The 72,089-nt window shown below is 38.2% G+C and overlaps 2 protein-coding genes across 3 annotated transcripts in view; both read right to left on the reverse strand.

Moving 5' to 3' along the window:
• Positions 1-1,811: 1,811 nt before the first annotated feature.
• On the reverse strand, positions 1,812-13,611 carry LOC120556938 (galactosylceramide sulfotransferase-like). Its single transcript, XM_039796872.1, has 3 exons — positions 13,523-13,611; positions 10,050-10,053; positions 1,812-2,939 (listed from the first exon to the last, which is right to left on the reverse strand). The coding sequence occupies exons 1-3, from the start codon at positions 13,609-13,611 to the stop codon at positions 1,827-1,829; spliced, it is 1,206 nt and encodes a 401-aa protein (XP_039652806.1). The 3' UTR covers positions 1,812-1,826.
• Positions 13,612-69,904: 56,293 nt separating this feature from the next.
• LOC120564208 (CMRF35-like molecule 9) overlaps positions 69,905-72,089 on the reverse strand; it is a 3,497-nt gene continuing 1,312 nt past the window's right edge. For both annotated transcript variants that reach the window (XM_039809045.1, XM_039809036.1), the window contains 4 exons: positions 71,929-72,089; positions 71,304-71,399; positions 71,179-71,222; positions 69,905-70,288 (listed from right to left, as the gene is read on the reverse strand). The exon at positions 71,929-72,089 is cut by the window's right edge and continues 10 nt beyond it. In XM_039809045.1, the coding sequence (XP_039664979.1) occupies positions 70,010-70,288; positions 71,179-71,222; positions 71,304-71,399; positions 71,929-72,089 (580 nt within the window). In that variant the 3' untranslated portion in view covers positions 69,905-70,009. The remainder of the gene's footprint in view (positions 70,289-71,178; positions 71,223-71,303; positions 71,400-71,928) is intronic.

Consider the following 72,089-nt stretch of genomic DNA (forward strand, 5'->3'; position numbering starts at 1 on the left):
CCATGCTTGTTATACTGTATAATCCTGTTTTTCCAGAGTCACCAGAAGGTCTGCAACTGTGGAGTGACTCATCCTCTCCTCCCTAGACAGCAGCAGCAGAATAGGTGGACTCCGGCGCCATCTACTGTACTGCCTGTGTTAGAGCACTTCTACCAAACACCAAAAAAATATCTGTTTCTTTTTTTTTGGGGGGGGGGGGGTCATGTTACCTATTTTGTCATTTACTTGTTTTTTTCATATTATTTATTTATTGTTTTCTATTCATTTGTGTTGCGTGTGTGTGTGTGTGTGTTTTTTTTATAGCTGCATTTATGTCTCCCCATATACTGTACCTCAAGATATGAGTGGGCAGTTGTTATTGAGGGTCCTGGATTAAAAAAATACTTGGCATTTTCAAGATTTAATACTGTATTGCCTTTCAATTAAGTTGCTAGGAATTTGGTGCACTGTGCTCATTACAAAAAACAGAAAGCGTTCATAGCAGGACAGTCAATATTCATTAAAAACACATAAAGACACATATAGCTCTGTCCATACAATTTTACCACTATACAAACGTTTTAGATGAGAATCAGTTGCTTAAGTGGACATGCTCAGCTGAAGTGTTGCATGGTGGTGGTGAAAATGTTTTTTATTATTTTTTTCCCAGAATATATACCACCACTATATAACAGAAATATTTGAATTCTTAAACACTTAATCTTTTGCTAAGATTTTACCTCAAGTTTCTTTAAATGCATGCAAATGTCACATACTATAGACAGATATATTGTTGCTACACATCATAAAAGCTATTGGTGCTCACACACTAAGTGAAATATTTATATCCATCATCATCATTTGTTGTGGCTGCACCATCACATCTGCTGTAAATATATCTTGTGTAGCATTGTGCTGCTATGTTTATTCAGGCTGACATATTGGGTTATATTTATTATTATTTCTGTAAACATTTAGTATACTCAGTAAGAGCTTAGTTTGACAATGTTTAATAATGCCTGGACACCCTGCTGGAGTTTGTGAAGATGGACCCTCCGTGAGGTCCAAACAGAGTCTGAGAGATTAAAGAAAACAAATGTGTGTTATAAACACAGTCTCCAGGTGCACAATCAATCCTAATGCAGTCCAATAAAGCACAAGCCGCAAAAGGAGTTGTGAAAAGCTTTCTTTTGTCCAATGTAGATACAGTTTCAATAATGACAAAAGAAATGATGAATACCTATGCAACATTATAATCTTGAATCCAGACTGATAAGTCTTTAAATCGAATACACCATCAGTATTACTTTATGCCAAGCAAAGTCAGATTGGAGATAGGACGGTAATTATTCAGATCAGTTATTTTTATGAAGGAGAAGAACGTGAGCAGTCTACAATTTTCGGGGTTTTCCAGATAAAATAGTCAAGTTCATAAACATATGTTATGCTCAGGAGTGCAACAGTGAAACCAACAGCCTGACAAAAGAGGAGTTCTCTTTACTGCCGCCAGATAGCAGTAGTGATCAAGCTTGCAGTCTGATATAGTTTTTGGAACGTGTTTGTAGCCTGGTTACACTGCAAACAAACGTATTTAATCTATCTTTCATGTTTTTTTTTAGCAATATGATCCAGTCAAATCATGTTTTAACTGGATTTTATGCCACTATGCTTTCCACATTTTTCTAGGTTCCATTGGTTGTACTGTAACACGTTTGAAACTGCAGCTCTGCACTGGTTGATATTAGCTGGTTTCAGGTGCTTCATATCAGTGACACTTGTCACTGTGTGTGTTCTTGTGAATCTCATCACTCTCAAATGTATTCAGCTCTTGTCTCTCATGCATCTCATCACCAGTTAATTATATTCCTCACATGTCCCCACAGCTTAGTGACCCACAGGTTAACCCCCAAGTCTGTCAAATATTGTATTTCTGGGGTTAACATCTTTCGGCACAACTCCTCATAGGCTTTGTCTACATTTTCTTTCAAATTGTATCCTACGCTTGACTTCTCTCCGATGGGCTGCCACAGCTGCATGGCCGCCTCATGAATACTTCCAGCCTCGACAGAGTGAACTCCCTCAATGCAGATCTCTACCAATTCTGCGTTCCTCCTCCTGAGCTCTGCGACGTCGTCTGCCATACGCTTTCTTCCATAAGCCTCCACTTTCTTCCAGAAGGTCAGGTTAAAATGTTTGTAAAGCTTCCAGTCAATGTTATTCCACTGCAGGGCCTTTGCCCTAAGCTCAGGAGTCAGTTTAGGCACAGTGGATTCCTTACGGGAGTTGAGCCTGAAGAAGACAAGATCATCCATCTCCCAACAGAGAGCATCCTTAAGCAGGATGAGCGATTCCTCAGAGTGCTCCATTAGCATAACTAAGTGAAAACGCTCAGCGATAACCATGATGCTCCCCTCTACACGTGGGTCGTCGGTATCCAGAGTGTTGTCCTGCCCAAAGTCAAAGAACATCTTGTTCTTCAGGAAGGAGTTAAATCCATCTGGGCTGAAGTATTGTTTAGGATCACGCAGGAACTCAGCCATCTTATCCTCCCCTGGTATGCTCCAGGTCAGAGGAACAACATGACCATAGTAATGAAAGGATGACTCAAAGAGCCCTGCCGGATCTCGCAATATTGTACTGTAGAAAGTGTCTCTTGGCAGCACTTTGGCCACCTCAGGTGCATTGAATCGCATGTGGTTACACATAATGTTAAAACACATTCCGGATTTGTAGCCTTGAACGTACGTGTGCTGAAAAGGTGAGGGGTAGAAGAAGTCGTTCCGGCTGTTAGGGAAGGCAAATTTGAGTTTGTGCTTCTCTCCAAAGCGGAACAGTATGTTCAGGAAGGTGCTGCTGGCAGTTTTATGGGTCTTCATAAACATGATATCTACTTTTGGAGCACAAATGTTATTGTCATGCTGTGAGCTGTTTGTGGTTGGCTGGGTGCTGTGCTCAGACAACTAAACACTAACTCAATGTTTACTCACCAACCATAAAACAGTTGCTAACTAGCAGGCTAGCGTTAGCCATTTCAGCATCCTATCAGACCGACCACTGTGCAAACGTTACTATTATCCTCACCAACATAGCTTTGTGGACTTTTGACTACTAATAACCAAGTGAAAGATAAATCATTTATGGTAATTATGTTACCTGTCGAGAAGAAATGTGGCTACATCTGCATGGTTCTTCAGATCTTTAAAATCCTCATGCCACCTCATGCTACCTCTGAAAAGCCACTCCAATATTCACCCGAGTTTAGGGAAACCTTTCTGCAGCTCGTGCGCAGGGAAGGGGGAGGGGAGAACGCTATATATGCGTGTGCGTGCCTGAGCAGTGATTGACAGGCAGATAGGCCGTGTGGCCGTGGCCCTGATTGGAGAAAATCAACCGGGAGCGGTGGAATTTTGCCAATCGCACTACAGGCTGTAGGTGGTGCCAGAGGAGCTGGATTTTTTTATATTACATAATTCATGTAGTTCTACTGGAACATAAGGTCAGCTTCAGCAAATATGACAGAAAGTTAGTTTTATAAGACTTACTTACTGCATCTTTAATATGCCACTCATACAGTCAAATATTCTCCTCTTTATTTGCATTTGCATAATTGGTGATTACTCAGCACAAGAAAGCAGTAAAATTATTCTTCAAAATGCTTCACCTCATGTCAAAAGCTACAGTATTGTATTGGACTTTGTATTTGGGACGCTGCAAATTACTGTCAATTTATCAAATATAAAAAAGCTTCTCAAGAAGTTCAATCAAATCACAGGTCAGATTTTAAAGACAACTTTCCTTATATGAACGTTGGATGATCTTGAAGAAAGTTCAGGCAGAGTAATGTTTAAGAGCTTAACAACATTGCTGCCTGTGAGTCATTACATTCAAACTCTCAAGCAAATACATTGAATTATATATACTAATATTCTATTTCAATTAATTTTAATTCTATATAGTAATTTAGGCACCAACACTTTGAGTTGAACATGTCATTTCCAGGAGCCAGAATTCTGTTATACATTTAGGCCCATACATGTTTTTATTATTATATATAGATAAAGACACCTATAAATTATCATAAACAAGTATATAATTAGGTTGCAATGTGCTGAAGTTAGAAGATAAGGTCTAGATGTTGTAGATAAAAGGTGAAAAAAGGTGGCCGGGTTGCCTCAGTGGGTAGAACAAGCGCACATATACTCAGAGGCTTATTCCTTGATGCAGAGGTCCAGGGTTTGAATCCGACCTGTGACAATTTCCTGTGTGTCTTCCCCCTTTCTCACCTAGCTGTCCTTTGCAAAATAATGGTGGAAAATCTGAAAAAATGATCTTAAATAAAAAAGTTGAAAAAAATATGAGATTAGCAAAATGTTCTAACTAATTAATTTCCATGTTTTTTTGTTTTTTTTTACCTTTGCAGCTTTTCTGCATTTGCTAACTGGCAAGTATTAAATGTATTTCCTCATTTTAGTGCTGCCTTGTCTTCCTCAATATACTGTATTTTTCTAACACTTTCACAGGTTTCTATGGGACCGTTATTTGACATCTTGTCTAAAAGTCTTACTCTGGTTGACTGAAGTCGATCTGTAATGTTGACAGAACGTAGAGCAGAGTTACAGTGATGAGGAGGCAACCCACAGTGACACGTTTGACCAGGAGCTGCCACCACTGCCTCTGGCGTGTTTGGAACATGGTAACAGGGAACTGAAAAAGATCACCTCATGAGAAGAGGAAGTATAAAAAGACAAAGGGTGCTGTGAGCCACGCACACTTCCCTTCACAAACAACACACATTGACTTTTGTAGTTAATGGAAAGAGTTCCAATACCAGGTCAATGAAGCTTCATAGGTGCCTGATCAAAGGTCAATTGTCAAAGCAGACGACAAAAAAAAAAGACAAGAAGAACGAAGAAAAGAAAAGTTTAAGTTAAAGTTAAAAGGTAAGTGTCACTTTAACTTTAAATAAAGGAAGACATATAATGAAAAACTTAATCCAGGCTGGGAATTGTCTGCTGGTAAGCATGAAAAATATATAAAATAAATGACAAAATGGGGTCCAATCCAGAGAAAGGTGCCACATACAAGACAAGCAAACTAAAGACAAATCAACAAAGTACTTTAACGTTTAACGTTATTACTGATTACTGATATCTAATGCAGTCTGGCCAAAGTTAATACTCAGAGACATACAGTACATATTACATTTCATGGCAACACATGCCTATGTGTGAAACACTTCGTCAAAAACAAAGAACATGACAAATGGGTATTATTACTTTTTCATTTTTAAAGGGAGAAAGATTTTTGTCATCAGAAAGATATTTCCTCTCTGGGAAATTACATTTGCAAAATTAATATTGAACATAAAAAAAGACTGTCAGTGTACTTCGAACCCAAAGAATACACAACTGATTATTAGCATGCAGCCAACTTATAAAAGTTAGAAATTCCTAAATTGTAAACACATTTTCTTTTCTTTTTACTTTCCTCATTTAACTCTACTTGTCACATTTGCTTCTATGGTTTTGCCGTGTTCTTTTCTGAAGAGACACGTTACAAATTTAAATCCACAGACGATAATCAAAACATTACAATAGATTTGCATAAGGAAAAGCGAACTTACTCAATATGTGGCATATTAGTTGCTGCACTCTCACACCAAATTTCTTCCTGCCATAGCCTTGTTTACTCTATTGTAGCCTGGATGATACTCTGAGCCTAAACTGTGTTATCTCCATAGTGACAAAAAATCTTACAAAAATCAGATACAAGAACCAGTCCTGGTATCAAGTTTTGAGTTCCAGGTGTGGAGGAGCAAAGAAAAGGCAGGGCGCAGGCATGCCAGATGCTGTCATGCCTTACTGCAGTATCCTTTCCTCTCAGCAGAGGCCCTCATTTCATTGCTCAACTGCGGAGATTTCACTCAAAATAGAAATAGAAAAGATCTTTATTTAATGAATTTATTGCAGAATAGCAGGGTTCACCTATTCTTAAAAACACACCACAAGACATACCGGTAGCCAGTGGTGGAATGTAACCAAGTACATTTCTCAAGCAATATACTTATGTACAAATTTGAGGTACTTGCACTTTACTTGAGTCTTTTCTTTCCATGCCACTTTCTACTTCTAGGCCTACTCCACTACATTTCAGAGATAAATATTGTACTTTTTACTCCACTACATTAATCTGACAGCTTTAGTTGCTAATTACTTTACAAATTAAGATTTTTGCAGACAAAACACCTGTAGTTTATACAACATAATGTTTTATTATAATTTAAACTCCCCAACAATGTGACGGCCTACAAGTCCAGCTGAAATGATTAGCCCATTAAGCACTAAAGTTCAGAACTGTTTTGATCGTTTCCAGTTTCTAAAATGTGAGGATGTTTCTGCATTGAGTGCTTTTACTTTTAATACTTTAAGTACATTTTCCTGATGATACTCAGATACATTTTATTTCCACAACTTTTTTGAAAGTGCATTCATGAATGATTCTCTGCAACAGCAAATCATTTCCAACTTCATGCAGGCCTAATTGAGGCTGCTTTTAAAATCATTCATCATAAAATCAGTGAGCGTATCCACAAGTCAACACAACATGCTTAACATGTATTATGATGTGGGGGGTTTGGGAGTCCACCCCGAAAATTTTGAGCATTAAACACTGCATTCTGGTGAATTTGTATGCACCTATTTCTACCTTTTTCTGAATCAATATGCTGGAAATATCTTTATTTAAAGGGAAACAGATTACAATCCAAATATAAAAACATAATGGAATATATGGCAGTAAGGCTCTCAGGCATTCTGTATTGCGTTCAAGAAAGCCTTTGTCTGCACCACTGCTGAAAGTGAACTGAAACCAGTCCTGTTTCTTTTAGAGGCACTTAAACTGCACCTAAAGTAAAGACACAAAATGCAGCGTTTTTCACTCTTACATTTTGTTATATAGCATAGATTACTACTGCATGTCTGACAATAAAAAAGTGATAGACCATAGAAAAGAAGAAAACCTTCCACACATTAGTCTGTGTAGTTTATTTAATCAGGGAGTCAGGGTAAAAAGAATGCACTTTGTTTTATATACATTACAGATCACACTAAAGGGTGTTGTAGCCCCGTGGCATGTGTGGACTTCAAAGATAAGTTTGACTATAAAATAACATCATAATTATGGTCATCATTACATGATATCCTTTTTGAAAACTTTAGTTTACGACCTGCAGCTGTTCATTTTAATAAATGGCCAGTTGCATTTTATGACACTGCAGATGCAAATATGATATGGTAATTTTTATTAAGTACTTTGAATAATACAGCATAATAATACATGCACCACATAATGTGTATTATTATGTGCATAAACTACGTGTGGCAGAAAACATCTTTGTTAGGTTTTTGTTTTATTATTCTTTTTAATTCAACAGAGAAAATATTTTCCATGTAATACACCTCTGTGTGGACAGCAGATGTGTGACAGACACTGACCTCTAATGAAATAGTTGTGTAATAACTTGGTCATGGTCAAGTTACCACGGATGGTCACAAGAGCATTAGTGTCGCATTGTCAGACCTTCTTCCACCAGCGCTGTGGAGGAGGGTCTGACTAGTCCCCACAGTATTCCGGGATGGGAAAAAAAAACGTGCTCTGGTTTATTGGCATTTCTTTAAACCAATCACAATCATCATGGGCGGCACTAAGCGCTGCATGGAGCCCCGGTGGCGATATTACGAATTCCACTATGGCCACGCCAAGACCCGCCCTTCAATAGCATTTATTGGCCAGGCGTCCATGCTTACGCAAGGTAACCTAACCCCATTTGTACAGGTCCTATCCCCTGACCAATCGGCTATCCTAACCTTAACCACTCAAGGTCAAATGCCTAACCCCAACCAATCGAGCTGCTTCGTAGGCCGGGTCTTGGTGTGGCCATAGTGGCATTCATAATTTCGCGCCACGGTGCAGCTGCAAAATAGCCCCGGGAAGGAACGTGTTTTGGTGGAATGTGTAGATTCAAAAGTTGTTTTAGTCGTGCAACAGAAAACTCAGATTGGACAGATAGTCTAGCTAGCTGTCTGGATTTACCCTGCAGAGACCTGAAGAGCAGTTGACCATATCCCTCATAAATCCACCGGAGTTTAAACTTCCAACACAAAGGAAGTGTTAGGTGACGGACATCCGGCCGAAAAAAAGAACATATGGCGGATTTTCCTGTGGCAACAGGGCAATCCCAGAAGTGGAAGGTCGAGGATATAGACTTTATAGAACTTTAACATAAACAGTTTCGGAAAAGGTAAATAATGTAAATGTAATAGGAGTTACTCTGAGTGAATACATAGTAAAATGGAGGGCTGGTGTTGTTGTTCAACCTTTGAAAATGGTCACTGGTTACTGGTTTCAGCAAGACACAGCTGTCCCAATTACTGTGCAGCATAAGGCTGAGCATGTTGTCCCATTTCAAATATTTCTCCAATTGCAGCCAACACTTGCAGCTTTATTTTGCCCAAATTTGGAAAACACAAGTGAAAATTCACCGGTCAGAACTCCATTACCAGAGCCAAACATTGGGTTTGGGGAATTTGTTTGAGTGACACTGTCAGTACTGTTTTGGTTCCCTCAATGCCCGCTATGCCAGCACTGTTGCTCATTAGTTAACTGTAAAAGAACATGGTGTTCCAGACTTGTGGATCTGTAAATATTAAAAACCATATTCCTGAAAAAATACAAAAACAACTCTTCTCATCTTAACAACATACTGCTGGATAATTATCTGTAGCAGGCAGAAGTTGTTTAACAGCAGACATATTCTCTAACATAAAGATGGTATTTGTACGGTGTTTTTTTTTATTACATTGAATTCAGTTTAATTTGATGCAAAATAAATTTGTCACAAACAGCATTCATCTGTGGCAATATATCTGTATTTCAATTCTGAGAAGATGTTGACATTTAGTTTTATAGTCATTTCACTGTTGACAGGGTAGTTTTTTCATGAAAAATAAACAGCATGTGTCACTGTTCCATCTGATGGATGTGTAACATCAGAAACATGCATTTAACTGTGTTACACATTAGTCATCTGTGTCAGTCACCATGAAACTGTGTGCACACACACAAACCTGACAGCTACACTATCTATAAATGGGTATTGTTACACTGTCTGTCCAGACTCCAGACATGGAGGGTCATTTGCTGGTAAATCAGATATTGTGAGCCAGAATAGTCTGTGTCTGCTTAAAACACAAATGACAAAATGCCCTAATTGCTCCATCACACTCAGCCCAATTTACTCATGATGTTATGTGTGGAGAAACAAACTGCTTTATGTTTGAAAAAATATTTTCTGCATTTTAAATGGGGTTGGCTATCATTTGCTGTAAATAGTATGGTAACTGCCAACTTGAGCCAAGGTTTACACTTTAGATGATGAGCTATGATGGTAAAACATTCCAAGTCCTTGAAAGTCGATTTAAAAAAACCCTTTAGATTAGAAAAAAAAACTCCTGTGCGCTAAAGCATTCCAATGATATGAACATTGATGCACTGACACCAGTATTTGTTGTGTTTGCATGCCATTTTGAGGGCAATGTTGTGGTTTGAATAAAGGACGGAGTCCTCATTCGATTCTCAAATGACCCATTTCCATCAAATTTTTTTCAAACAGCTTGTGCAGCATAAGCTGTGTTTTATGGAAAACAACTGCCCTGAGGGTCCAGCAGACCAATATTTACCTCAGTATCACATGCACTCTGGTGGCCTGCAAACTAACAGCAGCAGGCATTCACCAGAGCACTATACGTTGAGATGAGGTCATGAGGATTAATACTGTTGTTGATCCAATAAACATTCAGTGTAGCTTTGACAAATATGGAGTTAAGAAGATAGGATATTGAGATACTTTTGCTATAGGGCATCTATATCATGTTGTATGGAAAATGAAAATATAGCATACGTGGTGCATGTGTTTGCTGATATGATGTGATCTGCAATGCAGCAGATTCCACTGGATACTGTGGGGAGGGAATGAGAAGATATGACAGAGGGAGGATGGATGATAAACTCACCCCACTACGCAACAGAAAATGAAAAAGATTCTCCTACCAGCTAACCAAACACCAACTTTGCATATGAATAGTAAGAATATGAGAAATCGTAACCATGGCGTTAACAATAACTACATCTGGAGCATAAATTATTCATGAAGTGTGCATCCCGCACAGTGGGGGCTGTGCGTGAGGGAGCATGAACATTATGGCCTGCATGTGTTATCTCCTTGCTTCCTCTTCTTTTTTCTAATTAAGCAGATGAGTGAGGAACTATATTTAAATGTTTTAAAAGAGATATTTTTTTGGCAACACTGTCCTTTTCTCTTGCTACCCCGGTTCTTAATAAAATGGACTGTTGGAATGGTGCAGCAGTAGTGATGACATTACGTGGGCCAATGTTTACTCATCTTGGGAATGAAAGACTCCTCTGACTTTGCAGAGGATTTCGAAGTTAGACAAGCATGTCCAAACACACACACATCCGACAAATAAAGCCTTCTGACTCAATTCCTTCTCTCCCACTTCCCTGTCTCTCCCTCTGCCACTTTCTCCTTAATTAGTTCGCCTCGCTTGTTCTTCCCATCTCTCTCTGCTAGTTTTTATCCATTCTACAGCTGCTTTCAAAGCAATATTTTACTTTGCAACAAATGAGATTTCACATGGTTTTAGTAGGAGACATTTGAGTGCTCAACTGACTAAGAAGAGGAACCATTTGTGTGTGTGTTTTTTTTTAAAGCTGGAAAGAAACTTGTTTTTTACCCAGGTCCTGCATCACCCTTTCAGGATTCATTTGTCTATGGAGAGGAAAAGAATGGCACCTGCATGTATAAAACTAAGCAGCAAGCGTACAGAGTTTCTGTCTTTATGGCAACATAGCATAGTAAGTAAAGAATTGTATACATTTCTCTTGTCCGTTCTGTTGTTGGGATTTGTGCAATGCTTTTCAGTAAAGTAATTTCATATAGGCCTATTCTTGCCAATACCCAGAGCTAATTTTAGAGCTAGCTTTAGCTAACATGGCTATTGTTGGCATAGCCTCATTGCCTTTTTGTTTCTTTCCAGTAGCCAATAGACCCAGTCACAATGTTTGTTTAGGCTATGATAACGTCCGGGCAGAAAACTCCTGTGTCCCGTAACATACAATTTAACAGTGCTGAGGCAGTCACTGTAATTTCGAAGGATATCATACGAATTGTTGTGCATAGGTTTTCGTACGATATCATACGAACCTGGTTATGAGAATGCTTTGCTCTGATTATGTAAAACAAAAGAAGGTGAACAGGTGTTTCCTTTTTTATATTCAAATAAAAACTGTGGATTCCTGGACATTTCTTCATTCCAAACAACTATTGATATACCATAGCTTTTGAACTACTTTTCAATACAAACATAACCTGGTCTGGAACCACACAGCCTACACTTTTCTTGTTGTTATAATCATTAATTCAAGTATGTAAGTAAGTCATCTCTCTTATTCCATCAAAATGTTTGAGAAATTCCAAAAGAAATGAGAGCAAACGGAAAAAAAAGAAATTTGAAGAGAATATATCACAAATATCATCATCATCATCATTGTCATCATCATCATCATCATCATCATCATCGCCATCATCATTGACTTTCAGATCTGATATGGGAGGATTTAAAATATTCATAGCATCCCCAACAGTAATCAGAGCTGTAATCAGGTTATAGGCTGCACACACACACACACACACACACACACACACACACACACACACACACACACACACACACACACACACACACACACACACACACACACACACACACACACACACACAGGCAGTGCATGCAGGTTAGCAGCTGTTGAACACAGGGCTGTTAAATATTTCAGGGGGTACACACATTCTCTCACCAGCCCGCCTCCCCCTGCCGGCGTATTGAGAGGTGTTATGCCCAAAAAGCATGTCGATGACTTATTAATGCCACAGAGAAGGATGTCGAATGATGAATGATGGAAGGATATAATAAGAATTTGTGCTCATTATGAGGGGGAGACTTGTAAATGGTGAATTATGTGTGCATTTGTTCCAGTGTGCTCATTAAGACGGACTTTGTTTAAAAGTTTTTCAGGAGTTGACTCAGGTCCTCCAGTTGAACTTCACTCAGGATTTCAGGACTTCTTTCTTGTGTAAATTTCTACAGAATTTTTTTTTGCTCCAATTTCCGTTTGTGTTTACGTAAATCTTCATTTGGGATAAACAAAGGAATGTTGGATTAAGAGGATTTCTTAGGATTGTTTTCTCTTACTGTAATTTATTTGTATCCATCTTTTCTCCAAAGCTCTGACTTAAACTCAGGACATTTCAGAACTCTTTCAGACTCCATGATCATGGGATGATATTATTTCTGATCTGACGGTTCTAGGTTTAAATCGAGGACCTTCTGGGTGCTCCAATCTAATTACACAGCCCAAAGACATGCGGGTTGGCAACTTCAGATTTGTTTGTTCCATGCAACTTTATTTTCCAGGAGCATCATGGGTAGGGTCCAGCTTAATGGGACTTTAGCTGTTTGGAGGCTTCCAGATAAGAAAGAAACCATGGTGCTACTTACCTGCTAACTCACAGCTGACTAAAATGACCATTCAAAACATTCATATTCAAGGAAGCTAAGCAGTGAATTTTAGTCATTTTCTGTTTATTGTTCCAATGTTTTTAAAGATTGTTTTCTGTGAGGCATTTTACCTCTAGTGGATTGCGACAGTAAAGATACAGCACAGACAGGAAACATGGGAGGAAGAGAGTGGAATAGAACTAGGGATGTTGCAATTATATAGTCTTAACTTTTTGACAAATCCTGCCTTTTAAAACAACTCATATAGGGTCAGAGGCCCTTTGTATCATTTTGCATTGCTGAAGGAGTGTGTCCCCCTCCACACTTTCAAGGGCTACGGGTGTATAGTTTACGACCAGAAGTGTGAAAGAATAAAGTTTGTGTCTTGTCAGCAGTATTCTTGTCACTCTAGTGAGGGTCAGGGCAGCAGTTAAGACACTTAAGCTGACAATAAAACATATTGAATGTAGTTTGTGACAGAGGAGCGGCTGCTGGAGATGGGTAGTTATTGCAGTGCCAGATCTGGGGGAGTAGGTCGCTGTGGGAGTTTTTTCCAGCTCTATATGATTTTTAAATTATTATTTTGTTTTTAATTAGGGTTTAAATGCCTTTGTGAAATACAAGCTACACAAATATACTGTACTTTTATGTCTCTGTAACAGCAAAGCCTTCCATGTTTTCTGGTGGTAAGTGCAGTTTACCAAATTAAAGAGTTATAAGTTGAAGCAAAGTCTAAATGTATCCAGAATACACTTATATTTAATACTACATAAAGAGACAACACAATAAGAGGTGAATGAGGTAGTAGTGTTACAGAATTTACATATGGGAATTTCTCTCCAAATATGACATATAAAGAAAGGACATCCTTAACATCGGGTGTGTGTGCATAAATGTGGAGAATGACTGACCATTTTCTCTTCTTCTCTGTTCCTTCCTCTTGCTCCTGCTCACATTTCCTCTCAGCATCCTTCTCCTGCTCCCTGCCCTTCTCTTCCATCTCCTTCTTTTTCTTTCCCTCCTTACCCCATCTTTACTTTTTTATTATGTCCTATTTCCTCTTATCTTATTCCAACAGTATGCAGTACCTCTCTCCTCTTCTTTTCTCCTCTCTCTCCTTCCTGTCTCTATCCTTCTTCTTTTTAAACTCATTTACTCAGTATCCCTACACTTTCGTCCCCTCATACACACTCCATCCAGCTTTATTTCCCTCTTTCTTTCATTCTCTTGCTGTCTGGATCTTGCCCCTCCACTTCCTTGCTGTAACTCATTGTTTGTCCACAACCTACTTCTGTCATCTACCTCTCTTATGCTGATAATGGTATTTTTGTCACTGTTTTTCTTGACATAGCAACTTGGTGACATCCAGGTTTTGTTTTGTTGTCCTAAGTGTTTCCTATAGAAAAACAGCAGCTCCATCTTGAGAGCCCTGCCAGCTTTTGTTCTATTCCTTAGAAATCCTGATGAAGTAACCTGGATGCTTGTGTGTGTGTGTGTGTGTGTGTGTGTGTGTGTGTGTGTGTGTGTGTGTGTGTGTGTGTGTGTGTGTGTGTGTGTGTGTGTTGGTTAAATAAGCTGAATTAGTAGTATCAGCACATACTGTAAAAAGAACTCTGCTTAACCTATTCATTTAAATTGAGCTAATTAGAGACACTGTCTAGGGAAAAAGGCCTCACTGGGCCTTATGTGCATATATGTGTGTAATGTGTGTGTGTGTGTGTGTGTGTGTTGCAGATTTTCATAAGATAAATGAATGCTGCTTAACAGTGCAGTAAATACAGAGGTCCCACAAGGATATTACCACTTTTGCTCTCTTTATGTCCTGTGTAACTCTCTCTCTCTAACACACACACACACACACACACACACACACACACACACACACACACACACACACACACACACACACACACAACACACACACAACACACACACACACACACACACACATGGTCTACCACACTCTCTCACTTATTAATCCTTTAACTCTTGCTTGCTCTCTTATTTCAGCGTGCCAGATAGAGATAGATTTAAGAATTTAAGTCCTTTTTAATATAAAACTAATTACAGTGCTTTCTCATTGAGTTAGCTGAAATTAAGAAGGAGCACAATAAAAACACAGGGCAACAGGAAATTAATTATTAGGAGTCCAATAGTATATATTGATGCAGATACTACTCATTTTGCAGTTGTTTTCTTTCAATCTAAGAGCAGTCACCAGGCACAAAAACACTGTTACTGCACAGTGGAAAAAATAAAAACACTCTTCTTCAAAGAGGTAATAAAATTATTTTAGGATCTGCACATACTTTGCATTTCTTGTTAATCTCCACCTTTCTCTCTTTGTGGCTGCCTTTTATTGTTGTTATTGTTTATTGTAAAATATATTGTTTTTTTAGAGACCTCCTCCCCTCCCCCCCTATCAAAAATTACCTTTGCCTTTTTTTCTCTCTATATCTGTATTCTGTTTTGTCTGTTAATTTATGTTATCACAATATATCATCATCCATCTCTGTAGGTGGTGCTGGAAGTGAATTGTGACTGTATACGCATGTTTCAAAAAGATATAGTAATAGTGATTAAACAATATCAAGCATTATTGATGATTTAAACTTGGGCATTGATAAAGTAAGTGAAACTTTACCAACAGCACAAACACAGAAATGAAGGGATTGATCAGTTGGGCGTGGTAAGTGCATGCATTCGTTTCAGTCTGTCACGTCAAAAGCTGCCGTGGTTGACAAAGGATTGTGTGGAAATAAACAGAAGAGTCAAGATAAGATGAATCTCCAAAGACAGGTGGAGTAACATAAAAAAAGAGACGGCAAATGGGGAGAGGGAAATGTGATTTTATCCTTCAATCAAAGTGGCAGGCGGTTCGTTTTTTTTTTTATGCAGGGAACAATTTCAACTCAATTTAGTTTCCCATTAAAAATGTAATTGCGCCACAAGATGAGAGAGTGATTCAATCAAAACTTCAAAATCAAAAGTAAAATGATATGAAAGAAATTATAGCCTGTTCTTAGCAATAGAGTATGGAGAGTGGCTGTTTTTTTTATGTTCATCATTTTCATGCCTATCCAGGTACCCTAACTCAGGCTTTCCAAGCTCCAATTTGTTATCTTTTTCTTTGGCCAATCATTATTCTCATCATTATTGACTGACATTTTAAGTCATATCATATAGTGTGTGGGAGCCAAATTGGTTGAACAGAAAGACATAGCTTTGGTAACCTTTACAAAAGAGGGTTTGTAAAGCACAGCTTACAGCTCCCAGTTGTTTCCTTGAGCTTGTTAAAAGTTACAGCGCTTGCTTCGTTTCAGAATGTTCACACCTGGGAAGTGCAATCACCACCGGTGGCAGCTCGGTACAATCAGCACTACAGAAGTTGTTCAAGGAGAAGGTTACCCAATTTAAAGTGCAATCTGTAATATTCCTTTGCACACACTGTGACTGTTATTTACTGGTGAGGGCTTGTTGTGTTGCTGATCAGTGCCAGTCAATCCTCTGTTAGTGGCTGCTGAGATTTCAAGTCGCAGGCTGTCCAGCTGTTCATTTGCTAAATATACTAAAATCTTTCCAAAACTAACAATGGCGAGCTCTACACTTTGGTTAGTTTCTCCAAAACATCAGTAAAAATGGCTGCAACATTTGGATGGTGAAGCGAGCTGCAGACCTTGAGAACACCACATCATTATATCATTATACCCATTAGAAATACTTCCTTACTCCTTCTTTAGAATCACCACCGTTATCGTACATATCGAAGAATGTTTAACTTCTAGCTCACTTCTCACTTTTGTTGTTTTCTGTGTGATTTGCCTTTATGCTATTTTATCGCTTAAGTCCACTGCTGGTTATGTTTTTTTTTTTGTTGCTCTGGTGTTTTTCCTGCCTAATAATAAAAAAAAAGAAAAGAAAAATGAAATAACAAAATGTCTGATGTAGACACAATAATATTAGCTGTATACTTATCTCTATTGATGTTAGTGTCCATTGTTATATATATTAATGAATTAAAATGCATTTATACATTGATTTGTGTAACACAAAACAAGCAAAGAATATTCTCCTCTTTTGGCTGTCATCTTTTCTTGGATTAGGAAGTTGAAACTTGAGAAACTTTAATTTGAAGCAAATGGTTGCTTTTTTCAACCTAGATGGATAGATTTCTTTGATGACTCTGGAAATACCTTCAAAACAGCAGGAAAAAGGATGCTTAGCTCTGTGAATTAAATGTATCGACAATACGTACATGAAATGTAGCTAATATATGAGCTAGCTAGCTACTTGGCTTTATTGGACAGGGGCAGTAAAGAGATGACTTACATTGATGACACTTTCAATGTAAAGCATGCTTAGTTTAGTTGTAGTATGGCATTGCCTCACCTGAGTCGGTACTCTTTCAGTTATTTAACATGTGGTGAATTTTAATTTGTAAGTCTAACATGAAGAAGTGATGGAGGACATGTATCGGCAAGTGTTGTCGTAGTTCCCAACAGCTACCGCTACTTACTACTTACTAGCATCTAGCTACCGCTAGATGCTAGTAAATGCTAGTGACCGCACTTCTTCCGACACCAACATCTTCCGAGTCTGGACTGTGATTCTAAATTGTGACCTTCCAAACACAGGCCGGCTCTTCTAATCTCCAGACTACAAACAACCCAGTCTGAGCCACAGGACGTGAATACATTTCAATACTACAAGCCATGGTGCAGTGTACGCAAGTGGATTGATCGTAACACCATGAGGCAGCTCAGAAAGTAAAGCAGACAGAGCTGGACACCAGCATGCAGCAAACATTCCTTGAAACTTACTTTGATTTGATTCGGAGAATACAGGGAATCCAGCCACACTTATTTTATATTCCTTACAGTTCAGTGTTGCTACATTACAAACAGAGAACAGAAAATGAGACTCAGTGAGCAACCATTTGTGTGATGCCAAAGTAGACTGTTATGTAAAAACACACTCATCTAATGAGCCTAAATCACGAAGTGGAGCTGCACGCTGAAGTAAAGCATCACATTCTTGCTAATTGAGACACTGCAGAGTCAATCTGTTCAGACATATGAAATTCTGATACAGAGCAGTTATTAACAAATACTTTTCTTTCACACAACAAGTGATAAAATGACACACACACTGTGAGGAAGACATTTAATGTACCAACATCCTCTTTCAGGATTTCTTCAAAACTTCCAACCAGTTATCACTCAGTGCAAAGTGCAAACCTCCCTTCTTTAAATGTAAATGGACTGTTTTTATATAGCGCTTTTCTAGTCTTAACGACTACTCAAAGCACTTTAACATAGTACAGGAACCATTCACCATTCACACGCTGTGGTCGAGGCTGCCGTACAAGGTGCCACCTGCTCATCAGATAAACACTCACACACATTTACACTCCGATGCGCAGCAACTCGGGGTTCAGTGTCTTGCCCAAGGACACTTTGGCATGGGACTGACTTCGCCTTCTGTGGAGAATAGTTCCCAGTTTATAAACGGTTAGAAGACGGTATCAGTACCCGATCCGTTCCATCTGCACAATCCGTTCTGCGCATGTGCAAGATGACACGTATGCCATGACGTAGGCGCAGATGATAATGCTGCGTTCATGCCACCTCGAAATAACAGGCACCGCCCCACTGGTTACGTTGTTTCTGCAGCTAGATTCAGTCTAAAATAACGTTAAGTCAAACTTAATGGGATAAGCAGGCTACAGCTAAATTAAGACATTATAGTAATTACTATGTGTCAATAGGTAACTATGCATCTGAGCGTACAAGTTTGACATGTGGAGTTCCCCAAGGCTCCATCCTGGGGCCTCTACTGTTTAATATATACATGCTGCCCCTAGCTAAAATCATGGAAAACAACAACATAAACTATCACAGCTATGCGGACGATACACAGATTTATATAACCTTGTCACCCGGAGACTACAGTCCAATACAACACCTGGCCAGGTGCATTGAACAAATCAACGAATGGATGTGCCAGAATTTCCTAAAATTAAATGAAGATAAAACGGAGGTGATCATTTTTGGACCTAAAAATGAACGATTAAAAGTAAATGCTCATCTTCAATCAACAATGTTAAAAACAACAGACAAAACAAGAAATCTTGGCATAATTATGGACTCTGACCTGAATTTTAACAGTCACATTAGGTCAGTAACAAAATCTGCCTATTATCATCTTAAAAATATAGCAAGGGTAAAAGGACTTATGTGCCAACAGGATTTAGAAAAACTTATCCATGCTTTCATTTTCAGTAGACTTGACTACTGCAACGGCGTTTTTACAGGTATTCATAAAAAGTCTATTAAACAGCTGCAGCTGATTCAGAACGCTGCTGCACGAGTCCTTACCAACACCAAAAAAATAGATCACATCACTCCAGTTCTGAAGTCCTTACACTGGCTTCCTGTGCATCAAAGAATAGATTTCAAAATACTCATGTTAGTTTATAAGTCACTAAACGGTTTAGGACCAATTTACCTTTCAAATCTGCTACTACACTATGAGCCGTTGAGATCCTTGAGATCATCAGGGACGGGCCTGCTCGCCATACCCAGACTCGGAACAAAAAAGGGGGAAGCTGCGTTCAGCTTCTATGGTCCCTACATCTGGAACAAACTACCGCAAAACTGTAGGTCGGCTCCTAATCTCAGCTCTTTTAAATCAAGGCTGAATATTTTATTATATAACTGCTTCTTCATCTGTTACCAATTTGTATGATATTTTTAACTGTTTTTATGTCTTGTGTAAAGCACTTTGAATCGCATTGCTGCTGAATTGTGCTATAGAAATAAAGTTGCCTTGCCTTGCCTTGCCTAATAACAATAAAGACAAGTATTGAGTGATTGTATTTTAAATGAGCACAAGTAAAGTAGAACTGACGTAAAAGCTGTTATATATGTTAACGTTTATTTTCAAGTTTTATTTTGAGGGTCTTTTAAAGTTTACATGCTGTCTCAGCTAGCGGTTAGCCGAATTAGCTGTTAGCTAAACTAACGTTAGCTTAACTGTGGAGGCTAACGACAGACCGCTGCAATCAGCTAGCGGTTAGCCAAATTAACCGTTAGCTAAACTAACGTTAGCTTCCCGGTGGAGGCTAACGGCAGACCGCTATAATCACCTAGCAGTCCGCCGAATTAACCGTTAGCTAAACTAACGTTAGCTTCCCGGGGGAGGCTAATGGCAGACCGCTATAATCACCCCAGCGTCGCGCGCCGCACCGAATTAACGTTACGCTACGCATAATCACCTGGCCGGTCCGAATTAGCTATTAGCTAACTAACGTTAGCTGGAGGCTAGCGTGTGAACATCTTGCGCATGCGCAGAACGGATCGTGCAGGTGGAAGCGGTGCCGTTATTCCAAGGTGGTGGTGGAATGAACGCAGCATTATCATCTGCTCCTACGTCATGGCATACGTGTCATCTTGCACATGCGCAGAACGGATTGTGCAGGTGGAACGGATCGGGTACTGACAGACGGCTGTGTCTCATGTGACCTTGTTATTTGTACACGCTGTGACTATACAAATCACAACATGTAAATAGGAACATGTTGGCGTTATTTTGTCCCTTATTGGGAGCAGTAAGCTAGTTGGAGCCGGTTACCTCCAGGATCTGTGCTAAGCTAGGCTAGTGGTGGATGCGAGTAACGACATGCACGGAGATGAGAAGGGTACGTATGGACTTATCTAACTCTGGGGGATACGGTGAATAAGCTAAAGTCTCAATAAGTTGGCATGTTCCTTTAATAATATCAAGGGAGGTGTGTCAGAGACAGATAGACAGTTAAAAGTATAGACCAGACAGCGACAGGCAGGGAAATAGTATATGAGATATTATGGAAAAGTAATGTTCTTCAGATTTTATATAAGTGGGCTGGAGAAGAGAGGAGGAGAGGGGAGGGAAATGAAGGAAAGGAAAAGTGCAAAGATCACCCTATACAGAAGCTGCCCATCACTCACCCCCTGCGGTGTGTGTGAAGGCCTGTGTGTCTCGTCCATTAGTCACTGAGAGCTTCTTTAATGAGGTGCTCTTAATTTTCCCTCTCTATCTCTGCCCCACTTCCCTCTCTACTTCTCTTCTCTAACTGTAACATTTTCCTTTCTTTTGTTGTTATCTCTCTCCTGTCATTTATCTTTGTCTCAAATTTTGTTCATTTACAATCTTCAAATTTTTGTTCTGCTTCATGAGATTGTTTTCACCCTGTGCATTTTGTGTCTATGCTTTTACAGCTGCATTGACCCACAGGAGGAGTGGATAATATATATCTGTGCATGTATATTAATATCTGTGTTGGGCTAACCCTAACCTGTAATGACACATTACAGTTATATGATAGCTTTTCAAGTAAAATGTAGTGTAATGGATTATAATTTGAAATTCAGTAATTACATTACAGTTACTAATCCCAGTAACTCTCAGTTATCTCAACACTTTTGGGGGTCATGTTTGCTGATTGTAGGTAGTTTTTATGGGTTCATTAGAGATTCTGGTGTGGAACTTGTTAGCTTGTCGCAGGGTCTGAAGATGTTGGAGTTGTTTAAAGGCACCTTTAATGGAGTCTAGCTATAAGTAACAAAAGTAGGCTAACGTAACAAGTAATGTAACCAATTCATTTTTGCTGTTGAGTAATAAACACTGGTGGAATGTAACTAAGTACTGTACTTAAGTACAAATGTTGAGGTACTTTACTTAAGTCTTTTCTTTTCATACAACTTTCTACTCCTACTCCACTACATTTCAGAGGGAAACATTGTACTTTTTACTCCACTACATTAATCAGACAGCTTTAGTTACTAGTTACTTTACAAATCAAGATTTTTGCACACCATACACATGTAGTTTAGAAAATATGATGTTTTAAGATAAATTAAACTACCCAACTATACTGTATATAGGCCTACACTTACAGCTGAAATGATCAGACAATTAAACACAGAACTGTTTTGATCGTTTCGAAAATGTGAGGATTCTTCTGCATTTATTACTTTTACTTTTAGTTCTTTAAGTACATTTTCCTGGTGATACTTACATACTTTTACTTAAGTAACATTTTCAATGCAGGGCTTTGATTTGTAAAAGAGAATTTTTTACAGTGTATTATTAGTACTTTTATATATGTAAAGGTAAAAATAAATAAATGAGTACATTTTTCAATTGGCATGCCCAACACTGATAAACATGTATGTTCGTGTTTGTCTCTTTATTTCTGTATCCATGTTTCTTGTTGCAGGCAGATACACCAGGAGTGTGTGTACCATATGTGCGTGACTCACCTTCTCAACTAGCAAAAGCCACTGACTTCCTGTCTGCCGTGATATCACTCCTATGTGTATTTCCATGCCATAAGTGTGAATGCCTGAGCATGACCGTGTGTGCACCTAAGTGTGTGTGTGTCTGGGTGTCTGGGTGTAGTGAAAGTATATATATGTCTACTTGGCAAGAATAAAAAAGCATGTCTCGTCAGTCAGATATATTGTGTCATTGGTCTGCCTGCTTGTCATTCAGATTGCCTGGAGATATCCTGAAGCTGCTGCAGAAAAATCTAACCTGAGTCACTGTACAGGACCTGGATATGAAGTCGATTACGAGAGGGGGAGAGAGAGACAGCGAGAGAGACGGAAAGAGAGAGAGAGGTTGCCTTTGGGTTGAGCTGTCAAAAGGACCTTTAGAGAAAAAATTTTGAATTAAAAAAATTCTCAGCTTTTTCTCACCACTCCTGTTTCCTCTCCTCTCCTCTCCTCTCCTCTCTCTCCCTCTCCCTCTCCTCTCCTCTCCTCTCCTCTCCTCTCCTCTCCTCTCGTGCAGCAATATGCAGGGCTCGTCCATCTGGCCTATCCTACCTTCACACTGCAATACTTTATTAGGTAGTTACTGAGCAACAAATTCTCAATCGCATCGCGTAAAATACAGAAAGGCATTGTTATTGACTCTACAAGTCTCCTTTAGCATCACACACTTTATCTAACCAGGGATGTAAGTCCTGTGTTGTTTGACCCTTCCACATTCCCAACCAACCTTCCTACGCAGAATTTTGGGCTTTCATACTACTCACTACTGTTGTCGCTCTTAATGCTCCATGTCTATGCTCTCAACTGCTGGACAACACTGAAATGCAATACACCTCCTCACTTTGTTTTGTGTGTCAGGATATGATCTTAATGTGGCATGGAAAGTTCACGGGCATTTTTCATTTTCATGTTTTCAATTAATTGTGTTGTATTTCGTTTGATTTCTGTTTTTTTATTTTTTTTATTTGAGCATTAAATCTCCCATATGTGCTAACTAACTGATTAGTAGTGGTCTTCCATTTGTTACTCGAAAACCCTAGAAAATAAACAACTTTTGGGGCATTTTTTACGCCTTTATTAGATCACATTCACGGTTGCCTTAAAACCCTTTGCCATTGGCTCGTCATAAGCTATTCATTACAACACTGACAGAAGCAGTTTTTTATTCTAATTGTTTACTAGGGCGGAGTATCAAACCTAAATACTTTTTGAGTACCAACCAAAATCTTTCCATTGCATTGAGTATTAAAGGTCCCATGACATGGTGCTCTTTGGATGCTTTTATATAGACCTTAGTGGTCCCCTAATACTGTATCTGAAGTCTCTTTCCCGAAATTCAGCCTTGGTGCAGAATTACAGCCACTAGAGCCAGTCCCACAATGAGCCAAATTCTCTGGGCGGTCAAAGCAGAGAAAGGGGAGGTAACCTAGATTCCAGATCGGCCCATCTGAGCTTTCATTTTCTCAAAGGCAGAGCAGGATACCCAGGGCTCGGTTTACACCTATCGCCTTTTCTAGACACTGGGGGACCATAGGCAGGCTGGGGGAATGCATATTAATGTTAAGAAACCTCATAAAGTGAAATGTTCATGCCATGGGACGTTTAAAAACTGGCAAAGTATGAAAACTGGCGTCAAATTATTAGTCAAAATGTGAGTCTTCTTTACTTTGATCCGATATTTCCTAAAAAAAACTCCATTGTGGCTCCCATTTGTTTTCCTCAAAACGTTTCACACGTAATTGTCTGAAGAAACATCCTGTATATTCTCAACAGTTACCTGATATAAATCACATACTGCCACGCCATCTGCCATTCAAACACTGAAGAATGCCAACAACTTGTACGATAAACAAGTTTCAAGATTCCGGCAGGGAGGGGACCTGAGGTTACAAAGGCTCTCTGCCATGTTTTGATAACTTCAGCCTAGTGATACCACACAGAAATGAGCTGGTGCAGATAGTCAGAACCCACAGTAAATGAGATCACACATGTTCATGCATCAGTCTCCTTGACGATACTGTATTATCTCAGAGTTCCTTATTCCGTTTTTTTTTATTTTGACAGGAGCATACCTGGTTTACTCCAGATGATAAAAAAAATACAGATTTCTTTTTAAATTGCTGTTTGCCTTTGGTTGCCGGTTTCTTCCTTGTAGCAGCTTTATCGATGCTGTTTTTCATATTAGCTGCCATCTTAAAGCAACACCAAAGATTCTTTTGTACCTTAAAATAATGTTTCCAAAATCATTTCAGTGGTTCATCAACTTGTAACAGGGTGAACGGCACTCCTGCTGCTCTATTGCCTATAACTGCACTATGCAAGTTTGCCAGATCGGGTAGTGGATCTGTAGTTTAAATGAGACATAAGGGGTATGGTAATGGTCAATTCCACTTCCAACCTGTAGGGGGACCGAAGAGGAAAAGTGCTCTGGTGTTGCTTTAAGGGCGCTGACACACTAACCTGATAATCGGCCGTTGGGTAGTCTGGCGAGGTAAATGACTCGAGTTTGTTCGGCGTGTTCCATGCCGTCGTCCGTCCGAGGGGCTATCGGCCTTTATTTTGGCCGACCTGCCATGTTCAGTTGGGACTCACCCGGAAATGGCGAGCGGAATGAGCGTGACTAGAGTCTCTCAAAATCTGACGAAAATCTTTTAAACTGACCTTTGTTGATCTGAAATGAAGACAGATTCAGCAACTGCTTGGCCTATTTCTTAAAATGTTTTCAGAAACATGTTTCAGTGGACTATTTTAGTACAATATGAGATCGTATTCTGAACAAGCCGCCATGACAATCTGGCTTTGAATATCCGGAGAAAACAAACCCATGTGACACTGGTTGGTGTGTAACTGCTATAAGAGTTCAAGCTGGAGCTTGACCAATTTCATGGGTTGGACTGACAATACACTTCCCACCTCAAGGCTGCACACTTGGGCTTTAAATATAAGTGTGCAGGTAAATATTCAGAGTTTGTTTGGATTTTCGGATGCTGGGGACAGATTTTTTGCACAGCATTGTGTTTGTCTTGCTCCAATCATCTTGCCCGTGGCACATATCTCTTGTATAAAGTGCCATATTGAAGGGATTTTTGCCCAAACCGAAACCTTTGTTGTAAGTATTTATTCTGCACTTTTGGCATCTCTTGCTTCGAGTTAATTTAGGTGACCCCTAACTTGACATTTTACTTTCAATCCAATGCAGGAGTCTCATTCTTCCATATCTATCTCTCTCTGTCTCTTTCTGATGATGAAGCATACATCTAAAACCAGCATTACATTACTTATTTAATCATATTAAATTTGCAATGGTAGAAACTGAAAGCTGTACTCTCAATGGGGACTTGAGACTTGAGACAAACCCAAAATTCAAATTGCTGCTCTTGCTTGTCCCAAAGTGCAGTTGTTTTGGAAAATAATTAGAATTTTCCTCTCATTTGTCAGTAGCAGAAATGTGGTGGGAATAGAAATGTGGATAAATCATTCAGGTGGGAATCCACAACAGAAGCCAAAAAAGTTAAATGTGCTGTTTTTGCTGCTGTGTTTGCTCCTACCCACATTTATATAATTTAAAATAGGATTTCTGGCAGTCCTATAAATCAAAGTCTGGAAGACCTATTTTAGTTCACCACCAATAATGGCCTGATCAGACAAAGACAAAGTAACATTGTCAAATGTTTAGTAGCTTTGCAGCAATTTAAAATGCACATAATGTAGATAAACAACACAAAAATTAGCACCTTCATTTTCATATTCATAACCTGAGAATATTCTTTCTTTAATATGCATAGTTCCATGGCTTGAGAATACTTGAGTGGATGGAGAAGATGAGTCTTTGCAGCATAAAAAAAGACATGGCATGAACAGCATCATTATCCTTAAGACTTTATTTCTATTTCACCGTCTTCATATTGTCATTTCTCTCTTTAATTATTTGTTATCACATTTCCATTGCCTGCACAGCACATTCAACATAAATTTGGATTTATGTAATATCCTTTCTCTTTTTGTCTGCACACACTCCTTTGTTGCAGTTTTTTATTAAACCTGGTCACTTGGTCAGCTGTATAACAAAAAAAGAATAGGACACAAAAACATTGTACAGTAATATTATGAGAACAGTAGTTGTAATTTTATTTAAAAGAAATATATGATCAGAAAATATCACCTCATTTTATTTTTAATGGGACCATAGCCCTTTTGAAAAAGCACGTTGCTGATAGACACAGACACCTAGACAAGATATAAACAGCACAGAGTTGAACTTCAGTTCATTAAGCTTTGTTGGTAAAGTGGATGATGTGAAGAAGAAAGGGACTCATGGAGTTTTTATTAGCCAGTGGCATCAAATAAAGACTGGAGTCAGAGTCTTCATTTGAGACATTTATTTGTGAGAGCGCAAAATTCATGATTGATTTATATTTAGACAAAAATGTAACATTGTAATGCTCTCTTTGCTATGTATTTGCTAATGAAGGATGATATTAGAAAAAAACAATGGACAAGGCCACACGATTTCCTATACTTATTTTTTCTTATTTTATCTCTGAGTCAACCTTAATTTAGTTTTACACTCACTGTAACATACTCTCAAGCAGGGGCGTCAGACTGGGGGGGAGAGGGGACTGAGTACCCAGGGCCCTCATGTGAGGAGGGCCCAAAAATATGCTAGAATTAAAAGCTGTGGATGCAGGGAGGGGCCCATAGAAAATGCCTTTCTACAGGGCCTAGAATTTTGAGCTACGTCCCTGCTCTCAAGTAAAATTATAAATCACAAGTAATGTTGCTGATGTTACTTGCAGTCAAATGCAGTATGTTATTCATGAGCATCAGGAAGAAAACATTTTTTTTTACAGATGTCCAAGACTGGAAAGCTGCGTTTCAGAATTCCAGTTGTCCAGTTTTGTGAAACCTAAAACATCTTTCCTTCACCCCTTTCTGAACCCTTAACTATAAGGAGCATCTTGTAGAATCTGAAAATGTCTCTAACCTTGTGAGGCCATTTGGGGCATAAAGACACTACAGGTAAACACACACACGTACACGCACACACACACACACACACACACACACACACACACACACACACACACAACACACACACACACACACACACACACACACACACACACACACACACACACACACATAATTATTTTAACCTACCTTTAGTCCTTTTCTTTCCCTCCTACACTCATTTCTCCAATCATACTCTAACACTACATCTACTTTAGGCAATTAGTGCTGACTGCAGCTCTGTAAAGAGTGGTCCAGTAAAACTCTGTTAGTGCGCCCACACACACACACACACACACACACACACACACACACACACACACACACACACACACACACACACACACACACAAAAAAAAAAAAATAGAAGTGGGTGTTGGTGGGGTGCAGTGGGGAGGACACCAGCATCAGCTATCGAGAGCCACAGTAAACTGCACTTCCCCTCCCGCACATGTAGATAATTGCCACAGATTCTAGATCTACCGTCTGCTATAATGAACTCCCAACTACCCTCACTTTCTTCTCTTCCCCTTACCTTCTCATCCATCTTTTCCTTTTTATCCTCTCTGTTCCATTCTCATCTGTCTCTTTGCCCCTTTTCTTTAACATTATCTCACTCCTGCCCCTTCATCTCACTCGTCTTCTCTTCTCCCCTCTCCCTTATCCAACAAAGTTTTCCTTCATCAATTATCTTTTCTATTAGGTCGGTTAGATATGAAAGACAGATATCTGTAGAGTATGCTTTTTTGAAACCTGAGTTTATATAAGAGCTTGTGTTTGCTTAGTTGCATAGTTAAGATCTTCTCCTCTTTTTGTATAGTGGAGTGATTTTAGCATGTTCCATGCTCCTAGGCAATCTACGTTACTGTAATGAAATGTTAATGATATGGGTTATACAAGGATACATTTTTTAGGAGGCATCACACAGGAACCTAGCTGAGTTATTATCCAGCCCTGTAGCTTTAGTTATGTTGAGATCAGCTAGCATTTTATTTACCATCCCTTCTGTCACATTAGCAAAGTGGAATGAACTCCTAGGTCAGAGTAATGTTTTTTTTTTACAGTAATATAAGCATCCCCATATGACTTTAAACTTGACTTAAATTTGCTTGCCACCTTGTCTTTATCAAAAGTAATATTACCATCTATATCCAGACCTATATGGGTCTATTAGAGGTATTGTATTTATTTTTATTTCCCTTAATCTGGTCAGTGATGTGATCTTTTTTGTAGCTATCTTGATCTTTCTCTGTTTCTGAGTATCTTTTACAGTAGGCTGTAGTGGTAGTGAGTTTTCTCGTGTGATTTACTGAATGAATGCATTGCCCTATTTCTTAATTTAATGTTTTCTAAAATCTCATTATCTATCCAGGGACTATAACCTTGTTTTACTCTTACCTGCTTAATAGGGGTTGGCTTATTTATAACCTGCAGAAAATAACTTAGCCTAAATGTTTTCCAGGACTCATCAACACATTTGTTGCTAAGCCCTGGAGCCCAGTCCACCTTGCTAATCTGTTCCTTAAAGGTACAATATGTAACTTTTATGCATTAAATGTCTAAAAACGACCATACCTATGTTATATATTTTTTTGAGTTGTGTAGTTACACTATCCCAAATGTTTCCATCAAATGGCAAACCCAGAGAAATCTGTTATTTTATTTTCAGACACGTCACGTTTCATTTAGTCGCCTGTCAGTGGCGTCATATAACCTTTCACCATCTAGTTACTCGTAACTTTGTAAGATTACAGAAAAGTGAACGGGGAGATCGGGCAGCTGGAAGATGTTCTCCTGCTGCTGACAACGGCAATCGAACATCCTCGCCGTCCTGGAGATTCCCCCTGCAATCCCCACCCACACCCGTCTCTCAGCCTCGTTGAGTAGCTAGCCGTTACAACAAACCTCGTCCGCCACAAACATTTGGTCAATTGTGCAATTGTGGTCAGTTTCACATATAATTTGATCTTTTTGATCTTCATTTACCTGATGAAGGTCTGAGACCGAAACATTGTATTTTTCTTCTTAATAAATTATTGCTTGCAATGGTCAGTGTGAGGGATTTTCTCTAAACTTTTTGATCTGCTACTTTTGATCATATCCTACGCACCTGCCCGACAAAAGAGGTGTGCAAAAAAAGCTTTCCTACATATAATTTGATCCAAAATTAAAATATTTATTAGCACAACTTTAACTTTTTCACAGAAATACAAACACATGCAAACAAACAGCCTCCCCCCCAAAGCCTGATCAACCAAAATCCCCAACAGAGGATATGAAAACCAGCACAGAAGTGATCAGGTGCTCTGGCACACACAGGTTTAATAGTTTCTGGGCTTTTATCAGAGTTTGGGCATCTTTCAGCCTATTGATTTGATTCAATGGCAGCAATTTCATTATTTTGGTTCACTTGTACTGCTCACATCAACCCTGTTCCAGTCCAAACATGTAGCACTCTTGAATAAAAACAAACGTAAAGTGGCCAAACTGGCACTGCTGTTTTAAGTGGGGTGTTATGCGACATAATTTTTGTGGAGTGAAATGACACTCAAAAATTTATTTGGTTACTAATTAGCTTTTTAAATTACCAAAAAGATGCAAAAGGTGGTTAAGTGGAACTTTCAGTGGAGTGGTTTGACACTGTCCAGAGAGAAAAGGAAATTTGATAATTGTGTGTGTGTGTGTGTGTGTGTGCGGTACACTGTGTACCATGGGGGAAGCCAGAACAAATGCAACTGTCCTACATTCAGGCATGGACACACACACACACACACACACACACACACACACACACACACACACACACACACACACACACACACACACACACACACACACACACACACACACACATATCAGTACTTCGAGCTGAATCAGAACATCAGAGCTTTTTTCCAAAATATCCAACTCTCTGCTTGATGAGTTTCTAAATAAAGAAATGAAAATGAACTCTTCTGCCAATACTCCCACACAAACAGAGGCACACAAAAACACAGTGTGAAGGCAAAACTAATTATTCATTGCAGGCAACAAACACATTTACATGGAGAACACAAACACACACACACACACACACACACACGTCTGTGGGCTGACAGTTGTGGGGTGTCGGTGGTTGCAGGAACAGATAAAGTGAAAAACATTTTAAATGAGGATACTTTGAGTGCAAGTTCTGAAGTTTTTAGAATATTCCAGTTTCAAACACTGCAATTGTTTCAAGATCACAACGGCAGAGGTTTTGAGGGACTCAGCAAATATTCATCACACACAGCTAACATTGATCTCACTCGAGCAGCAGCCACATAAAGACCTTGTCAATTGACAACCTGTGTATGTGGGGGCAAAAGCTAGTCTGTCAATCATTTCAGACAGACCCTTTGATTGTTTCTAAACATCAGTCAGCAGACTGTATATATTAACTCTACTCCCCTTGGAAAAAAACACAAAGAATTTACTGTAACATGGATTGCGGAGTGCAATACGAAAAGCATGTTTCTTCCTTGATCTCGTCCCTTATGAATGCTGTCCATCACCACCCAGTTTACAGCCGAGCTGCCGTCCTTTTGTTCGGGGCTTTAAATCACACAGTCTTCTTCTTCTTCTTAGTGTTGAAAACCCAGGCTAACTTACAGACCCCTGACATTACATACATTTTAAATGTTCATTTTTTTCCCATAATATTCGTGTGTGGATGTTTTTTTCTTCTTCTTTTCCTTGCTATTTATGTAGCTGTTGAATAGAATTGTCTGTCTAGAGATAAGAGAAAATCATCAAAACAAAGCGAACAAGAAGGTAAAGTACATTTCAAAGGGGCTCCTTTAAAGTTTGATTATCTCTGTGTCAACACTGCCTACATAACTGTCACAGCAGAGATTGAATCGGCAGGAGACAGAAGTAGACAGAAGTACAAATACATCTGTATTGAGAGTCAAAGTCACACTGAGTACATTGGACGCACAAGGACTTAGTGAGCGCCTAGTTCTCCTTCAGGGTAACAAATTGCAGGCATTAAATAATTAAGGACTCAAAGGACATGGAGCACCTGAGAGTCTAACCCCACTTTGATGGGCTATCCATCCAGTTTGCTTTGTGTGTGTGTGTGTGTGTGTGTGTGCATGCTATTTTATGAACTGAACTACAGGGGCATTAGCTGTCCCACCTTTAAGCTAAAAGACTGTGACTGCTCATTGATTATTAGTGTCTCTATGAGCCTAATCTTAAAAAAAAAAATCAAGGTGAAGATTTAGTTTAAAAAACATTTGTAGGAGGAGGGAGCTGTTCCAGATGCACAAATGAACATCTCAAGTAACATAAAGCTACGGAGAGACAGGAAGCATCAGTAGATGCATGTCTTTTGATGTGCAGCATAGGAAGTTGGTTCTTCGCTGTAAGTATCACAAGGCAGAGACATTTTCTCCAAGATTGAGAGATGTTAAGCGTTAAAAAATTGCAGTAGTAGGAGAGAAGTGTCAAAAGTGGAGCTTGAGTTAACAATATGCAAATTTTAGGCATCTGGATACAATTTTCACAAATGGAATGCCTGTTTGATTGACGTCTCCTCATAAAGCATCACCAACCAACTTTTATCTGTTTCATCCAAAAGAAATATAATAGAGGAGAAACCGAGGTTTGCCATTATCTCTGATGGATCTCTTTTTAGCTCAGAGATAACCTAAAGCATGCAGCAGTGGAGGACATTGTGGAGGGAGAAAGTGAAGGAAGACAAGAGAAAGTGTATTATAGTTAACGCCACAGTTCTTGTGATGCAGGCCAACATGACATCAATAAAGTAAATGGCAAAACTGTCTACAGCCAGTCCACATCCTTGATGGGTCCAGAATTAGTCTGCAGGGGCCATTGTGAGTGGACATTATTTTTATTTCATTGAAGTCGGTGCTAGTGCTAAATTGCTCCCCTCAGTCAGAGATGTTTGCTCATAGTTACTTCCCTTGGATGTTTGACCCTGAATGATGATATCAGAGTTTGACACTAAAAGGATGATTTCATATTCAGGTGCTGAGGGAATACGTTTCACACTGCTCACTTACACTGGGTTAAAGGCGTACAAGATGATTTTCAAACAACTAGCTTAGAAGCAAATCATGATCCCATGCCACTTGCCCAAGTGTGATGTGGAAACTTGAGCTCTCCAGTGCAGAATGAGTGTCCACCTGGATTTTTCAATGAGAAAAAAGTAGATGTGCTTTTAAAAGAATTGTTAATTAGTTACGTAATTGAACTTTTTTGTGGACAACCATATCATACACAAACAATCAAGCAGCGTATTCCGTATATTTTATAACATAATATAATATGGTTTAAGGGTTCTGTTAAACCCATTTTATGACTTGTTTTTTAAATCTTGAATTATACCAATGATTTTACCCCTTTGCAATTGGCACAAATGAGGACAACTGAAATCCAAGAAGTCTAGCAGCTGTTAGAGTGCATCGATCCAAGTGTGCAATCATCCCAAAGATCAGTTGTATTTGGTATGATTTACATGCAGCATTTCATGTTTTATTGCTATTTTTAAAGCAATATAAAGCAAGCACAAACGAGTTATTTGAACTAAAAATCCAGTGGATACAGTTTGGCCAGTTCACTTATGTCCAACAACAACAATAGAAGTGCTTCTTTGCTCGACGGTCTTTGGGTGATGAGGTTGCTTGTTACTATGTGTTATGAGCCCATTATTTTCTGCCCTCATTTTCAGTCACAAATAGCCCAAATGCCCGTGACGCATTTGCATTGTCATGTTGTTTTACCCCTCATGGCCATGAGGTGGCAACACAAACCCAGATATCAAGTATCTCCCCCCCCCCCTCCGTCTTCCCCTCCGTCTTCCCCTCTCCCTCTGTCACTGACTTCATGATGATTCATTTTTATTTTTATTTTAGCAAAGTCCAATCCAATCTGTCTACTGGCATGTATGCAATAACAACAGTATTATCATTACATTTGAGAACATCACATCACTAGTATGCTCCTTATTGAAATTATCTAGAAACATACTCCATTATTAGCAGTCATATATTAATTTTTGTAATTACACATTTTGATGATAGTTATTAATATATTCATGTATTAGAAAAAGATTGCGTATTATAACATAAAACATGTACTTGACTTTCGTGGCATCAGAGACAAAAGTGAATAAGACAAAATACAAAAGAAGTCAAAACACATAATGATATAGAGAACATTCTGCCTCTGGCTTTTGCAGAAGAAATTGCTGACGTGTTCAATTTCATGTGACCACTTACACCAAATTTGCCAGGGCCATCCTTTCTTTGGAGCCAAATTTTCTAAGGTATTTTGCCAGCTCAATTGAGCAGCAGGGGAGATAATGGCACTGAAACCTTCTGCGAGCTGCAATGTCAGCTTTCCACTTGGTCTGTTAGGCATCTGTCGAACACCACTGATAACTAGTGCATACCCTATCAAATCTGCAGTGAAGAATAATTCTGCCCATATTGTTTGTCTCATAAGAAACATTTCACTGCCTGAAGCTTTAATCTCAGTATGTAAATTTGAGGAATAGTTTGATTGGCATCTCTTTAGTGAATTACGCCTGCATAGTCCCACATGTGTTTTGCAAACAATCACACCTGACAAACCAAATATTTATTTTTCAAAAGTCGCATGGACACTGAATAAAAAGTAACTTCTACCCGAGCAGGTTTCTAACTATTAGGCATAATTAATGTCTTGTATGTATGAACTAACCTGGACACAAAACACAGATCTGTCTTACCAAACAAGACATGTCTTTATATTCTCGCTGCTCTGGCAGAATCCATTCGACTTTCAAAAGACTAAAATAAAATTCAAGTAGAACAGTGTGCTGCATGCTTTATCTGTGGCCTCAGTGTATACGGATATCCATAGTTGTTGTTTTTTTTACATTTTTCAGACTGTTTGTCAGAGAACTGCATCCTGTTACTGCACAGCAAGAGCTGATATATGGCGCAGGTAGCAGGGGGAACTGGTAAACCAGTGTGGAAAATTACTCATTATGTATGACTACATAACATAAAAAGGCTGTTTGAACAAGTTGGCTTTAAGAGAGGGTGCTGGGGGAACACATTTGCATAAAGGGAGTAGAAACTTCACACTGTGATAGGAAGCCACTGTTGTAACTGCACAAAATATTCTATATATATATATATACATAGCATTAGTTATATTACATGATATAGTTAAACTATATATAATATAGCCTACCAAAAATATCAGCGTTCACTTAATCTGCCCGATTAGACTTCTCATGACTGTGTGGGTGTCTCCATGACCCTCCTGTTGTACTTGTTTAAATGGGACAACCTAGACCTTTTTCATTGCTTTTGGTACATTGTCTAAGTCTAATCAGCCAGAATAACTGAAAACACCTGTGATAAAACACTGACTTAACCATTGCAGACATTAACTAATGCCATTGCGAACAACAGCAATTCAATACATGATGTGGGAAACTTGTACTTCAGGTCAATCTTCACTTAGATGAATACTCAATGAGCCTCAGTCTTTCTTACTTGGATATATACGTTCATTACAACACAAATCTGAATGGAGACAGGTATATATATAGACACAGATATACCAAAAACTTAGTAAATACATCTGCTCAGCTTTACAAAGTATTTCCCGTGTCATACAGAATAACTTATATAACGTCAACAGTTATTGTGTAACCCTTGGTCGAGACCTTAACCTCCAGACACCCAGAGCCTCCTCACATAAAGCATGCCAAATGTAAAAGTACTCAGAGGGCTCTCAAAATAGCAAACTATTGCCATGGAAATAACACACAAACAAATCATGAATTCCTTTATGTCTAATAATTTCTTCTCCCACACTGCAACAGACCTTTTTCATGTCATACATAACAGGAAAAGCTAGGGTGTAACTGATGGCTCTGTTCCATTTAAATGTCCTATTAAGCCATACCAATGAGACAGCATGCACAACAACTGGAACAACTAAATAGACTGCAACCATTATAATGTTATTAATTACATCTGTGCTTTTACTGCTATAACTGCCAAAACATCTGCTGTGATGAATGTATTTTAGAATCAAGCGATGAACAAAATAACAAAACAATTAATTGTTTACATTCATAATTATAATTGTAATGGTTGTTGTTGTAAAAGAAATAGCATTAACAATGGATCTGCTCCATTTAGGTGCCCTAGTAATGATCTAACATGTACAGTATAAGGGCTCTGGAACTGGAACGCCTAAATAGACTGCAGCCATTATTAATTTCATCAATGCTCCTGCTATGACATATATCAAAAATAGTTTCCCTGCCTTAGCAGGTATGTAACAAAACCAGCATGAGGGTTAGGGAATTGTCAATCAATCACAGTCACTCTCCCCTGTGAAAAGCTGTAATCAGGCAAAGTAAGTGAAACCACCTGTGTAGGTGGGGCAGGAGATGTCAAACTATTTTTTTTTGTAATTGGTTAGTACAAGCATAAGGACTTATTGTAGAGCATAATGACTTTTCGCTTTTCACTTAATAAGAGGTTGCCATTGTTCAAAATATTAAATTCAACATTCAGACAAAAGGGAGCAAACTCACCACAGGGTGGAGACGTGGGGGAAGAATAGTGGAGGGTAATGGGTTTTTGCCTTTTAAAAAGTGTGTCATATAATGAAATCATTAGAGCATTGGGCATTCACCAGGTCAATCTCTGACTTCATCACAATCCATACTGCTTGCTCAAGTAGCAATCCTTACCTCAATGACGCTTATTCAGTTTGTGTGGTTCTCAAATCATTTTTCACAGCATGTTGAATCTTGCTTGCTATTATTTACGCCCATGATTTTCCTACTGTGACATGCCAAATTGTATTCTGTGAAGAAGCTACCTTCTGCTCTGATAGGAAATTAAATCTTACTTTTTTAGTTTTTTTAATATGTTTATGCAATGTATTTTAATAATCAAAGTGCAATGTGATATTATATACATGCAAGGGGACTTTAATTATTGGACCCCTAATGCAAAGTCCCCTATAGGAAGTGTTTAATAAAAAGCTGCAAAATGTGTCTCCAGGGAATCAAGAAAAAGAAGAAGGTAGAAATATTTTTTTATTTCACCTGATCTTTTTTCTTCTTCTTGCCCCCCTCTGTCCCTCAGAGACAGTGTTCAGATCCATGTTCCCTTCGTTACAAATCTCAGCAGAAGCAAAGCACCTTTTTTTATAATTTTTGCTGTAGAGCGTGTGTTCAGTATTGTGTGTGTTAACCATATTCACACTGTTAATGGGACGTGCGTGTTTATGTGCACCTGTTTGAAAGATTGTTCTGTTACTGTTACATCTCTGATCTCTGCTGGGTGTTTTTCATATAAACAGGCTCTGATTACCTAACCAAACACTGAGCCTGATGAAATGAATGAAAATTGTGTTAGTGTTTGTTTCTCTGTGTGTATGTGTGTTGCATTTGCAAAAAAGTGTCTGTGAATGTACACTCCCTTTTTGCATTGCCTGTGAGTTTTTACAAAATGCCGTCATACCTAAACAACAAAATACATAGATTTTTATCTATTCACTTTCCAAAGACTCCCAAAACGACATATATCAGCATATTATTTAATCAGTTTTTATCACGTGACACTATTTAAAGGTCCAATGTGTAGGAATTTCGCATGAATATGGAGCGTGTACCTCAGTTCATGCAAATGCAAATGTAAAATTTCAAGCCAAAAGGAATACTTGGAATTGATGGTGGAGGTAAATATTCATGAAAAGGATAAGTTTGTGAACGGGCAACACTGATTTTGATAATGAACAACTAAACATGTTACACACAAGACCTTTAAGGTAACAGTCACACTTTTAAACACATAGTTAATGTTGTAAAACAGAACTGGTTAAGTCAAGGCAACAAAAATATGTTAAACATGAGGGATTGGCTTAAAGCTATAGTGCATAGTTTTTGTCACCCCCATGAGGAATTCTAAGTAATGACAACACCACTGTTGCTGCATCCACATGACACAAGCCTTCCGTAATCGCGCATGTGCCCCCACCTTCCTCCACACAGTTACTTGTAGCCAAGGACATAAAGAGGATTAAAAAAAACGTGATGGACTCTTCAGAAGAGGTAATTATCTTGACTTGAGTTTCTGGGTGCGAAAGTTGCCGGGCAATACCATGTTCTAAACATAGCCATACTGAGAAATACAGAGAGTGTTTTGTGAAGCTGATAGTCTTAATTAGCTTTGTACCAACTCATTTGGCAATGGCTTGCATATAACTGACATTCATTAATATAAAAAAAAGTTATGCACTAAAGCTTTAAAATTAGTCATGTAAAACTACTAAAATGTGGACCTAACATGACATCACAGACAGCAGTGCGTAAGGACTAAGGTCTGTAAAATTTGGCTACTTTCAGAAACTCACAGTTGACTTTTGGTTTCACACGTGACATAAACCCTGGTATCCCGAGTAAAAGCTCTGTGTTTATTTGACATCCTGTAGGTACAAGGTTGGGTAGACGGATAGATTTCCATATTTTCTACTCACAGCCAACTTTTTCTTTTAACCACGGTCACTGTCTTTCCGTAACCTTAATCAAGTAGATGTGTAACCCAAACTATGATTCTTTTCTAACCTTAACCACATTGTTTTTGTACAAAAACCCAACCAAACCTGTAGTTGGGGCAGATAAGAAAATGGTTGTAATTGTGATTTTGTCATGGATTTGCAATGGTTTTGGACAGCACTGACAAACAATGTTCTCTTGCAGACAAGGGCCTCATAAAACCAGAAACGCTCACAGCCATTGACAAACAATGTATTACTAAATGCTTGCGATACAAACCAAGTAAACAACAGTTTGGACCCAAATGCATTACTTGAAGCCTGAAAAGAAGGATTTTCATGTGATATGTGATCCTGCAATCCTTGCGTGATCACGTGATATCGTGAGAATCCAGTGGCCGGTAAAGTAAGCTTCTCATAACTAAATAGAGTTAGGCAGGCTGAGAGGGAAATGCAGGCTAATGTGAAATATACTCACCTCCCACTCATTGATCCAATCATAGTGTCTATGTTAAGGCTGAGCAAAACACTTACACACAATGTACAGTGATTCAGGAAGAGCTTAGACACGTTGTTGTAGCACACACAGCATCAAACTGTAAAAAACTCTGCCTTATTTGGCTTATTGCTCTTAAAAAGGCAGTAAAACACCATGGTTTGAAAACAGACAGAACATAAATGTTGAATACATATTTTATTTTTAATGAGAGAAATCAAAACTGGTCGCTAAGCAACTAAATCTGTTTGACATTCCCAGTATGATTCCAGAAAATTTGCCTCTCAATTATTTCTTTGCCCTTTTCTTTATCTATTTGTCTTCTCTTCATCAAAATTGTATTACATGAAGCATTACAATCGTCTCCTGATTCTTATTCTCCATTATTCTTAAAGGTGCTGTAGGAAGGATTGCGAAGATCCAGGACTTAGCCAAAAGATTTGAACATCGACAACTTCTCAGTCCCTCCCCCCTTTCTGTTAAAGCATAATACGGTCTCCTAAGCCCCTTCCCCCCACAAGGGAGAATGAATGCGTATGCATGAGCAGTGAATGACATACAGTTAGACACCCCCCTTGGCCCTGATTGGTGCATCTGAACAGGGAGGTGTGGATGTTTGCAAATCGCACTACGGGCTGTAGGTGTTTTTTTTTTTTTTACTTGCTTCATGTAATTCTACTTGAACATAGGGTCAGTTTCAGCAAATATGACAGAAAGTTAGTTTTATGTCTTACCTACTGCACCTTTAACTTTTAAGCAAATTTTTCCTTTGTACAGCTTTCCAATTAGCCGACTCAGCCCCAGGATGCAAGGAAACAAACCTGGAAAGAAAACCATCTTGGTACTGTATTCCCTGTCGTAAAACTGGCCTCCCTGTCAGTCTCGGAGTTGGTTTTTGGTCCCGGTCCGGTGACTCCAGCTGAGTTCACTGGGAGCTCCCAGTCCCAGCAAAGTAAGCCAGTTTGACGACAGGGAATACAGCACCTCTTTCAAGTGCTAACAGGTTACAGGCACGCACTTGTGTAAGCTGCTGCAGAGGAGCTTTTGTGCATGGCTACCTTATGAGTAGGCCATGCTTAGCTGAGAGCTGGTCTGAACCCCCTGTTGAAAGATGCAGTAGAGTTGTCCCTTCTTGAGTGAAGGTGAAGAGAGAAGAGCCCGGCCTTCATAGGGATGGTGATGTCAGCATTTGACACCCTGGTGTGAACACTGGAGAGTCTTCTGGGAGACTGAGTTGGGTGGCTGTTCCTTGTGACTACAAAACATTTTGGAGAGGCTGGGGTTGCCTGGAATGGCAGTCTGGTTAATTTAAGTTTAAGTTGCAGTCCAGTCCAAAATCCAGTTTTATGCTGCGTTCCAGGCAACCCGTAACCCGTGTTTTCACAACCTTCTACCCGTGAAAGTGCCCTAGAATGGCAGTCAAACCCATAACTTACCACCCGTGAACTCGTACCAGATCGTTGTACTCCCAGTTACAATTTTTGACGTCACACACATAAACAACAATGGTGACCCCTGTTGATGCTGTACAGACACCGGTGGTTAACGGTGAGAAATAGAAATAAATAGTAATCAAAACAATACACATATGACTGTGTACTACTACAGTTTATGTTTGTTAAATGAAGCCCAAAATATGTCGGCGACTAAAAATCGCTAGTATCAGCTGGCGCTAGCTAACGTCAACGTTAGGTAGCTGCTAGCTAAGGTTAATGTTAGGTAGCCTAACCTGAACCCTGCCAATGGCACAATGTTGTCATTATTTTCATCATCAGACGCACAAATCAATGACAAAAATGTGTGTGTGTGTCAGTCAATCAATCATAGTGGTCTGCTTCTGCATAATCTGTGCAGCCAACGTTACAATGTATATTTGTAAACATTGTTGCAATGCCTCTTCTTATCTGTCTCGTTTTAAGCGCGGTGAAGTTGGCTGGACGTTTGATATTCAGTTGATTTTCAATTTTAACTTCCCCTTCGTTTGAGATCGACAAAGCAATTCAGATCAATGACGTGATCAGGGTCAAAGAAAGTTGACATTATTACAGAGTATCAAGAAGAAACAATTACAGTTATTATCGCTAGAGATTTGTATCCGACATCATCTGTTCTGTTTCTAGGTTGTGTGTAAGGGACCGTTGACAAATTACCGTTTTGGTAGATCGGCAATGACAGTAGGGATGCAACACGTTGGCTATTTTTTAGAAACATATTCACTAATAGTTTGTTTTCATGATGATTGCATTACTTCCCAATACGTACAGTTCAGTTATTATTATTTCTGGAAAATATCAAATAAAAATCTAGTTCTCTCATTCTGATATGCTGTAGTAAGCTACTTCCCAATCACTCACTGCTACTTACTACAGGTCACGGTTTCCTGAAAAAACAATTCATATGGAAGCAGGACTCAATTTTCTCTGAAAAGTATGACCTGGGCTGGCACATGTTCACGTTAAAAAGTGTGTGCGTGCATGAGCACTACAGTCACGCGCAAAGTGTCCCGGTTTTAGTTCCGGGAAATCTGGTCACCCTAGACTGAGAGAATCATTGTAGTGCTTTCGATAAAATAATTATATGAATGTTGTACATTTTACCATTTTTTGGAGCGGCTCTGTTTTCAGTGTTATACTTTTGATTATTTTAGATCTTATATTCAATTTTTGCTGTTGTACGCTGCAAAAGAACACTCACAGGCACACTCATGCACACAAATGAATGACGACATGCTGAACTCACTGTATTCAAACTTGATCAACAATTCTATTTTTATTTATTCTATTCCATGCAAGTAAAATTGAAGTTGTTTGTTAGATCTGTCAACCCGTCTGCATAGCCAAACACACAAAAAAAAGAAACACACACAGTCTTGCTGACTGACAGACCATAGTGACAGACACACATTCGCCTCTTTGTCAACGATCAATACACTAAATTAAACAGCAATCCAGGGGATTAGATGCTGCATGCAGGAAGAGAGGTGAAATGAGAAGGGAACACATACACATAGACACACAAGATGAGAAGATTTCCACATAGCAACATACCCACGTTTAACATTTTCTAACTCCAACTCTCTTTCTCTCGCTCACACACGCACATCTGCATAGAAGCGTGCATACTTAACAGTTTTTAGTCAATGTCACAAAGGAGGTGACCAGACCAGACCTATCACAGTCAACTATATTTCAGCTGTAGGCTACACACACAGAGATGGAATATCATGCAGTACACACAGACACACACAAACCTGCGTGTCTTTATTTACCCTGCATGTCTTTCATGCATTGCATACACACACACACACACACACACACACACACACACACACACACACACACACACACACACACACACTCTAATGGCCTAGTTTCAAACTGCTGAATTAAGGACTTTAGTAACTTACAGTGTCTTTGTGTTTTCTGATAGACAGCTACAGGAGAGCAGACAATCATCATTCACAGCGCACAACACACACACACACACACACACACACACACACACACACACACACACACACACACACACACACACACACGCACTCAACACAGAATATCCCCTCTCTTCCCTTTCAGTCTGACGGTCCCAGTCTGCTTGATAGAGAGAGAAAAAAGATCAGACTTATTTTTAACCTCACTGATGTTAAACAAGGCTGGCCTAATTTTGGTTTACACCTTCCCAATGATTTCAGAGAGTGAGAAGACATCCTTCATTTGGTTCATTCAGTGGAATTTCACCATTACTGTGTCTGTGCAGGGACTTCGATCATTTGCAAAGGACTCTAACAAACATCTGGAAGATACAAGAACCACTTGACATGTGTCACAAACTTCATAGTGGCTGAACACAACAAGATTGCATTTTCATCTACTCAGTTTAAAATGAGTGTAAAGGAAAGACGGGGGTGGCATAGGATTTCAAGAGAGAGTGCTTTCATGGTTGGTCCTTTTTTTTGAAGATTAGCTGTTATAGTGTGGATCAGGTGAGTTCCTTAGAATAGCATTTCAAAGAGTTCTTGAGTACTTGAAGCACACTGAAGTGCTTTATACAAACTCTGGTGGTGTTAGTGTGCTGGTTTGGTTTGTTAGAGCAGACGAAATCAATGCTACAGTCGTTCCAAAAGGCACCCAATCGACAAATTACTACTAAGATGCCTGAAAATGCGAGTCTCAGTTATGTTGTGATTTGAAGAAAGAATTCCAACCACAACAACATGACATGGACCAAAAATTGTGGGGGATTGTATCAAGTTTTAATGGCTTGTGCTGTTTACATAGTTTTATTGCATTGTACATGTCTCCTCCTACCATACTCCTTTAAGTGTTTCATCCCCTGTTTATTTTCTTCATGTTTTGCTGTTTAATTCTAGTCTGATTTTACATGCTAATTGTGTTATAATTGTTTTATTGGCTAATAGTTGCAAACTAGCCTGGTCCTGTGAGACACATCTTAGCTGTTAATAGCCCAACATAATCAATGTCTAGAGTTTAGCATATTCAGTTTTTTGTTCTTGACTACCACCTACTACACCTGAGAATCACTCAGTGATGTTTGCTATGCTTAGCTACATCTGTTTACTCTGTAGTATAATGTCCACAGTCCATGTGACATGTCTTTTTTAAGCCTTAAAGTTTTAGTGTGTAACTTTTTTATAATAATAAACGTCCGTTACCTTCAAGCCATTGCCAAATGAGTTGCTACAAAGCTAATTAAGCCTATCAGCTCCACACACCTCTCTCTGTATTTCTCAGTATGGCTATGTTAGAAGATTGTTTCGTCCGACAACTTTTACATGCAGAAACTTGAGTGAAGATAATTTTCTCTTCTGAGGAGTCCATCATGGTTTTTTAATCCTCCATCCTTAATTGTCCTCCTTGGCTACTAGCAACTGTGTGGAGGAGGGGTGGGGGTGGTGCGCGATCATGTAAGGTTTATATCATGTGGACGCGCCGACAGTTTTGTTGTCATTACTTAGAATTCCTCATGGGGGCAACAGAAACTATGCACTATAGCTTTAAAATAGGGTTGTTTGAAACTGAACAAACCAAACATACCAATTCAACAAAGCAAAGGTGTGATTTATCCTATCATGTAGCAAACTGGCAGCCATCCTCTTCTCCTTTCCACTGTTTCATGCCCGGCTTTGATAGAGGGCAGCCAGCAGCGAACGACCCTCTCAGCCTTTCAAATGACACCCTGCAGTGTAACCCTGGAGGAGGCAGAGACTGTGACGGATGATGGTAAGGAGTTCTAAGTGATGGATCTGGATCATGATATGTTGTGACACATTGAGCAGGGCAGCTGACACAGGATTCCCATTTCTTGACATGCACACATACAACATACACGCACGAGTAAACATGGATATACCGACTGAGGATGACAGAATCAACTCATTGTCTCATCACTTTCTCACCAGCTGTGCTTTTTGAAGTGTGTGTGTGTGTGTGTGTTACTCTACACATATGTGCACACCTGCAAACTCGCATGTGTGTTTGAGTGTCTCCTGTGCCCAATATCACGCCATCAGGATGTAACATCATCTCCCACTTTAGGGAACACAACTGTCAGCTTCACAATAAAAAAACCCGTTTGCCTTTTTGATTTGTTTGGATACCGTCTGAGCCTGTTATATAAGGCTCTCCTGGCATGCTTTCTTTTCAACCTCTGTCTTTTCAGTCCCGCCTGCAGGTATTTCTAAAGGAGCTTCCTCAAACAAAGAACAATGCTGAATGGAGAGGGAATTTCCACATCAGAAAGCTTCTGTTTCTGTTTCTTTAAGCAAAAGAAAACTGAAAAAGGGAAGTGAAAGAAAAGAAGGAAAAAAAATTGGGGGAGGCTTGTTTTATCTACCATGTCATCTACTTTGGGGGGTTAGGAAACAACCCTAGAGGTAAACTCCATCTCTTTGAAATGATGAATTAAGCACACCTCCGTTTAGCTCTCCAAATCAGCAAACGTGTTTCACGCTAAGCTTTCTATATATGTTACTGATTTTATTAAAATTTTTCGTATGAACGTTCTAAATGTCAATTTTAAAGGATAAGGCTGGTTCCCCCCCCTTTTTTAAAAAAAACACCACACCTTTTTGGGGAAAAAACGCAAAATAAAAAAAAAATATTTAATAAATATAAAATAAAAATTTTTCTTTTTCTCTTTTTTCAAAAAACAAAAAAAAACATAAAAAAAAAAAAAAAAAACAAAAAAAAATTTTTTTCTCTTTTTTTCCCTAATTTTAAATTTACTTTTTTTTTTTTTATCTTTTTTATTTAAAAAAAAAAAAAAAAACAAAAATTTTTTTTTAAAGAATAGGGGGGGGGGGGGGGGGGGAGGGGGAAAAAAAAAAAAAAAAAAAAAAAATAATAATTTAATTTTTAAAATCAAAAAACACTTAAAAAACAAAATGAAAAAAAAAAAACAAAAAAAAAAAAAAAAAAAATAATAATATAATCATTTTTTTTTTTTATTTTTTAAAAAAAAATAATAAAAAAAAAAAAAAAAAAAAAAAAAAAAAAAAAAATTAAAAATATAAAAAATTAAACTATTAATTTTAAATTAAAAATTTAAAAAAAAACAATAAAAAAAAAAAAAAAAAAAAAAAAAAAAAAAAAAAAAAAAAAAAAAAAAAAAAAGGAATGGGCATGAGGGGATAAAAGGAAAAAAAAAAAAAAAAAACAAAAAAAAAAAAATAAAAATTAATTAAAACACCCCAAAACAAAATAAAAACAAAAACTCCCATTAAAAAAAATAAAAAAAAAAAATTTAATAACAAAAAATAAAAAAAAAAAAAACCATATATTATAAAAAAAACAATACAATAAAAAAAAAAACAAATTATATTTAAAATAAAAATAAAAAAAAAAACAATTTTAGCCGAAAAAAAAAAAAAAAAAAATTATATTTAATGGGCTGTGAGTGAATGTGTGTGTTTTTTTTTTTTTTTTTTTTTTTTTTTTTTTTTTTTTTTTTTTTTTTTTTTTTTTTTTTTTTTTTTTTTTTTTTTTTTTTTTTTTTTTTTTTTTTTTTTTTTTTTTTTTTTTTTTTTTTTTTTTATTATTTTTTTTTTAATTTTTTTTTTTTTTTTTTTTTTTTTTTTTTTTATTTTTTTTTTTTTTTTTTTTTTTTTTTTTTTTTTTTTTTTTTTTTTTTTTTTTTTTTTTTTTTTTTTTTTTTTATTTTTTTTTTTTTTTTTTTTTTTTTTTTTTTTTTTTTTTTCTTTTTTTTTCATTCCCCTTTTCTTTCATTCCCTTCTTCTTTTTCCTACTCTTTCTCCCCCCTTTTTTTTACTTTTTTAAACCCCTCCATCTTCTCTTTTTTTTTTTTTTAACTATCTTAATACCTTAATATTTTATTTTTTTTTTAATTCAACTCATCTTTTTTTTTTTTTTTTATTTTTTCTTTGTATATTTCTTTTTTTTTTTTTTTTTTTTTTTACTTTTTTTTTTTTTTTATTTTTCCTTTTTTTTTTTTTTTTTCTTTTCCTTTTTTTTTTTTTTTCCCTTTTTCTTCCTTTTTTCAACACCACAAACCCAACCCAACACACAAAACAACACACACAACCAAACACACCAACACACCCAAAAAAAAGGGCTGGGTTTAATGTTCATTGTTGTCCAAAAACTATTAAAAACACATCAACGAGCCCAACTGTTGAACTGGCTGACATGTTTCTTCATTACCATGAACACAAGCAATTTGTTTGGAGCCATTCCCACATACACGGTTTTGCTGCTGTAAATACTCACTAGAGCACCAAATGTGTATTTTTTATGTTTGTGAAGAACTACAGTGTCCAGTTGTTTTAGTAAATTACTGAGCCTTTTGGGGGGTGACAATGAAATTATACATTTTCAATTTATTTTATTTTATTCCGTCTTTACGATTTATGTCTTCAGTAGAAACCAGAGAGTTTGGGGCTTATTGCCACAGACAGGGTAGCAGAGTCAGAAAGTATTGAAAGATGGATGGTCTTGGGCCAACTTGTCTCGCTTTGCCATACCATCCACACGCTGCGAAGCGGAGGAGGATCTGGCTACTCCACACAGCATTCCGGAATGGGATAAAAACTTGCTCTGGTTTATTGGCATTTCTTTAAAGCAGGGTTCTTCAACGTTTTTTTAAGCCCCTAACTGAAAGAGAGATGGAATGGGGACCCCCTGCTACATATATTGTAGAAAATAAAGTTGCATATTAAACTGGGCCTACAATAACATGGAGGGCAGCCTAAAGCCTTCATACCTTTTTTTGCATAGGCTATTAAAATACCCTAATAATTATTGGCATGATTTTATAAATCATGTTTTAATGTTAAACATACATGTGGCACAGTGAATCCTTAAAATAAACTGTATCTGTGGATGGCTATCTGAGTGATTACCTTAACTATAGGCCGGTATGCCTATTATCAGTGGGGATTTATGTTTGCTAATAATATGTTGGATTCATGTTAAGACTTTTTAATTTTTTTAAAAACTTAAAAAATTAACAATAATTTGGAGGCCCCCCTGCATTGACTCTGAGGATCCCTTGTTGAAGAGCCCTGCAACCAATCACAATCGTTGAGGGGAAGAAGAAATTATATAGGCTAAACAGAAAGAAGAAAATATGTGGCTGCAACTACAAGTAGTTTACATCATAGCTGGGATTTTCACAGTCTCTTAAAGTATTCTGGTAAAATCTATATCTTAACTCACTGTGTATGGCATGTAACCAATGCCTCCTCAACCCTGTGCAAAGTAACCAGGCTAAATTAAATAGTGTAAATTTCAAGATGAGATGAAACCTTAATGGTCGCCTTGGACAAAAAACATGATAAGCGAAAACTAATCAAATGGAGTACTGAAGTTAATGCAAAAAGTTATTACAACATCAATAATCAATAAAGATGAATTGTCTTGTTAACATATTTAAAGTTTGACATATTTACAGATGTGCAATCTGCAACAGGGTCTTAAAAATATGCTTCGGTGCTATACATACGGGGGAGCATATGGACAGAAATGTGTCCATCTGTAAATGTTTTCCTCATTTTCAGACCATACACTCCCTCTGTAGTGGCCCCAAAACAGGGTAAACGGTGTTAGCTGAAAATGTGTTTTGGTATGGAACCACCCCTGTAGATCCCAGATGGAAAGGTGGGAAAACCTTGTACCTAAAAATTTCTTTTACCATCATTGCATGACTCAAACATGCCAATACTGGCTCCCGAAAGGTGTAAACTTTCTCTGAATTCTCTGGTATACTATGTTTTTGAGGGTTGTCTTTTCTCTCTATCGAAAATCAAACTTTAACAAAGAGCAATATTGAAGCAGCTGTCAGCAACCCTGTCTCCTAAAAATTATGTTGCCATACAACTAAACTGCATTCTCAATAACAATTCGAGGAAATTCCCGGATTCAGTTTCTTTTTGACGTATCACAAATATGTTTCTAATCATCAAAGTCCACAAAGGGAGGAGGAAATTTCACTAGAAGAATGCTGTTCGTGTCTTTTGTGAAACCAAAAGTCAATGTTTTTTGACTTACATAGTTAAGTTAATTTATTTCACTTACTTATCTTGTGTATGTTTAAGTTACATAACAACCAACTGACTTATTTTACCCCAGCCATTATCTTTTCCTAAACCTAACCAAGGAGTTTTGTTTCAATTCACAACGTTAACCACGTTTTAAAACTGCGTTTAACAACGTGCACCTGTTGCTGGTACAAGGTCGTGTTGTAACAAACGTAATCTGGGAGAAGTTTCCTTAATGTAATTTAGAATGCAGTTAACTGTATGGGAACAGACTTTTTCAGGAGAGAGGGTGGCTGTCAGATTAAAATATAATAATCAAACAGGTTTGCATTTAAAAAAAAAAAAATCAACCCCAGTCAAATCAACGCAATATACCTCTAAACAAATACAAATACAAACACAGTAAACTCTTGAAAGTATTTATTGAATGGGCATATCTAGCTTAAGGCTGCATTCACACTAAATCAGGAATTGGGGCAAAAATGCCAGTACTCCAATTTCTTTCAATGTGGTTAGTGTGGCGTTTACTTTTGGAAAAATGCAACCCAACGTCACGCTGCGGTGGCCAATCACATGACCATGTGAGGTATTCACGTGTAGTCACTTAATTTGGCCTTGTGCACCAGTTTAAAACCCATCATAATAGTAGGCCTCACATAATGGTTAGTTGTCAAAGCAGACAAACAATCAATAGGACCCGGCGTACTAGTAGCATGGCTAAATGCTAGCACCATGGGAAACACAATGGACACACACATGAGCCATTTAAGTGACACTCCCAGACCGCCAGGGAACCCTGCGCTAATCGCTTATACCTGATTTGGTGTTAAAGGTTTAGTGCGTAACTTTTTGATATTAATAAACGTCCGTTAAATTCAAGCCTCTGCCAAATGAGTTGCTACAAAGCTAATTAAGACTATCATCTCCACACAACACTTTCTGTATTTGTCAGTATGGATATGTTTAGAAGATTGTGTCGTCTGGCAACTTTCGCGCGCAGAAACTCAAGTGAAGATAATTACCTCTTCTGAAGAGTCCATCATGTTTTTTTAATCCTCCGTGTCCTCCTTGGCTACTAGCAACTGTGTGGAGGAGGGGTGGGGCGCGATCACGGAAGGCCTGTATCATGTGGACGTGTGGACAGTTTTGTTGTCATTACTAAGAAATCCTCATGGAGGCGACAGAAACGATGCCCTATAGACTTTAATGCTATAGTGCTAGGGTTCGAATCTGACCCACGGCCCTTTGCTGCATGTTGTCCCCCCTCTCTCTCCAACTTCTTGTCTTCAAGCTATCCTGTTAATTTAAGGCCATAAAAGCCCCCCAAAAAAGTGTAGCCAAAAAAAAAGAAAGAAAAGGATCTCTCTCAGTATTTATTATACACACTCTCACTGTTTGTGTGTTCATGTGCCAAAACTGTGTGTGTCCTTGTGCATGCGTGTCCTCATGATTCTTGCTTTGCAAATAGAGTCAAAATTGTGTCTGTGTTTACTCCAATGCAGACAGGGAGTATGTGTTTGTTTTATTATCTACGGTGTGTTTGTGTGTGTGTTCATGTGTGTATATGTGTGCATAAACCATGTGCCATGTCTGTGAACAAGGTTGTAATTAAACCCAAATCCACTGCATTACAGTTGGGAGGTTTTCAGGGGGATTCATCTCTACAAAGGCATCGCTTAAACCTCCTCCTCCAATCCTTTTTAATTTGATGGATATGTTTATCCATTTTTGTGATAAATTGCACACAATACATCCCTGGCGCACACACAAAATGAAAAATTAAAATTGAAGCACTGGGTTTTGAAGGCATTGTTGCGCATTTCGTTTCTCATACATACCGGAGTCATAGTTGACAGAATGCCAGAAAGTGTCCACTCCTTGTAACACATAAGATTCATCACAAAAAGTACCTGACTTCTACTTATCTGATTTTTGTGCATGACCCAGACAGATTATAACCTATAATACACAGATTAGACATTACAGTATACAATACATAACACAGACAAAGTGAACAAGTCATCAGAAGACATATCTTTTTAATGTCTTACACTGCCTACTAACATGAAGAAATGTAACTAACGTATCTGACACATTGCAAACATTTAGATACTGAACGTAATTGTGTGAATGCTGATTCAGCTGCATTCACAGAAAAGAGAGAGAGATTTACGCTACACAGCAGCCGCACTGAAGTGCAGTCTGCGGACATTTACCACTGTGGTGCCGCAATGTGTGCCGAATGGATGTTGCTCACTTGCCACTGCTCTGCCACTGTCGTAACACCTACAACATTCATACAATATGGCTATTATTCAACTTTTATAGATATCATATTATTAGAACAATTATTTCTTACAACTTCACCGTCTTCTTACACAGTTTAATCAGCAATCTAGTTTAGCTTTAGTATTAGCTTAAAAAAAATAAAATAACGTTTTTTTTACATTAGTGGTGTTATTCAACTTGTCAATGAAATTCATACTTATTAAAACCATTACCACTTTTCCAACTATTCTCACTACTTCAACTTCTTCTTACGGATTTAAGATATTAATCTAGTTTAGCTTTAGCAATTTAGCTATTCAGCATTCACACGCATTTTCTGCAGGAAATGCATTTTCTAGTTATGTTTGTTTTCCATCAAAATATCAGATTTACAATATAATCTTGTGTCTAGTGACTACAGCCTTATTACACTTGTTTATGGTTATGTTAAGGCACTGATAGCACTTGGTTAAGGTTGGGGAAAGATCATGATCTGGTTAGTACAGAAAAGGTCTACAGTAATTCTAAAAAATAATAAAGTTTAATTGAAACTTGAAACCACAATGTTTCTCACAGAAATGTTGCATTAAAGAGACAAAGAGAAAAGGGACATGTTGAAGTTTTACCTGAGAGTGATTACTTAATAAGTGCTAAGATTTTCATGTATGACGGCCCCCAAATATGGATAATCTTTATTTTGTAAAGAGAAAAAATGCGTTGCCACTATAGCAGACAGTATAGAGGCAAGAAGGGAGAGAGAGAAGGGTATGACATGCATCATAGGTTTTTTCTACATGTGCCACTGACCTGAAGTACTGCGTTACTCTCTGCTTTCACTTGTCATCTGCCCCTTTTCCCTTTTTGTCTTTCTTTCCTCACTCCTCGGGCCCAGGGACAGACTGGGACTAAAAAACGGCCCTGGACTTTGACTAGGCCCGGCCCAAAGCAATCGGTGCGCGGAAACTCGACAACAACAACAATAACGCCTGCCGCCTGGCATGAGTGTCACAAGACTTTAATTGTGGCTCATGGGTGTCTTTCTCGGCTCTTGGTCTAAGCTCAACCTGAATAAACAAATGATGGAAGGGATTTAAAAAAACAAACAGGTTTAGATAGCATGGAATAGATTATATAATATGCTGTTATAACAGCATATTATACAATCTATTCCATGCTGTCTTAAAATTAATTTATTACTTAATAATCTTAATTAATTTATGCAGTAATTAATCTTACTGCACAAATAATAATACCACATCTAAATGAAAATACACCATTACAAATGTAACTTCTGTATTCAAAATCTTCAAAGTTTGTAAGCATTAACTGTAACGTTACCAACATTTTTAAAAAAGCACAACATATTTCTTAATATTAGCTACTGCATGTGGCATTTTACAGCTAAAATGTTGAAGTTTAGCTGTTTTAACTACTGTAATCATTAAAAATGTAGCAAGCTGAATATCACTTCTAACATCATCCCTAGCAAGTAACTCTCTTTCTCCTCTCATCTTCCATACTTACTTGCCCTGTATCTGTCTGTGGAACCAGCTCATCTTTCTGTCCCTCATCATCACTGGTGGCATGTTGCTGCATAGCTGTCTGGCTCACTTCTTCACTGCTGGGTCTGCTGCTAATATTTAACTGCGAGGTGCTGCTGCTGGCTGTGCTGCTAAATATTTCAGTTAGTTTGCGATATTTAGTGGCTTCAGTATCTAAATTCTGAAAAAAAAATTCTCTAGCCTTCTCAGCCCCACCCTTTTCTTTCCGTTTTTTACCCGTGGCCACGTTATGCAAATTGTTTGTTTGTTTCTCGGCTTCTATCTAACGTCTTTGCTGTTGGTTTCTTCCTCCTCTTCCACTTCTTCTTCTCCTTAATTGGCGGCCACGGCCAGTGCAGCTGGCATCCAACTTAAAGGTGCATTGCTGCCACCTACAGTACTGGAGTGTGAAACAGATTAGTGGGGGAAAAAAACAGGTGATGACTGCGTGTGTGGCGGGTGGTGGGCTGGCCCGCCGTCCGTCCTGGAGTACCGGCCGTTCTGTGATTCTCCAGATCACACAGATGGCCAGTCCGCCTCTGCCTCGGCCTCATCTGTTTTGAAATACAGGTGTGTTTCCATCAGTAGATTTTCAATGACAATATGTTGCCCATTCTCAATATCTTATGTATACATTAACCATGGTATCCTGTACAAATAAAAGGCAAACAAGAGTACACATGTACATGCTGTATGTAGAACATACAGGCCTTTCAAGCGTATAATAGAAGCAAGGCAAAACCAGGCATTTCTTATCATCTTTACATGCACAAGGATTTAAGTCAACACATTTTCTTCCGTTACCTTAATTTGTGCATTGTGCATTTGTGGAGCCTTGACTTGCCTCCTCTGAGCTTTATATTGCAGATATTTCTTTCCTCTCAGCATGAGAAAAGAAAGTAGTTACTTTGTCCCCTTGAAAAAAATAGCAATAATTAATCTTAGCACAGTCAAAGTTGGTGTCAACCCTTCCACATTTCCTGCTGCCACTGCAAAACTTTCTTATTAAAGTTTAAAACTTGCCTGTGCTCTACAAATGATTACATTGGATTTCTCTTTTTGTGTTTTTTTTCCTTCTCTTGGTTACACAGCAGATTCATATTTGGGTATTGAACAATCTGTGTGTGTGTGTGTGTGTGTGTGTGAGAGAGAGAGCAAGAGAGAGAGAGAGAGAGAGAGAGAGAGAGAGAGATAGAGAGCATCTGGCATGTTATTTTCATAGTACCACAGACAGACATAACAAGGATAGATTACAGCTGTAGCAAGGTTGAATAACCACTTTCAAGATGTACAATAGAAAACACAACAGTTTCAACAATGCTCTAAGTTAAGAGATGCAGTTTTACTTCCCTTTTGCACATTACTTTTTGAACGAAACAAGGCATCCTGATTTAAAAAGATGTGGAAAGAGACGAGTGGATCTGCATTTTAGTGTGGTGAAATAATCTTATCTCAGTAACTTACATCTAATCAACCAGACACAAATGTACAGATTGTCTAACAGTGAACAGAGCACGTGCATAGGAATATTTGACAAAGGCTAATTTCTTAACTGTTACTTGTCCTTAACTGCAATGACAGCATTTTGTCCAACTGAATCTCAAACACACTTGTGCCACTGGATGGATCTTCAAGTGGATTTAATGCTCATGATTTCATTCATATTCATCAAACTGAAATTTTTATGGAGTGGTCGAAGCACAGGGCTGCCCACGGTTTGAGATTAAGGGCTGAAGTATCGGTTGGCAGTACACAAACAGAAGAAAAAAAACAGTACAAATTAGTTACACAGTTAACAGCCAGCAGGGAGGGATCAAACTGGAAACCAGTAAACGAGCACATGTGCACTGCTGCCTCTCCTCCTTCAGACGAACGAGAAGAACAGCCTTAATCAGGATCATGAAGCAACAGATTGCCTGTAGCAATTGATCACATTGAGCATATATCCCATGTAGAGTACTGTATGTAGCATAAGGCTCAATGGACTAAAGGACATTCTGCGTACACCACTAAATTTTAGATTTTAAATGTGGTTTAGTCTGTCTCTTTTTTGAAACTTTCAACTGTGTGTTTTTTCTTTCCTATACATTGATATTCAACATATCTCAAAATAATAAGACATATCAGTAGGTACATTTGCATCAAAAAATCCAGCTGTCTAGGATACATACATTGCATAACAGCAATATCCCCATTGTGGTTGAGGATTCTTGTTGAATATCAGTCCCGTCTTTATCCCCACAGTATCTGATAAAAACACCACTTTTTTTAAAGTTTTACAACCGTGATAAACAACAACTACCACTCCTGGTACAGCGATTCACATATTTATCAGATTATGTAAGTTATTCACTGGTATCATGGCTGTTGTATTTGCAGAGCAAGAGAGGCTGAGACGGAGAGAGACATGGTAAGAGTGAGAAGTAAGTCTTATCATCCTTCTCCAGCAGGTGACTGTCAATCATTTGCACTGAATACACAAGCACACACACATCCACAATACAGATAGTGTCAATGAGAGACAGATGATATTGAAAAGTTGTAATACCGAACATGCTTTATCTCTGTATAGTCACGAGATAATGTGCAGTTCTGTCCTCAGTTCTCAACTGTGTATAGCCTTCAGCTTTGACAGCAAAACCTTGATACATTTTTTTTTCTTCAATCAATAAGGCACGTTAAAAAGAAAGTTTGAGGTGATAATTGAAATTCTCTCCATTTTTTTCGCCATGGAAACATAATATAGTGAACATGTAGATGGAGAGTAAACACTGTTGCACCAAGAGCTGATGGTATTTACTGTGTGTGCTGAAAAAGGATGAAAAAAAAGAGGGTAAAAACTGAAAAGATGAGACAGGAAGTCCTAAATGCTAGCAATTTAAATTTGAAAGTGGGCATGCTGTTGCAGTTGCTAGGCCAGGACGGCCTTTAAGGGTGTTTATCTGGACTGACTGACATCTACCAGTGCTCTGCCAGTTCAAATTGCATCTGCCACCCACAAATTGTGGACAACATTGTCAAGCCAGAAATCCATCTTAGAGTGTTACATGTGTAGTGTGTGTGTGTGTGTGTGTGTGTGTGTGTGTGTGTGTGTGTGTGTGTGTGTGTGTGTGTGTGTGTGTGTGTGTGTGTGTGTGTGTGTGTGTGTGTGCACCTGGATAGAAATGTTTTTGGGTTTACTTCAGTCCCATGTGTCAAGTTCTATTTTGGGGACATTTTTCCATGTCCTCTAGAAGAGAGTACTGTAATTTAGAGGTTCTGCATTTGTCCTCTATGCCTTTGTTCACCCCCTGAAAACACTTTGTCCCCACCTCATCTTCTCTCATTAATTGGATTTCTCCTGCCACCAGATTTTCCTCCTTCTCTTCCTTGTCTTGGCTGAAGAAAGTCTCTCTCTCACCTTACATAACTCCATCAAAAGAGGAAGAGGAGGGAGGGAGGGAGATGTGCAAAGGAGTTGTACATACAAGTAAACCAAACTACCAGCATGGATCTGATGATGTAACACTCACTGACTCTCTTTGAGGACTTGGCGCACAAGGACTTGGTGTGCCTAGTTCTCCTTCAGGGTAACAAATTACAGGCATGAAATAATTAAGGACTCAAAGGACATGGAGCACCTGAGAGTCTAACCCCACTTTAATGGTCTATCCATCCAGTTTGCTTGGTGTGTGTGTGTGTGTGTGTGTGTGTGTGTGTGTGTGTGTGTGTGTGTGTGTGTGTGTGTGTGTGTGTGTGTGCGTGTGTGTGTGTGTGTTTGTCAATCACGGCCAGGTCCCGTGACACAGAGATGATTCGAAGGATTCAGAAGTTGGTGAAAATATAACCTTGGACACAAGAAATGTTTTGTGTGCCTGCATTACAAAGTAAGAAGATTAAATGTATCTCCTACTTGATTGTGCAATGAAAGACTGTATTGGTAAAGGATGGATTAAGAAGTCAAATGTATTGGTCAAGTCCAAAAGATGACAATGCACACAAGAATGTAGAGATGGCAAAATAAATTATATATTTAGGGATACATGTACAAACTGCTGTGCTGTGACCACGATAGCAATTGCAGTAACTTGCTGTTTAAACCTGTGCAGCCCCTGCTGACCGTGTTAGGAAATGTTAACCGAGGATTATGGGAGTTGGAAGTGAACCGACATTGGGGAAATTGGAGTGTGACGAGGCCAAAATCTCTACTCTTGTTTGCATTTGCCAACACTTAAAAAAATACACTGGTACACACACCCTTAGACACAATATACACTTGAATTCTCTTAACACACACACACACACACACACACACACACACACACACACACACATACACACACATGCACGTACTCTATGTTTATGTACACAAATGCACACTCAGTCAGAGACACACACACTCGTACATAAAGAAAAACATGAAGAGAGCAAACTTAGCAAAGTAAAGTTATAAATGTATATGCACCCCCCAAAACACACACACACACACACACACACACACACACACACACACACACACACACACACACACACACACACACACACATACACACAGTCCCTCCACAGCTCAAATCCTTTCTGGCTTGTTTAGAAAACCCATTGCTTTCCACTAAATCCTGAATAAGCTAATCCAGGAACATCAACAAATGGAATTTTCATTTTAGCATAAAACACATGCACAGGGAAGGCAACCTCTCTTTGCCCTGAATATGAGAATGTGTGTGAGCGTATGGATATCCATATTTTTATATTGCTGCAGGTATAGTCAGGTAGAAATGAAGGAGTGTAAAGGAGACGCATGAGGTTAAGGAGGTTAGCCTTTTTATTTTTAAGATCGGCACAAAAAGCAGAATGGAGAATAATACAATGCCTGACTTTATTAACATCAACTGCTCATTGTCTTGAGGTCAACACTTCTCAAGCACTGCTAACCTGTTACAAACTACGATTTGATTTGATTTGATTTAATTGTAAGAGAGTGCCCTACACATGACAAAAGGACATCAAATACAATCGAGGATAAAAACACAATAAAGTCCAAGACTTATTTCCATTGTGGTCCTCAACAAACATCAGGACAAGACAAGATATTCAATGACATAACATAAAAACATTTTTCTTAAATATAAATAGTAACTTGCCCTTTAATCTATTCCGCAACCCTCTCTAGTAACCAGACCTTGATGCTCTTTTTAAAAGAGTTCAGGCTGGAAATGACTTTAATATGACAATCTAACTTGTTCCACTGAACTGCCCCCATATAGGCAAATGTTCCTTTCCCTAACACTGTCTTAAATTTTTAAGGACACAGGTCAGATTGCTAACACCATGAAGAAGTGGATATTCAGGTGTGAATTGAAAGAGTTCCCTTTGAGTAAACTATCACATATGTAGTGTTACAAAAAATACACTTCAGAAGGGCTGAATTTTAAGAGGTTGCTTATAGAGGATTTTCAGATGACATATTTGTATTTCGTTGAAGCTTTCTGGACTCTAGTTTGACATCTTTGTTGAAAATTCCTAGCTTGAGAAGCCAGATCCAACATCTTGATGTGGGTGATGTTGTGCAAAAATATGCAGGATAAACAAACTCCTGCAGTTGCTGCTGGTATAATCAAAGATATTCTAAAATGTGGTAAATAAACCTAGTCTTTTCCCTCTACAGCGTGTTCTAGCCCACAGTCCATCAACCAAGAATGGCTCAGTATGAAAGTATTTAAAAAAAAAAAAATCTCAGTCTGGAGTCAATGTTTCGCTTACCAACACAAACTGAATGAAATCACATCCAAGATGTGATTTCTCTGTTTACTGTTTACTGGACACTACAGGTATAAGGGAAATTGTGTGTGTATGCCCATGGCCAAGTATATGTTCCAGGGTATGAGCTTCGGTGTCTGATAGGGTTATACTGTGTATGCGTGTGTCTAGATATGTGTGTGTTTGATACACATTAATCATCAGATAAACATTAATTATTAGCCTCACCATATGGTGTCCACATTGACCAAATTCCACAGGGCGCCTTCCTCTGGAAAGAGGACACACGTCCAGGTGAGAGCACACACACACAACACAAACACACACACACACACACACACACACACACACACACACACACACACACACACACACACACACACACACACACACACACACACACACACACACACACACACAGCCCAACAAGAAACTCAATCTGTAACACAAATTCCCTTCACTGCCACCTTTGGGTTTGAGTTTGTTTGCAGATACACGGTTCCTGTTGCCAATAATTGTAAACAAGAAAAGGAATAAACTAGAGTTGATATTCCTTTTCCTCAGTGAAAAATGTGTTTGTATATTCTGCAACACTCTCTGTGAAGACATGTGACCAATGACCAATGACCAATGCAGATAAAAAACAACTACAGGAACATGAAGAAAAAACCATACCCATATATATATATATATATATATATATATATATATATATATATATATATATATATATATATATATATGAATAGGAATTTTGCAAATAAAGGTCAAAAATACACTAGTTAAACAGAAACAGAAATTTCCTAATATAATATAATGTAACAGAATTTATAATAGTGCTATCCATTTTTGCTACTGTATGCTGAAATTTCCCTTTGACTTGCACTCCATTTGATCTCCATTTCAGCTTTCCCTTTCCATAAAAACACAAAGGAACATGCTAAGAAAAGAAAAATCCTCAAATAAGCTGTTACAGCCATGTTAACAGCTTGTGCTTGAGTAATGCTTTATGCACATAACTGCAACATCTTCATACGGTAGTTTCAGGTCCATGTATTATCAACTAAATGTAGGCTACACCACTTAATGTATCTGTCCTAATCAGCCAGAGCAGCACGGCCACTGATGGTAAATGATGGAGGACTGCCGCTGCCTCTGTTTGGCTGCAGCTGTTGTCCCCGCTGGTGCAGAAAAGGTGTAAATGCCAATGCATAGAGATATTGAGATTGAGATATTGAGAGATACAGAGATTTGGTGGTGGCCACTACATGTTGGAATGACACATACAGGCAGACAATAATCAACTAAAATTAAAGACCTCAAGTTACTTATCAAGTAACATCATTCATTTTCACATCAGTCTTTCATCACTCATTCACTCACTCACTCACTCACTCACTGCAAACATACTGTATTCTTTAAATTCAAATTTGTTGTTGTGAATAGTTGGGATGACAAATTGTTACCATGTTTACAGCTGGCAAACAAAAAGCAAATGGCAGGAAATAATGCATAATCTGAAGGTGTCTGATGTAGATAACCTAGTATGTCAAATATTCAGCTTTAATTTGACTAAATATTGACTTTCATATTATAATCAATATCTGTAAATGAAGAACTGATCTATTCATTTCTCATATTTTCTACTTGTCAACCCAAATGATGTTTGAGACAGATTCATATGTTGTATTACTGTAAACACTCAGTGCCTGCAGGTCTGTGTGTGCATGCACTTACTGTAAATGTGTGCATATGTGTGATTTTTCTTTTAGGAGATGCATGTTTGTGTGTGTGTGTGTGTGTGGGTGTGTGTTTGTGTGTGTGCGTGCGTGTGTGTGTGTGTGTGTGTGTGCGCGTGTGTGTGTGTACGTGTATGTGTGTGTGACCCGCCCTGTGCCTAGTTAAACAGAAATAGCTACAAGAGCAATAACATCCCCAGCTAAGCGGCAAGGGATTCAATTCCCGAGTCATTTTACAAAAGCGTGGTGTGATTGAGTCGGTCTGCCCATTGAATTCAGTATTTAATTTCCTCAAGGTCCCAAGAGCCGCGTCTCTGTTTCCAATTTCTCCTCCTCATGAGATCAGGTTGGGGGACTAAATGAAAGACTTTCTTTTTCTTTTTTTCCCTTTTCTGGGCCATCGTTTTCCTTCATTGTAAAATGCTGAACGTTAAGGGTTAGATAGGAGGGGACAGGATAATGAGTGTTCTTGGTGTAGCAACACTTTCTATTATCATCATTTCTCTCTCCGCTTTTGCCTCTGTTACAGCCTATATCAGCTTGAATCCTTGTTTCTTTTTCTCTTGCCATCTGTCACCTCATACTGTTGCTCCCTCTCACATTTCCTATAAATCCTGATTTCATTTTTGTAATATTTGCATGCTATACAATGTAAATAAAGATCAGACAAAAGTGGCAACACTGTTTCCTTTGGGGGGCTGTGAAAAGAAGGGTTTTAAGTTGATATAACAAACTTTTGAGCAAATAATTGCTGATTTACACATACTCCACTATATTTACAATAGTGAACATGTTAGTTTATGTTTTAGAGCTTTTCACTTAGAGCAGCTGCTGCTGTGGCCTAAAATGACGTTATGAGAGTGGCGAGAGTGTCCAAAACAATAAAGTTGTAAGCCAGACAGCTAAACAATGAGGTTACATTTCTATAAAGCTCTTGACATGATATTAAAACGATCACATCAGTAGAATGTAGTGTAGCACAAATATAAGAAAAAACACATAAAAGGTTACTGCTCCTTTAGCAGCACAGCACAGAAGCAATAAGATTAGCAACAAAACAGAGCTTACAGTCAGTAGTAAAGGCATGGAGCTGGACGGTTTTGTATGGCGTTTGAATTTTAAGTAGGAGTCCATAGTTCTCAAAGACCTGCATTTAATGTTCATCTATTTATTAACAATAGAATTTCAGGGTACTGTGATTGCCGTGCACATATGTTGTTTGAAGCAAGAATAATAATAATAAAAAAACATTACCATTGGTCATAAACAATACTGGTCTTGGCAGTGGATTAGCACACACAGCTGTATCAGGCAAGGCAAGGTAACTGCTCCTTTAGCTCACCCAACAATAAAACTGATTTGTCCAAACAGAATGTCCAGAATTTAAGCATTTCAAATTACTGTTTGCTCTACCTAGAATTTATTTGTGCAATGAAGAGGCTTTTTTGGTTTCCCAGCAGCCTGTGTTTATTGAGTGAGTAGATGTGTTTTAAAACCTGAATAAGCCACATTTCCCATCTACATAGTTACTAAAAACAGGTAGTTACCAGTACATTTAGTCAATGCGTTATTTGTAAATACTTAGCAAAATACTTCGGGAGTGTGTTCCCATTTTCTGGTTCAGGAAAGATGTTGTTGCTCAAAATAAAAAAAATAAATAAAGTAAAATTGTTTGTGTTTGAAATGAAAAACAAATAAAAATAAATGATCACATTTTTTAGGATTCGCTAAACTATTCACTCATTTTTTGTCTCAAGGTTGCAAAGTCCAGTGGAGACAAAACATATTTCTTGGGGACAAAGTGAGCACACTTTACAGGCTAAAGGATGCCCAAAGAGAAAGGCAAACATTTCTGTCTTTATTACAGAGGATGTTCTCTGTGTGCCTCTGGTCGATTGTATTGACCAAAAGCAAGATGACTGCTAATGAACCAAAGATAGAAACACAAATGGCTATTCAATCACTAGAGAATGTACTTGAAAGGAATCACAAACCACGTTACATAAGCCAGCTAAATTGATTCAAACTCCACAGAATATATCTTAAAGTCATTATCCATCCATACACATGCATGCACAGATAATTGGTATTCAATTGCAATGTAGTAAGTGACTGCCACAGGGCAAATTATAACTAATTATAACTGCATTATACCCCATAAACAGAGGCACAAACAAACGTCATGAAAGGAGAGTGATCAAGTAAGAAGAAACTGTTTTAATATCACCTCTTTTTTTTTATTGCTGCTTTGATACTTCAGACAAAGAACTCCCACAAAACGTAGGCCCCCTGAGGGGTTGTTTGCCATTTTGTCTTTTATATGACCTCCTAGGGAGAGAAATGATAAAAGAAGAAGGTGTGAAGGTTGGTATTACAATTACCACGCCACCCCTGGGGTGAATCATGGGGCAAGCCCGGCCCCAAGTCTTCCATGACAGAGTGGAAAGGTAATTCAATGTTCACACCAACATAACAATTTACATGGGCCGAGAATGCAACAGAGAATCAAAGCAAAACAAAGTGGAGTGCATTTTCCTTTTTCTTTCCTTATTTTCTAACTGGTACACATCATTTCAATGCAAATGGCAACAGTCCAACTCATAACAATTGTACTAAAGCTCCATGAGTTTCATATCCTTTATTGATCAAACTATTCCCAGGTACAGCAGTGTACTGACATCAGCTGTTTACTCTGTTTTTCTCACTATTAGCAATTACAGACTTCTACTTGGCTTATTAGTTTTAGGTTTGTGATTGCCAGCCTTTAAAATCAACTGAAGTCTGTGAGATGTATATACGTAGGACATATGTATATATACATAGGACATATATATATGATGGTTCTCAAATATATATATATATATATATATATATATATATATATATATATATATATATATATATATATATATATATATATATATATATTTGAGAACCATCATTCACAAACTAATTTATGCATTTTCTCCACTCAGTACATTTATTTTGTGTCAAAGCTTTAGAGGAACTCCCGCTGTTTTCTCTGATATCTCAGTATTTCTCTGTCAGCATTTTCAATCCAGCAGTAGCAGCTTCTGTGTGTGTCATCATTTCAGTAACAGCCACATATGAGCTAGAGAAGGTAACTTCTGACTTGTAAAAATGTTCTGTTCTGACAGTGATAAAATAAAATGCACACATATTACAAAAACAGTTGATAGAATAATGCTATCTATTCTGTGAAGCACTTCTGGCTGTTTATTTGCATGGAAGGTAGCATACAAATAATGTCCAACATCATCTTATAACAAATATATGACAGTACTTTCAAAGCAAGACAGGTATGTTGCTTGAAAAAAAACATAACCAAAGAATTAGTATTCTAATTACAAGTCATAATTGTATACCATGATTTAATGTTTAACAAGCCTAGGTTTTGGACAGAAATGCTTGAAGAAGAAGAAGAATGGTCGGTTATAAACCCTTTAACACAATCTCTTCTAAGTAAACCTTTAAGTAATATATTACTTTATAAATTAAATGTATTTAATTGCTCATGTCATTTTCATCAGAATCACAAAAAATATACATTAGGTATATACGGTACACAGGAAAGCATAATGACAAATTATGTCTTCTGCTTGTGTTTCTTGAGCCACCATGACACACTTGTATTTTATCTAGGGTTGTTGTGGCGACTGCTTCACTCATCTTATATCCTTAGTCGCCTTTTTGAGGTGGATTGTGACTCGTAGGGGAAATAAGCACTCGTGGAGATCCTTACGTTTCGTTCAAAGTATGCAAGCTTTATTACGTTAAAAAAAAAAATTCTCCGTGGTTGACTTTCAACGGAAACTTAAACGTCCACTAAAATAAATGATCACACATAAGGTCACTAAACTGTTTCTCTGTCCACCTCTTTTACTCAAACAAAAGAACTTCCCAAGCTGTCACCCAGCTGCTCATTATACCTGTGAAGGTGACCTAATTAGGAGGAGGAGCGGAGGTTGCCGTTGTTTAGTAATTAATTAAAGTTATTGCTCCAGATTCGAAGTCCAAAATTTTAATTTACAATTTACAAATGAAATAGAAAAATAATAAAAATCATCTTGTTTGTTTCTACAATGAAATTAATAAATACCAATATACTTATTATGGCTCCAACAAGGGTCATAAAAAATTAAAGACAGCAGTTGTAAATTGCTGACTCAATGAACAAAATGCCACTATTTTGCAAAGTTAACACAAGGAATTAAGTTCATATTGGACGAATCTGCACCTCACAATTTATGTCCAATACCAAATTTTAGTACCAATGCTTGAAGTAGTTTGCCCATTGTGTAATTAAATTAAATTCCATTTGTTTAAGAAGGGGACAGTGCAAGTTAATAAAACACATGATTATACTCAGGTTTCAAATGCCAGAATTAGCCAAAAGGTTGTTCTTTATCTGAAGTCCCCTGGCCTGGATTTAAAAAAAAAAAAACTAAAATACAAATAAACAAGAAAGAAAGACAACACAAGCAGAGCAGAACTGAGCACAAAAGAAGACAAAGCACGGAAGCAATAAGATTAGCAACAAAACAAAGCACAAAGTCAGTAGTAAAGGCGTGGAGGTCGTGGTGGTGGACGGGTGTGTATGGCGTTTGACTTTCAAGTAGGAGACATAGTTCTCAGAGACCTTTCATTAATGTTCATCTGTTTATTAACCATAACCCTGAATTTTCCATACAGCTATATCAGGCAGTCCATTTTACGCCGGCTCAATGAGTCAATCACAGAAATGAGGAACTTCAAACTCTGAAACTCTCTCCATTACTACTTCACACACCTGGATGCGTATGCAGTGCCCAGAGCAGCCATCTCTGTGTTATCATTATCTTGCTCCAGTGAAGGTGAGTTTAAAGTGCCATACAGTATTATCAGGAGAGAGAAGTTTCACAGAGGCACGCTTCACCTCAGCTTGGGTTAGAGGGAACTAAATTTGGGCTTTTGATAGCTGCTAATAAGAGGGTTTCAACTTGAGAAAACGATTGAGGGGTTGATGTGTTTTCATGATGTCAATTCACAGATTCCAGGATCTGCTTGCGTGTGCCAGAAAACCCATTGGGTGAGATGTATAATTGGCTAATGGGTCTGCAGAATCCAGGGTGGCAAGGATAGTTAATTGTATGATATGACTTTGAAAGTAGCTGTAATTGGCTAACATCAGAATGCAACTCAGGTCGTGCAGATTGTAATTGTTAGCTTTGACTTTAGAGGCATGGGCATGGGGTAGAAACTAATAAGCTTAAGGCACTTTGGAACCCTAGGTGTGCTTGTAACCTGGTCAATTTGATTTCATAACAGAGATTGAAAAAGAGATTGGAAAGGTTTTTAATTGGCTAAAGTACTTTTCCATTCTAATAACAGTACGACAATATCGACCATTCTTTTGAGATGAATGTAGGAACCTTTCTTGTCCACTATTACATCGATAGTGTGTCCAATAAGACATAAAAGGGTTGCCAATTCCACACAGTCTTAGTTTCAGAGGAGGGTTGTTCTGTCATTGGACCAAAGTGTGTTTCATCCAAATGTTGACTAAAGTAAACAAAAGCATGCATTGTGGAACAATGAAAGATAACACTAAAAATATTACAGTGCTCTCACTGATTAAAAAGGGAGTGTAGTTTACATGTCCTGAAAAGAAAATCATGTATTCTGTACGTCATTGTCTCTTTTTAAAACAAACGTAAGACATTAGCTAGTGAAGTGTGTTTTGCATATTTGTTAACAAATCAAATTAATTTGCCTAAACTTAAGAACAACTATGGTTCATTTACTTGGGTTTCAATTTTGTAGAAATGACAGGTCTATTGGTCATGATAGAAATTGAATCACCAAGTTAATTGCTGAGATCTCAGAACATAATAAAATAACTTCAACGGGGCAGGAAACACAAGTGGTCAGACAATCTTATAGGTTGTAAGCAAGCCGGCAGTTCAGCCAGATAATCTAAACCACTTTACAGTATGTGGAGGTTAAACCGAAAGTGAACACACTCATAGTGAGTGTGTACAGCTAAGGTAGGTATAGCAAGTAAAAGTTTAAACAAGGAAGTCTGTCTGTAATGTGTGATGGATTTCTACAACTGATAATTAAGGTAATGATTTCACTGATCATTTGCACTTCCAAATTAATCTGAGTAATATGGATTGTTCGGTTTGGTTGTTTGTTGACAATCTTCAGTATCAATTACACACACTTTCCACTATCTCAACACATACCTATGTGAATACATTATTATCATACAGCAGACAGCACTGATAGCTGGAGCAACTATAGTTTCAGTGACATAACCAGTCAACTTGATTCTGTTTAAAGGTCTTAATTTCAGTTTAACATGCTTTGCAAACAAATTAAATTATGTCACCTTACTGGTAGATTTTTTTTTACAATTTAAGATGGAAATGTTTTGCAATATGATTATATTTTTAGTGACATTTTGCATAATTAGCATATTTTGCAAGTATCTCATGAGGGAAAGATGGAAGGGACTGTCTGCCTATGGGGCTGCGATTTAGACACACTTCTCTATACACCACTGTTATACAATGTTTACTCCCTTTCCTAAGGTAAAGATGGAAAAAAATAAATTATAATTTAAATATTTTGCCCATGAGGTGGATGCTGCCCATGTTAAAGTCCCTATAAGACCACGTTTTTCCACTACAGTAGCCTGCATTGAAATACACATTCTCCTACATACCAAAAGTGCTACCACATATATTTAAGACTGTAAACTTTCCCAAAAGATCTTAATACCTAACTCTAAATTCTACCACCGTAGGAAAGCTATGACCTCCCTTAGGCTGTGTATCAAATGGGTATCTGTGTTTATGTTTTGAAGTGTTTCTGCATTATTAATTTAGAAAAGCACACTAGGGATTCATACTGTGTGATGGAGGCGAGGGGGAGCAGGAGTGAAACAGGCTCAAATGGGTTGGGTTCTTTCAAAGTTTTCCAAACAAATTCTCCCGACACTAATGTAAGAGGTATGTGAGCCAGTTTCAATCATCAAACATATATCATTAGTGTTGGCATTTCTGTGGTCCCCATGAATGATGTGGATTATCTTTTACAGCACAAATTTGAAAGTCTGCCTTTTGAATTAAAACTTGAATAAACAGTGGCTACCTGCCAGCTTGTCAGAAAAGATGCTTTTTTTGTTATTTGGAGGGGATGGAACTTGACCAGAGGGGGTTGGAATTGGCCAGTAAAACAGCAAATTAAGGAAAACCGGTATGTTATCACTGTCTTAAACTGTTTGGAAAACGTGCAATAGCGTGTTATGTAAAATTGTCTAATTTTAGTTAATAGTTAATAGTTTTGCAGTAGCTGTTGCCTTGACATTTTTACCCACCTAAAAACACTACTGCAGTTTGATCTATAATTTTTCATAGAGCATTTAAAACTAAAGTCAGACCCTACATTTGTAAATGTTAATGTATAGTCAAATAGATTCTAAATGCCAAGCCCCTACACACCCATCGTACACCCAACAGGTGTTTTCACTTATTCACACAGTTCATGTTACTCAGAGAGTTCCCAGGATGGCGCCACCCAATATTAACACAGGCCTAATTTTCACCTGATGGTTTGCAGAAGTAGTAATAGTAGCTAGTGGCTACTGGCAGGAATCTTCTCTATAAAATTGTTTGTGTGTGTGTGTGTGTGTGTGTGTGCTTTCTGACCTGAGAGAGTAAGAAGTAAAGGCCATATGTTCACAGACTCAGAACATATGCAAGCTGTTTCCATCTCCCTTTCTCCATCATTTGTTCAATTTCCAATTTATTTAATTTTTCTACCATAAGTGTCTGTGTGTGTGTGTGTGAGAGAGAGAGAGAGAGAGAGAGAGAGAGAGAGAGAGAGAAACAGAGAGAGATGACTAATCCTTTTTACTTAGCAGCAGAGTGTCATTGACTGTCATTGACAACAGAGCAGATACCCCAGGCCACCACACTGGCAGATGTACACAACAACTGTAACAACAATTACAACGACATCAAGCTGCTCTCGCTCTCTGAACCTGACAAGAACAGCTACTGGAGGGCATTCCCGCTGCCAAGGTGACTTCTGCTGGCTGTGTGTGTGTGTGTGTGTGTGTGTGTGTGTGTGTGTGTGTCTTCCCCAAGCAGCAACTTCCGGGCCTAAAAGGTGATGCCAATGGGGAAGTGCCTTAAACCTGCATTATATCTATTTTCCAGCAGGCGGCGACTCCACTGGCTATAAAAAGAAATGTAATTGTATAGAAGTCCCTAAGTAAATGACCCTACTTCCCACTAGATTTATTACCTCAATACACACCGACCTGTTAATCAGGAAAGAGGCTTAGCAGTTCTAGCCATGACCCTGTAATAGCAGTGAACTTGATCAAAATGTTCAGAAAATATAAAAAACAAACCTCACAATGCTCTGAACTGTTTTTTAAAAGTTTATTTGTATAGTGCACTTCATACAGAAATGCAAACCAAAGCTTTTTTTTAAAAAGGGATAAAAAACAAAGCTGAGCAAGTACAACTACTTTTAGTTTAACATGCATACCAGGGGTAATATATTTCCTGGAAGTTAACAAAGGGTTCACAAATATGTCATGCAATACAAAGCTTCAGTTTTGCTTCAACGACTAAATAATGAAATAAAAAGAGACCAGTTTACAAAAGAGCCTACTTGTGTGGAAGTAAAAAATAATAAGTCACAAATTACTTAATAAAAAAACATGTTAAACACATTTGACTAATAATAGAATAGTTATAGATTAATATTCAGAGGTCCAGTGTGAGTTGAAAGTGAGTAGAGAAAGCTCCATCGCTGATCTACTCGGTACACCACAACTATTTCTGGATGGCTGCATCAATTTCCTGTTTAGCTTAATACAAGCATTACCCACTGTCAAGCATTCATTTTGATGCTGAGTGTGTGTTTGTGTGTGTGTATATGCGGTGTGTGTGTGTCCGTGCATGCGTGCGAGCATGTGTGTATACGTGTGAGTACTAGTGAGGATAACATAAAAAAAATAAAAAAATACTTCAAGGTCAACTTCGCTGTGTATGGGATATTTTATTTTATTTATCTCTTGTATTTTCTTCAGACTTTGTATGGCAGATTACATTATATGTGTCAGAGACAGATTTCAGTTTGTTAACTGAGCTTTATGGGCAACAATCCAGTGAGAATCATAGACTGTTAATATTAATGGACAGCGCATGTGTGACGTCACCCATTGGTTTGTGGAGATCTGCTCTCTGTCATCGAGTTTGCCGTCACGGGCGCAGCCATCCTGGTTGCGGATGTGACGATTTTAGACGAGAAGGAGGAGTGAGGGAGGAGCCCTTACACTCTATGTTACGTTACACACTTTCACTGGCAATCACATCATAGCCACGCCCTAAAACACCCCCCGCTTTATCGCTGATTTTAAAATCAACAAGACCATAATTAAAAAAATTAACATCATTCTTTATTGCAGAAGACTTAAAACTAGCGATTGAGACCATAAACTCATTATGAAAATGTTTACAGGTAATAAATCAAGTGAGAAGTGGGACACTTTCTCAAGACGCTCACAGAAAGCTCTTTGCAACTCTAATCAGACAAATCAGGTTTAAGCACTGCAACCGCCAAACGATGCTTGCCATTAATATACAGTCTATGGTGAGAATGAGCCTTTATGCACTCTTTTGTCTTTTGGGTGCCTGCGGCTAACATGATGCCAATTTAAGTATTCAAGTAATGGAGTCACATAGCAAACAATAAGAATCAGACTAAGGGCCCTATCTTGCACCCAGCGCAATTGCCTTTGTACACCGACGCATGTAACATTCCTATTTTGCACCCAACGCACAGCGGACTTTTCCCTCCACAGACGCACGTCGGTAAATTAGGGAATGTATTTGCGCTCCCAGGGCCGGTTCAGCGAAAAGAGGAGGCGTGTTCAGGCGCAATCGTTCCCTGGTACTATTTTGCAGTTTCAGAAAACAATTCCGCTACAGACCAGGAAAAACCTGGTCTAAAGTCAGCGGCGCTAGTCTAAAGTCAGTGGTGTGTTATTCAGATGCTGTTTTAGGGGCGCATGCTTGGCCATAATGTAGCGTGCGCACAACGTGCATACACCTTGCTTCTCTCATCTACTAGGACGCAGCAGTTCCCATTTTTGCAAACCATACATAATTACAAGGAAAAATATTACTGAAAATGCGCTTCAGGTGTTTGGATAGATCAGGAGGCATTTTACAGTACAGTCCTCAAAATGTTGCAGCATTCTTTGTGGCTTGTGATTTATACAACATTTCCATGAATCATGGATGTGTTGATGACATAAATGAGGAAATATTAGAGGACTTAAGGAGACGTGATGTTGAATTACGGCGGGATTGGAAACTTGAGGGTCCGGGAGTGGCAATGCGCGATGCGCTCCTGGTGGAGCGGGTGGACAGAGATGGAGTTGGGGGAGGAGGAAGGGGCACAACAGGAGCAGGTGGTGCGTTGGCCCACGCTCCATGGCTGCAGCAATCCTCTCCAGACTTGAGGAGATGCGCCCGAGAGGCCGCAGCAACATCGCCACCCGGACAAGACGGGCATTTATTACTTTGCCGCATCCCAGACAGCTCCCGCTGGCGTGCGACAGGCAAATCCGCCGTTATAATAGCAATCCGCCATGGAACAAGCGCGCCTGCTCTTAAAGGGAATATGAGATGACGCTCTGATTGGTTATTTTCACGTTACGCCCAAACCACACCTAGCTACTTCAGACCAACCCATTTTAGATTAGCGTGGGGCGCAAGACTCATTTACCCCCGCCGGTATAATAGCAACAGCGCCCGAGATCCGTCCACAAAGCTACTTGCGTTCTGCGTTTCATACTTGCGTTTCAGATCGTTAAAATAGGGCCCTTAGTGACAGGATATATAACGGTGATACTGTGCTTGGATATATTATAATAATTATAATAATTATAACAACAACAATAACAATAACAATAACAATAACAATAACAATAATAATTAATAATAATAATAATTATTATTATCATTATTATTATTATTATTAGATGACAAACTGGATCATGTGTAGATCAGCTAATTTGTTCCTTTCCTTTTCTTCACTGTCCTGACTTGATCAAGAAAGTTCATTTTGACCACGGCAGCCTCCTTTTGGTTGCCTGTGTCAGCGAGCCAGGGAATAGATGGAGTCATTTTAGTTGCTTTCAGATTGATTTGGTTCAGATTGCCAAGTTTGCTCTTTGGGAAGTTGAACAACAGAGTACACAACAGAGTTACATCGGGTATCTGTGACTCTGCTCTCTGCACACGACCCCCTTGAAATGACATAAAACCTGGAAGTTGAATTTAAAGAAACACCTTCTGAATAGGTTTTACCACTCTCAGCTGCAGATTCTTGGTGGAAGGAATAATTAGCATAGAGAAAGTCTGGGTCAGTCCATTCCTCAGGTCTGATTTCATCACATTCAACCTCCTTGAAATTGAAAACAACAAAACTTTTATAAGAAACACTGAAAACACTGAGTTAAACAAAACTAAAACAAAGTGGTAAGCACATTAAAAGGTTAAACAGTCAGTCACATTTTAAAAACATTATAACATTACAACATTGCAATTAAAATAAAAAAATTGTTGTTAAATAAATCACACACACACACACACACACACACACACACACACACACACACACACACACACACACACACACACACACACACACACACAACAACAAATTAAAGGTTACTGTAAAACACACAGCTTTAGAGCCTTTAAAGTAAAGGAAGAGTCTCCCTGAATTCACACCCTTGTCATCACCATGGCAACAAAACCCAATATTGTATATTGTTCAATTTGCAATTTCCAAGTTTTTTGACATGTTTGTTTGACAGAGTGCATATAAGTGGTAAATCTGGGCTTCTACATTTTACTTCATTAACTTCTTTCACATTAATACATGATGCTGCTAGTACAGTATGAACAAATCATAAACGGTGTTATGTGCTGTAACAGTGTATGCAGGGCATGAAAATACTAAATTATGATTAAAGACTGCTGTTGGTGTGACCAGTTTATCTTATGTGTAGCTTTTTAAATATAATGTGTAAGATTGTTGATGTTAGCCTTCAGATAATCATCCAGCGACATCTAAGGTTCTTCTTTCTTTTGTAATTAAAATAAAAATAATTCCAAAGTTAGGTGCAATGCAAAAGGTACAGTAATGATATTGGGTTGGACTTTAAAAAAAAAAAGCCTCACACAGGCAGAGAGAATGTATTTGTAACTATTTCAAGCACGGGGTTTCTGTGAAATAGCACACAGAAACCACACCCACACCCCACATGAACCAAGTGAAAGAAAACTCACTTCTGGTACGTCTTCCTTTGGTGTATCAGCACTTGACACAAATTCTGTAAACATATAGAACAACATTTATTATTTTTGTCTGGTAGAGGCTTCACTGATGTAGAAATGTTTGTTTTTGGTCTTACTCAGTTGTTTCATTCTCATCTTCCTCATAAGCTTCAGTAAGACCATCAGTATGGTTATTATGACAATGACACCTATGATCAAATATGGTACACTTCCTGGACAAACAGAAAGAGGAAGAAAGATTTAAAAAGCATGATCATACTTCATAATACTAAGCACACCCTGCTTCTCGTATCCTCTTTACTGGAAAATAATCTTTTAATAACCTAAAACTTGCTTTTCACAGGACACTGGATCCTGAATGTACAGAATATTGAAGAAAATTTCAAAATATCAAAATTGGTGGCATGAAGGTGGCATGGGGATGGTAAATTTCACAAATTATGTTATACTTGCAATGGCTGGGTATCTGAATATACGTTTACTTTATTTTCATTTCCTCATGTTTACAGAAACAATTTCATTATTATTTAAACTTTTAAAGCAGTTGGGAAACTGTGCTACTGTGTCTTTCTTCATGTGCTTTATGCAATGCACCAATTAAGCATTGTTTTCACAATGTTCTTATTTGCAGCATTGGGCTTATTTTTAATACTTCTAATTGCAACTTCAATTAACATTAAAATGTCTATATAGAAGTTATATATAAAATGATATGTAAGTTCAGATAAGTGCTCTTCATACCGGCTCCTTGTGTTGCTGATGCAGTAGGTGTTGTTGTCATGTATGATCTAGCCATATCAGTTATCATTTCTGAGCTGCTTAAAGACTCATGGGAGCTGTTTGATACAGCAAATGAGGGAGTAGAACCATCAATGACTGTTTCAGGGGTTGTCTTGGGACTT

The sequence above is a fragment of the Perca fluviatilis genome, chromosome 1 (genome assembly GCF_010015445.1).
Source record: "Perca fluviatilis chromosome 1, GENO_Pfluv_1.0, whole genome shotgun sequence".
NCBI lineage: Eukaryota > Metazoa > Chordata > Actinopteri > Perciformes > Percidae > Perca > Perca fluviatilis.

Excerpts from the sequence above, each read along its gene's own strand:
- LOC120556938 (XM_039796872.1), bottom strand. The coding sequence starts at position 13,611 with ATGGAAGAGAAGGGCAGGGAGCAGGAGAAGGATGCTGAGAGGAAATGT.